The sequence below is a fragment of the Arachis ipaensis genome, chromosome B7 (assembly GCF_059453495.1).
Source record: "Arachis ipaensis isolate K30076 ecotype BB chromosome B7, ASM5945349v1, whole genome shotgun sequence".
Taxonomy (NCBI): Eukaryota; Viridiplantae; Streptophyta; class Magnoliopsida; order Fabales; family Fabaceae; genus Arachis; species Arachis ipaensis.
In genome coordinates this window covers 4,175,494-4,236,441 of record NC_142442.1, presented here as the reverse complement: position 1 = coordinate 4,236,441, position 60,948 = coordinate 4,175,494, and the positions used below count along the sequence as shown (strand labels likewise).

Here is a 60,948-nt window from a genome sequence, read left to right as displayed (position 1 = left end):
GATTAAGAACGGATTGGTTCGGTTCGGGTAATTGGATACCCAATGACTTTGAAATTCATAAAAAAAAACCAAATTTTTATCTTAAAAATTCAACAAGTACAATAAACATGTAATATCAATAGAAATAATCCAAACATGTTAAATATCAAATACATTAAAAACTAAACTCATTAAAATCCAAACATATTAATAGTGAATAATCTTTGTCTAATGGAAAAATCATATATATTTTTTATTTAATTAATATATGATCAGGTTCACGGGTTGGTTCAGGTTCTGCACCTCCAAAACCGATACCCAAACCAATTACTAACAAAAACTATCGGTTTGGTTCAGGTTGGACCCGATTACCCGTTGGTTTCAAATCCAATTTAATTGATTTGGTTCGGATTCGAATGAGTAATCGGGTACCCGCTACCCGTGCTCACCCCTATAAAAAAAAATGCATTCGTCATAATATTAACTTTTAGAAACTTGTCAACGAACTTCAGTTAAGCTTTTTGTAAAATATTTTGTGAAATTTTAATTTATTTGTTATTTAACAAAATGTACACAAATAACCAATAGTGTAAGTTTATATATATATAGGCTGTGAACAGAAAAAAAGAAAAAAAAAATATGAAACATTATTTTCCAAATTAAAGAAAAATGTATGAGGCATTATGTATGATAGCCGCCTATGAAAAGGTGATAACATAAAATTGAATTCAAACATATATTTTATCAAATCTTTTTGTTGGTAGGGTTAGGTGGAAACTGTTTGTTATTTAGTATACTGTACAAACTTTAAAATTGACATGCCGTTGTATGTTTAATCAAGTTGTGTTCAAAACAGTTATAAACTAATTATTATTAAGTGATGCATAACTCAGTTGCGTAAATTTTACATATGAAACAGTCAATCGATTTTTTTTTTATATTTTTATTTTTGACTAGTTAATTAATTAGTTATCTACTTAAAAATATTATTAATATGTAAAGCTGGAATTTATTTCATTGTTTTGATAGAATTTCTACGGAATACTCTATGGCCAACGTAACCTAGGGATAATATGTTTTGATCTTACTTTTAAATAGAAAAAGTATATGGAACTAAAATGTGACCAGCTAAAAAGTAAACAAAATCGTTTAATTAAAATCATTTTTTGAATAATATGTTTAAAAGCTGCTCCTGAGATCACGGAGCACAAACCAAAATCCGATTTTTCATGGAACCCAAACACATTTTGGCTGATTTTTGGCCGATCTTTTAGTTCCCTTGTTCTCTTTAAATATGACAAATTCTTGATTTCTTCGAATTGAATAAAAGTATACTTTGCATAACTAATAAATTAAAACTCTCTTGAGTGAGTTATCGGTATTTGGTGCAATTAATTATTTTAAAAGTTACAATGAATTACGCGCAAATTATACACAAAATATAATTGATAAATTATTACTAAAGATATAATATTATAAATTATTATTCAAAATATAGAAGAAGTTGGAGTTGTCTTTTCTATTTTCTTTTTCTATTGAAATGTATTTATTTTTCATATACTGAGTCAATATACATAATAAATGAGTCAATATACATAATAAATGAGAAATAATATTTATACACCTTATATATATTGTATGCAAATTTGACATTCTATTTAATATAATAATAAAAGCATATTATTAACTCAATTTATATATGAGATAAAATTAACAAAATAAAATATTTGAATGTCCATTTATTATTAGTAGTAATAACACTGTAGCAGAAGGAACAAGACTTATTCAAACCAAAACCTTTGACCAGAGACCAGAGTGAGTTATTAACTTATTATATCATCACTTTTGCACTGTTGCAAATGGGTATTAGTGACAATGTGTTTCGTTGCTTTTGACTTTTGGTAGCTGCATTTTCATTTGCCCAAATCTCTCAATATTATTACAATAGTAATATTACTTTTATATATCAAAATTGTTCTAATAATAATAATAATAATAATAATAATAATAATAATTTTAGAAATATGATTTTATTTATTTATTTGTTTATTTGCAAAAACTTAGATTAGTTGATAGAATAAAAATTTGTGTTTCATATAAAATATGTGAAATTCACATATTTAAAATTATAACCCAAAGTTATTCAATAGCTTAAAATTGTAGAAATAAAATTAGAAATTCTATATTCTTATTACTATAATTCTACAAGAGCCTATGACCCAGGAAGCAGATAGGAAAAATCCCCTACAAGAACAAGACCAGGTATACTTTTTAATTATTTATTAGTTATTACTAATTAATTAATTTAACTATTGCCCTCACATTGATCATTTGCATTAAATATATGAATTCAAAAGCCTCATGAAATTAATTTTTTTTATTATTAACACTTATTTGAGACTCTAAAATATTACAACTTTTTTTGAGTTGCTTTTAGTATTTATGGATCCAACAAGTAAAGATTTTTTCGTAGTTGATGAGAGTTCTATTTAAGAATTTATTGCTGACAAATAAATTGCTACATGTAAAAAAAAAAAAATTCAAATTCCGAAATTTTGTTTATGGAACTAATTAGTTAACTACTAGACCAACCAAACGGGTACTAAAAGATTACAACTTTATTGTGAATCAAACCGCGTTTTTGGGTACTGGACTTGACATTTGTATTTGCAGGTCTTTGTTTCCAATTTTCAATTCTCATTGCTACTAATAAAGTCACACAAACTCAACCTTTTGAATCATCTTCTTCTTCTTCTTCCTCTTGTCAGAAAAATAGAAACAAAAAAAGCTTTGGGGTTTTCAAAAGTTCACATTTTTTTGTTTAGATTTTCCCATTTTTTAAATCTTTGCCAAGCTCAGAAAGTTTGATAAAGTTCTGCTCTTTCTGGGTTTTTATTGTGTCCCAGATTTTCCTCTCTGAAATTCTGTGTCTGTAAGGTGTTTGATGTTGTGACTTTCATTGGTTTCAAGGGTGAAGCTCTGATTACTATGGTTTTGAAGAAAGTTTCTTTGGTTCTGGTTCTACTTGTCATATGCAACTCTGTTGTAGAATCCTTTTCAAGTAGGAACCATGATCTCATCAACAAGAATGGTTCCTCTCTTGCAGCCATAAAGTTCCCTAATCATCCAAGCTTCAATGCTGTGACTTCTTCTGGGGACACGGGGTGTAGCTTCACAAGTTCTGCCATGAATTTAGGTGAAGAAACCAATGATGATGATGGTGATAGTGATGATGAAGGTGAGGGTTTTCTAGAAGCAAAGCCAAACAAGGAAATGGTGAAGCTTCATTTGAGACACTCAATGAACAAAGATGATGATGATGATCTTGATTTCACATCAAGGGATTTGACCAGAATTCAAACCCTGCATAGAAGGGCCATGGAGAAGAAGAACCAAAACACCTTCTCAAGGCTGCAAAAGGCACAGGAGAAATCCAGACCAAAGTCAAAGCATCACCACAAGCCGGCCGCGGCGGCTGCGCCACCGGATTATCTTGCAAACCAGCTTGTGGCAACCTTGGCATCTGGTGTCAGTCTTGGCTCTGGAGAGTACTTCATGGATGTGTTTATTGGTACACCTCCTAAGCATTTCTCTCTAATACTAGATACTGGTAGTGACCTTAATTGGATTCAATGTGTTCCTTGTTTAGCATGTTTTGATCAAACTGGTCCTTATTATGATCCTAGAGAATCTAGTTCCTTTAAGAACATTAGCTGTAGTGATCCGCGCTGCCAATTAGTAACGTCGCCGGATCCACCTAGGCCTTGCAAGGGTAAGGATCAGAGTTGTCCATACTTCTATTGGTATGGAGATAGCTCGAATACAACCGGTGATTTCGCCCTCGAGACCTTTACAGTTAACCTCACCACGCCTTCGGGTAAATCCGAGCTAAAGCATGTGGAGAATGTGATGTTTGGCTGTGGACATTGGAATAGAGGATTGTTTCATGGGGCTGCAGGGTTGTTAGGATTGGGGAGAGGGCCATTGTCATTTGCATCTCAGCTTCAATCCCTTTATGGCCATTCATTTTCCTATTGCCTTGTGGATAGGAATAGCAATTCTAGTGTTAGCAGCAAATTGATATTTGGTGAGGATAAGGAGCTTTTAAGCCACCCTAATTTGAACTACACTTCATTTGTTGGTGGCAAAGACAATTCAGTTGATACATTTTACTATGTTCAGATCAAATCTTTGATGGTTGATGGTGAGGTGTTGGATATTCCTGAGGAAACTTGGAATTTATCAGCACAAGGTGCTGGTGGAACAATCATTGATTCTGGCACCACTTTAACTTATTTTGCTGATCCTGCTTATGAGATCATTAAGGATGCATTTGTGAAGAAAATTAAGGGATATCCAATTGTTGAAGGCCTTCCACCTTTAAAGCCATGTTACAATGTGTCTGGGATTGATCAGATGGAGCTGCCAGATTTTGGGATCTTGTTTTCAGATGGAGCAGTTTGGAACTTCCCTGTGGAGAATTACTTCATCCAGATTGATCCGGATGTCGTTTGTCTGGCGATCTTAGGGACTCCCCGGCACGCCCTTTCGATAATCGGAAACTATCAGCAGCAGAATTTCCATATCCTCTATGATATGAAGAAATCAAGGCTTGGTTATGCACCAAGGAAGTGTGCTGATGTGTGAACTTTTGCTTGTGTTGGAAGGTAAAGAAATGAAGAACAATTGTAAACATGGCAATTTAGGAGAGGTAGATTCTGTAGATGGAAAATTGGATAGTGGTATATACAGAAAAAAAAGGATGAAAATTAGAAAAGAAAGAAATAAAAGAAAGATCAGGTTTTGATTTTTCAGATTATTTATAGAATTAGGAATCAGGTAAGCAATTACAGAGGAAAAAAAAAGGGTCATGACATTGTTTTGTACACATTTTTTAACTGCTTCAATTTTTGTTGTTTATTTTTAGTTATAATATTTTGTTCTTTCAATTCTATATGGTGTTTCCTTGGACTAATTATCATGTTTGGACCTTATTTTTGGTTTATATATTCTCAAATCTCAAAAGGAAATTGCAAGCTCAGAATCCTGACTAATATTTTTTTATTATTTTTTTTTAATTTTTGGTTCCTGTTCTTTAGATTGAAGTCTGAAGACATGATCAAATAATGGCTCTGTGGTTATTTTCCATATGTGGCATAAATATATTATTCAATTCAAAGGCCAATTTGTTAGGTACACTGCAAAATTTATTTAATAAAAAATGAGTAACACATGGATTCCAAGAAAGAATGGGTCAACCATATTGTTCTATGATTTTATATCATACAAGTCTGCCATTATTTTTCTATTGTCTCCGATAATTTAATCATATTATAAAATAATTCGTTCATTCTCTGAAGCTTTACTCAATATATTCTTGCACTTTTTCTTCTCTTCTTGAATATACTTTATTTATTCTTGTTTATTATAATATATATTTTGGTTTAGTGGTAATACTAAAAGAAAGTTTCAAAGGAGAAAATAGCTCTAACCATATAAAATTCGGATTCAAAATTATATGGTATATTATTAAACTTTGCAATTTTTCTAAGGTGAATAATTTATTTTATTCTATTTATTAGAACTAGCATAGGGCGATGTTTGTGTGTTTATGGATCGGATTCGATCCGCATATACGCGGTGTTTATCAGAATTTGATTCGAAAATTGCGGATATGGATCCAGTCTGCAAGGATCCGATCCGATTTGCACACTAATAGGATCGGATTACAGATTTTGTGTTGGTATCCGCATATCCGCGTATCTGCAAAAATAAAGAAATAAATAAGTAAATATTTTTTTTTAATATTTTATTTCAACTAATAATTATCATATATATTGTATTATTTTAATTTATTATTTAAGAAAAGTATGTTTAAGAGTAAACATATTTAAAAGAATAAAAAAAATAAATTTTATTGATATTTTTTAACAAAAATAAAGTTTTAAAAATATTTTTGTGTTTTGCGATATATCCGATATTCGATCTAATTTGCACGAATTCAAGCTTAAAAATTATGGATATTGTATTCGATTCGATAATTTTAATGCTGATCGAATCGAAATTTTGGCCATATCTGATCCGATTCGATCCATACTCACCCCTGTAGCCATGTTCCTCATTTGGACAAGAAGAATATTGTTAATTCAAACTTAGGCTCTGACATATCAAATAACTATTTAAGTATTTATAATTCAATTTAAGACCTCTGTCCCAAAAAGTAACAAAAATTAAATGAGGACCTATGATGGTTTCCCATAAAACTATTGACTTCATTATATTAGAGAATTCCTTAAATAATAATTTTTTTCTTAGGTTAAGTTTTAAAATTTATCATCATCATAATAATTGGCTGTCAAATTTAAAGCTTAATCTTTAGTGTAAAGTGTCTAGTTTACAAAACAAAAATAATCCTGTTTTGCACTTTCGCCTACAAATTTTGACTTATGATCTCACATAAACCAATTTCATTACATAATAATCCAATTATTTGTTAATTTTATATCTTTGTAGATGCTCATAATGCTTTAAATTCTATCAAATACATCGCCAGATAATTTTTTTATAAACATAATCTCTCTATATATTTTTCTACCATTAGCTAAATTAAGGTGTAGAAATATACGAGATGAGTTTCATTCACATACTAATACTACTTTAGAAGAGGTTGTGTTGAATTAAGATTGGATGTATAAAAACACTACATCTATATATTTGTATATGCAATGAGAATTTGCATTTTCATTTTTCTAAGATATGTTGGTGGAAGTGACTAGGCAGGTTCTTAGAATTAATATTTAATTTGAATTTGAATAGGATTCAAAGTTGTTGTTTGCCACTTAGCATACGTTGGATGTAATCAAGTGTGGAATGTTCCTCTTCTCCAATTCCATTATTCCATGTTCAAAGTTGAAAAATCAATTTTTTTTTTATTTTTTTATTTTTCTTACTAAAAATAGGAGACTCGAACCCGCAACCTCTTAATTGAGTATGGGGAGACTATGCCATTTGAGCTATTACCCGTGTAAAATCTATTTGCAAGTTCTTCAATAAGGGTTTTAATTTTTTATATATTATCCGTGTAAAATTTGTTAAATAGTCATTTAATTATGTTTCTTTATTCAGATAATTAATTATGAAATAAATAAGAATAATAGTTATTTTTAATCATGCAATAATATATAATTGAATACATATCTAAAATTTTTTTATATGAAAGTATTTTAAAATTAAATTCTTTTGAATAATATTTATTTTACAAAAATATATACATAATAAATACATAGGGAAAATTCTTATTTTTTATACATTTTAAAAGGATGACTATTCATATGAAGTAAAGCTGATATTTAAAAATCATTAGATAGTATGATATATTTAAATAAATGATTTAAAATAACACTTTTTAATATCTTAATTATCATCCTTAGTTAAATTTTAGTTTAATTACTTTGTCGGTTCCTATAGTTTCACTAAATTTTCAATTAGGTCTCTATATTTTTTTTTCTTTTTTATCGAGTCCTTATATCATATCAGATTTTGTAATTAAGTCCCTGTCGTGACAAAAACGCTGGAATTAACGGAATATTCCGTTAAATAAAATGAATATGTCTAACACTTGACTGGATATTCTATATACTTTAATAGAATATTTTATTAATTTCAACATTTTTGTCACTATAGAAACTTAACTATAATATCTGATGTAGTATAGAGATCTAATTGAAAAGAATAAAAGTATAAGGACCTAACTATAGAGACTACAAAATAATTAAACCTTAAATTTGTTATTTGAGTTGGATCTTTAGCTTGTTTTTTTGGTCAGAGGATCTTTAGCTATCTTTTAAAAATGGGGAAGAACTCCTCCGATATAAAATAATTGGGCCAAAGTGCAATTGGTCCAACCTAACAATTATTGGGCCTTGAATTGGGCCAAACAAGCGGGTTTTGAATGGCCCAAGACTCCACCAGTGTTAGGGTTTTTCGTACGCTTTGTATATCTCTCTCTCTCTCTTCGTTTTATAGTTGAGGCTAAAACCTAATTGGGACTCCGTACGCGCCGGTTCGTGATTCAACACTGCTGCTCACTCAGCTTCTCCCTCCGGCGCTGAAAATGGTTACTTTCAGGGTCCGTAATTCTAATTATCATTTCAATTTCACCTTTATTTTTTTTGCAATGTTGAATTTGAACTGAATTTGAGGAATTGTTGGGTTGCAGTTTCACCAATACCAGGTGGTGGGTAGGGCTCTTCCCACAGAGAAAGATGAGCACCCTAAGATCTACCGCATGAAGCTTTGGGCCACCAATGAGGTTCGTGCCAAATCCAAGTTCTGGTATGTGATCTCTGTGTTCTGATTTTTCACACATTTTTGCATCTCCAATATTTTCTGCTTTTAATTTTAAATGCTAAAGTTAGTACTTAAATCACATATTCTCTATGTCATGATACTTCATGAAAGAGATTTTGGATCAAGCTGTTGAGGTTAGTAAAGTGATCACAAATGATGGAAGTTATAAATTCAATGGTGATTGACTCTCTCACTTTATCACTTTACCACTTTATCACTTTACCAATTTCTCACATTAGAAGATCTTTTTCCAGAGATTCTTGACATAAATTGAGTCATCTAATGTATATTTATGCACCAATTTGATTGTTAAATTGGTGAATATTTTGTATTACTAAAGTTTCAAATTGATTTTAAAATGTCTTTGAAGAACTATTTTGATGTCTTGTTTTCAATCTTTATTGGAGAAGCAATTTGTACATTTAAGCTTTAATTTTGATATGCTATTATGTGTAGATGACATGCAAATGTTGTTTTGGATGTTTTCCATTTCTCCAGGAATAACCAGTTATATTGCATCTTTATATTGCATCTTTTAGGTACTTTTTGAGAAAGTTAAAGAAGGTCAAGAAGAGCAATGGGCAAGTGCTGGCCATCAATGAGGTATGCACTTATGAGTTAAGAGGAATGCTAGAGGGCCAAGAAAATTTATTATTTTTGGCTAGTCGTTAGCCATCAATGTTTAAAAATGTAGGCTAAAAGTATGCTGTTGGATTACTAGACTAAAGAAATTAGTTTGATGGCTAAAAGTGATGGCCAAAACAATAAATTCTTATGATTCTTGAGCATTTCTCATGAGTTAATTGTTATCCCACTTAAATAAATTACTTTGATGTTTAGTTAGCTAGTTACTTAGCTGTTAATAGGTCTCAATGGAGCATGATTTATGGTTACAAGCATTTTGGAGTATCTGTTAAGAGCTGCTTTTATAAGAGTAAATGACAGATTATAGCTAATTTAGTTCCTAATCAGCTAAACATTAGGTTAAGCATTTATAATAGCCAAACATTTTACATGCATTTTTTAAAACATTGCCTCCGATAGCTTGCAATTGTTTTGCTTATAACTGCCTAATTGAGGTGAAAGATATTTTCCTAATTTATTGGTTGGATGATGATATTTTCTTGTTTGTTAGCTTCATCTGTATTTTAGATATCAACCCCATTTTGCATTAAATTGAAATTTTTACTGATTGCAGATTTTCGAGAAAAATCCTACCAAGATTAACAACTATGGAATCTGGCTCCGATATCAGAGTCGCACCGGTTATCACAATATGTACAAGGAATACCGAGACACTACCCTAAACGGTGCTGTTGAACAAATGTACAATGAGATGGCGTCGCGTCATAGGGTCAGGTTTCCTTGCATCCAGATCATCAAGACGGCCACCGTCCCCGCTAAGATGTGCAAAAGGGAGAGCACCAAGCAGTTCCACAACTCTAAGATCAAGTTCCCATTGGTGTTCAAGAAGGTGAGGCCCCCAACCAGGAAGCTGAAGACAACCTACAAAGCAACCAGACCCAACCTGTTCATGTGATTCGAGTTGATTTGTTTTCGGTGCTTGTCATTTTGAGGCTGTTGGATTCATCAGTAAAACATAGGGATCACTTAGAGAAGGGTAATTAAGCATTAACAAACCTGATTACCTGGAATCGCAGACATAGTTTTCTTTTCTTTTAACTTTCAGAGTGTGGTTTCTTTTGACAATTTTGTTTTACATTTTTCTCACCCGGAGTACTCTATTTTTCCATTCCTGATGTATTTGTTTAAGGTTGGTTTCCAATTTAGTTATTACATTTTGTTTGAATGTTGACTTATCGTTTACAATACAATAATGAGACTAGCTAAAACTACAAACAAATCAAATTGTTAATCTCTCCTGAAATTGAACCTTGGAGTAAGATTAACAATACTTAAATATTTGTGTAATATTAAATCTGAACAAACTGTACTCTGAAAACTGTAACAACAATGTAGATATAGATATAGGAAAAGTTATAAAACGGTAGGAACAATATCATATTCTGCATCTTTATTATTGGTTTGCGTTCTGCATACTCTCTAGATTATTCAAACCAATATCTGAATCCAAATCAAATCATTGCTTAAACAGCCAAGTTTTTTTCAATTAAAATAAGCTTACCATGTAACTTAACCCGTGCATGTTTTAATAAAGAAATTTGTAGCAAGCAAATGAGCAATGAAGAACAGCATTGGATTATGTGCTCTCTTAGCTTAGAGATTCCAAATGTATACAGCAATATGGTATTTTCCAAGAAGGAGAACCACATGTGCTTTCAACAAGGCACTCTTGGATCTACTCATAAAGACAACCTTATTGGCCTCTGTTCACTCTTTACTCATTCTATTCTTTAATTTTGGCAAGTGCAAGTGGGGATATAATTGTAAATTTTGAATGCACTACATAACATAGATATGAGTTATGTCTCTCTGTTGTGTTTTCCATAGCCTATCATCCTAGCTTGTCACCTACCACTGCCAAGAATATGTGATGTATAAATATAGGAAGTAAAAAAACAGTAAAACAAATTTTAAACATAGGTGAAAATATCAAGTGTAGTTAGTAGTAAAAGCAACATCAAATGAAATGAGATGAACTAGAAGCTTATGTCTATGTGATAGAGAGTTTTCAATCTTTCATCCGGGCTGAACTTTAATGTTTATCAAGAAACTCTATTACAATCCATTTTGCCATTCTATATATAAACTAGAAAAGGCTGCAAATGCTTAACCCCACATGTTTATTTTATGCCATTATGCATAATATATATTAACTTAAGCTCAAATTGTATCTACCTTCTCCCTTCCCTCACATTAATCTCATTCTCTCTGAATTGGTGACAACTTTTTAGTGATTGTGTCATCTGTGACAAGGGAAAAATAGAATATTTAGCTTGGTCAACTTATGGGGAATGACACACAATCTTCAGAATGGAAAATGTTCATATTCTCAACAAAAGAAAGGGGAATCAGAGTTCAGCAAAAGCTCATTGATTTGCTCTTCCAAGCAAGCCTTGTGTTCATCATGTTTCCACTTGTTGGCTCAGAACAAGATCACAAGAAAATCAGTGGCATTCATGCAAGCAACAACAGAGGCCACAACATTAAGGTAAAATCCATTATTCCTAGTTCATGTTCTTCTTATAGTCCTTAAATTTTTATCAATCAAGTTGGTAGTATCTTCTTCTTATAGTCCTGAGTACTGAAAAAATTGGTGTTTAGAGGGCAATGCGCCTTATCGAATCTTGAATACTCGAACAAAGTATGTGAAGCTAACATGTTTTATTTTGGTTGCTTAGCATATGAAGATGAATCCTAGACTTGAGTTTGAAATCAAATTGCATGGATTTCTTCTGTGGAGTTCTATGGCATTCTTGATGCCTCTTGGTATAGTAGCAATTAGATTCTCAAACAGACAAAGAAATCAAAGGAGGCTTAGAATTACATTCTATGTTCATGCAATTTTGCAGGCAAGTGTATTCTGAACTTCTGTTACATCATAATTTTCAAATGCAAGATTTTGCATGTGCATTTTTTGTTAGCTTATTTTCTTTTCCCTTTACTTGAAAAACAATAAGAAGAACAACTATTTATATGGTTTTAAAATTAGTTCTCAAGGGTCAATTATCCCACTAATTAACCTCTTTGTGTGGTGGCTAAATTAGTTTATTTTTCTTAATGCTTGTTAGTTACTTCATAAGATCAAGGGAGGGATATTGCCTAGTTGGTTATTGAAGAGTATCATAATGAATACTTTGAATTCAAGAATTAGTGCATGTGAAGAGAATAATATTGCAATTATGACATTAACTAAAATCTCTGCTCAGGAAAGTTAATTCCATAAGTGAATATAGTTAACCCCATCATTAACAAAATTAACATAGTTTTTTTTTTAAATTTCTGTTTAGCAGAAGGCTGCTGTACTTATTGCCACAGCAGGGGCAATCATGTCCATAAAGAATTTCAACAATTCCTTTAACAACAATCATCAAAGACTAGGGCTTGCATTATATGGTGTTGTCTGGCTCCAAGTCATAGTTGGTATTTTTAGGCCACAAAGGTATTTTATACATCAAAGTATTTCCTTTTATTAAAAGTATACAATAATTTCATTTAAGTTACATGATACTCAATTTTCTTGTATTTTATAGGGTAAATCACCAAAAATACATTCAAATTATTTTGTTGCTGACAAAAATGCCCCCAAATTTTGTTATTGACAAAACTCCGTCTAATAATTTTAAAACGTGACAAAAATGCCCCCAAATTTTGTTATTGACAAAACTCCGTCTAATAATTTTAAAACGTGCTAAAAATGTACACCCGTGACCTGAGACGTTCTACATCAACGAAAAAGAGTGAGGGCCTTTTTGTCAATAATAAAATTCAAGAGCATTTTTGTCCGTACCAAGATAATTCGAGTATATTTTTAGTGATTTACCTTATTTTATAAAGTGTAACAGCTTTAGCGAAGTTAATATAAATATAACAATTAAAAGAATATCGTATGTAATATCACCGAATTTCATGAAAGAACATTGTAATTTACCTAATTGCTTTTCTAATAAGGAATTAGTGTATTGATTATTTTCTTGTTCCTCCTCACAGGGGATCAAGAACAAGAAGCATGTGGTTCTTTGCACACTGGATAATTGGAACTGCAATGTCCTTATTAGGTGTTATAAATGTATATCTTGGTTTACAAGCCTACCAAGAAAAAACATCAAGAAGCATAACAACTTGGAACATTCTTTTCACTGTTCAGATATCTTTGATTGTTTTCTTCTACCTTGTTCAAGAAAAATGGGACTACATAAGAAAACAAGGAGTAGCCTTAGGCAATGAACTATTGGATTTGGATCCCTCTTTGCAAGAAATTGGTTCAGATAACAAGAAGGGATTCAAGGCAGAATCTGTTTAAGGAAAGATGAATCAATTCCTTACCATTATTGATCTTCAAATTTACAAAGGATACATGTTTTTGAAACATCTTTGAGCATTGATGAATGAGAATTTATTTTTTGATTTAAGATTATTTATATTAATTCCTTTTTCATATCAATAGATAAAATTTCAGCCAGAAAAATATCAAAATTCAGGTATATATCACTTAACCAACTAAACTACCAATGATGTCCTTATATATCACTTAATTCTATTAGTCCTTATAGTTTTCCCAAATTTATAATTAGGTCCTTATATATATATATATATATATATCCTTTCTTACGGTAAACGTTACAAAAACGTTTCCATCTATATTACACTACTAGCGAGTAGCGAATATGTTCAGTATATTCCGTTAAATTAAACATTTTTTGAACAGTAAGGATGTGATTATAAATTTAAAACTGATGTAGAGACCCAATTAAAAACTTTTAACGTGTAGACATTTGGTTATAAATTTGGTGAAACTATATGGACTAAGAGAGTAATTTAACCATTTATATATAATGCTATGATAGCATGGATATGCTTATGTTCCTATTGAGTTCACTTGATTTTCTGAACAATATTGCTGTAGAACTAATTCCAAAAACAGAATATCAGAATTCAGGTTTCAAACCATTGTTTGCAGATGCTGTGTCAATGTTTATAATTCAAAACAAAACTAAATTTTTACCCAAAACCTCACTCAGTATTAATTTTCAAGCATAAAGGTGTATATATTATGTACTAATGACTAAAAAGTGTTACTCCTAAAATCACTTGAAACAAAAATTATTCCTATGACAGACACCATATATAGAACACTATAAAATAACTTAAAAACTAAGAATTTGGAGTAATCATCATTTATAGATTATATATATCTATATGTGTCAAGGAAAAAGCTGTACATAACCGGTTAATATAGCAATTCCTAGTATTATAAGAGGTGGGAGAAGCACAAACGCTCCTATGGTTGCAAAGAATACTGAATCATTTCTCTGAGACACTTCATTTAGGTAGTTTTGTCTCCTGATATTTCTCCTTTGTGAAATGGTTAAGAACTTTGCACTCACTTTCTTCAAGTTTTTCTTGCCTAGGAGTATGGTGAAATCATCATCCCTTTCTCCAACTAGTTGAGCAAGCTGCTCGCGGATCGTGAGCTTGCGCGAGCTGCCATCACTCTCATATCCTAGAAACCAAAAATGTGTGCATACTTGTTAAACCAACAATGCAAGGTGCTACAAATTCATGTTTTTAGCAGTGTGGCAAAACCATGGTCATTTTAAACCTTAGAATATCTCCAATACTTGGTTTCAGTTCAATTTCATTTTGAGTTTCGCTAAATACCAGATCAGTATTTGTGGAATCATATGTCATAAAAAGTGATTTGAGACTAAATATGAGATTTGTCACTCTAATATTTGGTTTTAATTCAATTTAAACTTCATACAAGGTGACAAAATTTAATTGTTTCTCTACCAAAGTAAAATTGTCTCTTCATATTGAGACCAGTCTCATTTCATCAATCATCTCTAATGCAAAGTGAAATTTAAAAACCATCCACTTCCAATACATGTCAGATTTGAAACACCAAAAGCACTCCATTGAAGTTGCTCCTATGATGTAACACTCTTAGCTTTCTGCTCAACTTCATCATCCAAAGAATATTTGAAATTTTCCACTAAAAGTCTTACTTCAACATGATTCTTCAATCCAAAATTTCCAGAAATATAAAAACATTCCACTCCTCTAGTGGCATGACAATGAAGAGAATGATGAGTAATAAGTATAGTTAGTTACTTACCATTGAGGGGTATTGAGCTTGTAGATGTAAGTTGATCTAAAAGATCCAATTGTGCACGAGAAGAAGACAAAGTTCCTAAGCATTCATAACAAAAAACAGGGTTCCCCAAAAATCATATCAGCTAATTTCCCATTAATAAAAATCTAAACTTTGAAAATATATAAGAATTTAATTTAAATAAATAGTAACTATTAAAAAAAATTATAATTATACAAACATCATATTGACATAAGTTTTATTAGTAATAATTGAGATACCAGAAGAAGAATCCTCCTCGGAAACTCCAGTGTCAGTTCTTTCTGATTGAGCACTTGTTCTGATGAAAGAAGGGTGGTAGAATTTGAGGAGGTTGTTATGTTTTCTTGTGACAAAGGAAGGTTTTGGATGAAGAGAAGCAGTGGTGGTAATATTCAAAGCCATGGAATCTTGCTTCATGAGAACTTAACAACAAACATCACTGTGTTTTTGGTGAAAGTCTCATTGGTTTTTTGATGTGTGAGGTTTGCATTTTTTTAGTTAAAAGTATTTTAATTCAGCAAATGCCAAAGGGAGAGAATAACCGCCACAAATAATATTTATGGACTAATCTAAAGTAGAGGTTTCTAGTTTTTCTAGCCGTAGTTGCTCTTCATATTTCTTAAAGGTTTAAAACAACAAAAATTTCAAGTTTATTAATAATTATTAAGGGGAAATTAGTAAAATATCTGGCTGAATTATTTAATTGTTGACAAAATATATTCTCAATTTACGATCATGATTAAATGACAATAACATATTTAAAAATAAAAGTATTCAAATGTAAAAGAAAATGTTTTTGTTAACAAAAATGACTGAAGTGATAAATGATAATATTTAAGTATTTTTAGTGTTTTTTAATATTTTAAAGATATTTTTGTTGTTATCATAAATTGAAAATTTTTTTTGTTAATAGATATTTGAAGAGATTTTTAGTAGTTTATTCAAAACTTATATTTTAAGAGACGAAAAAAGAGTTTATTATTTATTTTACGACGAAATAGTGAAACAAATTTCCTAAGTAATTTAAACATTTGTAAATTATGTTCTTATAATTAAAATGGATTTCCGTGCGTTGCTAAAAAATTCTAGAAAAATATAACAATTTTTTTTTTATCAAAGATAGGAGACTCGAACTCGCAACCTCTTAATTGAATATGGGGAGATTATGCCATTTGAAATATTACTCATTGGCGAAAAATATAACAATCTAATGATAAACAAAAATAGGATTTTTACCAAATAATACTTTGTTATATAACGTGAATTCTTATCCTTGATGAAGAAGCCAAATAGGATGGGATCCAAATTAATGATAAACAAAAATCAACAACATATGACAAATTATTATACAAAACTTATATGAATTTTGTTATTACGGATATTTAAGGTATATTTGAAAATAAAAAAAAAATTTAAGAGTTAGTAATTTTATTTTATATTCACGAATACTTTCAGTCTAATAATATATTTTTAACTAATTTTAAATATTATTAGTTAATTTATTGTCAATAATAATAAATTTTGTTAATTTTTTAATATTATTTTTTAGAAATTATTATTAGTAAGAAATTTTAAATTATTTTAACAAATGCATAACTTGTACATTAAAAACTTGAATTTAATAATTTTTCTATATAAATCTTTCACATTAGTAACCTTAACTAACAAAAAGTCAAAAACAGTTAGGTAACATTTGGTGGAGAGACAAAAATAGAAAGACTGAGACTGAGAGACAAAGACTAAGAGACAGAGATTGAAATAAATTTCAATATTCTGTTTGGTGCAAAATGAGAGACAAAAATTGAAACAAGAATGAAATTTTAATTTAATTTGTACAAAGGATAAAATTAGAATTAATTAATTGAAATGAAGGTATTTTAGATATAAAATGTTATTAAAGTTTCAGTCTCCATCTATAAAAATTTTAGTCCACTACGTCCTCACTTTGGAGGTATTGAAATACTGAAATTTTGATGATAGAGACAAAAATTTTAGTACCAGTCTCTAAATCAACAAATATAATATTGAATTTCAGTCTTCTAATCTCTGTCTCAATATCTCAAAACAAATGTTACGTAAAGTGATTAATATAAAAATATTGTACTTAAATTTTTGTTATTACGGGTAACTTTAACAAGTATCTTTAATAAAAAAAATTTCTAAAAAGAATAGATACCGTAGCATTACATACATGCATTGAGATTTGAGAACCAACCATTCGTCATGGACCAATGGTTCGATCCGAAAGATATGATTATGAACAGTGCCTTTATATTATTCGTTAAGGAAAAAATTAAAAAAAAAATGTTGAATTCGATACCAAGTTGCCAACTTTTGCCACCAAGCTTCCACATTGGAAAAGGGAAAGAAACTTGGCACCACTTTTGTTCCCCATATATGCAAGCTACTATTTCTCTCTTTTTCATTGCTAATTGTTTTTCTTCAATTTCACTGGATCATCACCATGCAAAGGTTACTACTTTAACTAAGAATCATTGAGGGCGAGTTGGTGTTCTTTTGCTACCAATTGTTGATGGCAAAACGCAGTGAAGAAGCTCACCCTTACGCCTTTCATGTTTCTGGCCCAAGAAATTTGACCACTCTTAACTGGAAGGACCTCATCAATTCTACTTGGTAACCAATAACACCAGCAACCCCATTTCAATTTTTCATGAATTTTGCTTTTTTCATTTATGGATTTGGTGATTTATTGGCTATAATTTGTTTCTGTTTGAGGTTTGGTGTGAAAAGTCTGCTACTTTTTTGTTGGGCATTTGAAAGAGAACCACTTTGGTTTTTTTTTAATTTCTTGTTTAAAGTATTGATTTTGAAGATTTTGGCACAATGGGTTGTGACATATGAGTGTAAAGTTCTGTACTTTTTACCTAATCTGTATGTAGGGTTCTTTAGGTTACTGTTTTTTTATTGAAGGATCTAGCATGAAAATGAGATATATAAGCTAAGATAATATAGCATAGTTTATTAGCAGGGTTGATTGGATATTTAATTACAGAACTTAAGGGCTTTTCCATAATCAAATTTTCTTGAATTTTAGCTGCAATGAAGATTTTGCTTTATTAGTTGACTTGGAACTATAAATAATCTTAACTTCTTAGCTTAGGGATCCTGGGGTTGTGCAGAGCCATGATGTAGAAAAGAAAGTGGTTCCATATTATGTGGAAGCCTTCATTGTTAATTTTGACCTAACTATATTTAATTTCATATTAGCTTCATTTGCCATAATAAATCTGATGAAACTTCTTAGCACTTGTTTGATGTGTATGTTGCTGATGGATCTTATTTTTGCATATAGGAAGGATGAGAAGTACAAGCGAACCGTCATTGCCTGCTTTATACAAGCAACTTACTTGCTTGAACTTGATAGGCAGGAAAACAGAACAAATGGAAATGCTCTAGCTCCGAATTGGTGGATTCCCTTCAAGTACAAACTCACACAAACGTTGATTGATGAAAGAGATGGGTCAATTTTTGGTGCAATATTCGAATGGGATCGATCTGCAGCACGGGCCGACTTGATTGTAATGAGACCTAGTGGTGCCCCAAGAGCTGTTTTAGCACTCAGAGGAACATTACTCAAAAGCCCCACGATGCGGCGAGACATTGAAGATGACCTCCGCTTTCTTGCTTGGGAAAACTTGAAAGGCTCTGTCAGGTTTAAGGTAGCTTTGGAGGTACTGAAATCGGTTTGTGACATGCATGGAAGAAGTAATGTATGTATTGCAGGGCATTCCTTGGGGGCTGGATTTGCTCTTCAAGTTGGAAAGATGCTAGCAAAAGAGGGGATTTATGTGGAGACACATTTATTCAATCCACCTTCTCTTTCACTAGCCATAAGTCTCAGAAATCTTGGCAACAAAGCGGAATTTGTTTGGAATAGGCTTAAATCTATGCTTCCTTTGAGCGGCGAAGCACAGGCAAGCACTGAAGGAGATAAGACTAATACAAACACAAACACAAACACTAACACATCGAGCATAGCTTCGTCAAAGGGTTGGATGCCTCGACTACCTAGTTTTGGTTCTAAGGATAGTGTTGCTGTCGGAAAATGGGTTCCAAATCTTTATATCAACAGCAATGACTATATATGTTGCTCTTATACTGACCCTGATGGCACGGCAGTGAAGATCAGCAGCAAGGAGAATCTCAGTAAAACGAATGCGCAAATCGCAGCGAAGTTGTTTGTTGTGTCAAAGGAAAAACAGAAATTTCTTGAGGCTCATGGATTGGAACAATGGTGGTCAACTGATGCAGAACTTCAGCAAGTTATTCACAATAGTAAAGTCATTAGCAGGCAACTTAGGTCTCTATACCATGTTACACCTTCACAAGTAACACTGATAAAACCAGTGTAACAATCCAGATTTTAAGCTGAAGTAAATCATTTTCAATCTTAATAACAACCTGATTTTGTGTTAATTCTTAATTCAAGTTTTGTAACTTGTTCTTTTTAACTTAGCAAAAATTTTATAATTATAAAATATTACTACTTGAGGATATTTTAAGTTTTGTATAAGGCTCACTGCATTTATTTTATTATTTTTTTAGCCTCCGATAATGTTAAAAATGGAGAATAATTTTGTGCAAAGATTATACTTTCTAGAGCTATAATGCTTTTTTCAACATATTGCCATGCCACAAATAAAATGCCTTATTTGTTACGAATAAAATCCAACCAACTAGAATATTGAAAGAAAATTTTGGCCCTACGATGATCAATCTAAGGAAAAAGTATCATATGCTAAGAGCAATGGTATTTTAAGGAAAAAGTATCATATGCTAAGAGCAATGGTATTTTGTTTCTAACTTTCTCTAATTTTGGGTATTGACAAAGCTAAAAAGTGAAGGTCTAATTACCTTTTAATTAAGATAGAACTTATTTATCATAAAAATTATAAATTCAATAGTAATTGATTTATCACTTTATTACTGTACTAAGGTTTTCATTTTAGAGAATCTTTTTTCAATAAAGTAATATCAACACAAATAAAGGGTTTAGATATTTAATATTAATTTCTCATATCCATTAAGCATTCTTTCTAACTTAAATACCCATTTTCTAAAAATATAGTTACTAATAAAGTATGTACAGAAACAAACAATTATGAATACAGTTTATGATACATTATAGTATGCAAGTTATGAACAGGATAATTACAGAGACATTAGTGGAATTATTTGGCTATAAAACAAAGACTTTTCGGATGATCTTCCATGAAAGAGAGAAAAGTCCACTCAACTAAGTCTAATAAAGTCTACATTCTAGTTTTGCTTTTCCCTTTCCTTGCCATTTGCTGTGGTTAAGTTTCCACAATCGAAAATTAGCACTTTTACTCAAAGGAGGGCTTTGCCTACAGCATCACTGTGTCAGCAACTCAATCAAGAAACAAACAGTGTCTGGATTCTTGATGGCAAACCATGAAGATCACAAATATGCTTTTCATGTCTCTGGCCCTCAGAACTTGCCTTCCCTTAATTGGAGAAACAACTTCAAATCCACTTGGTCAGTGTATAACTAACTGCCTTAGATTTGTGTGTATGTGTGTAGAGAGAGAGAGAGAGAGAGAGAGAGAGAGAGAGAGAGAGAGAGAGAGAGAGAGAGAGATCTGTACTAGTAGCATGCATGGTTTTTGTTTTGATGATCGGTTCATAAAATCTTAGCAGCAAATAAGTTGTGATATATGAATGTAAAGTTGCAAACTTTACCAAATGGGTTTCCAAAGTTTCTGACTTTGCATATTTGTTACTATTTTAGCCTTTTCTTATTTAGTAGATGTTTCTGGTTGTTTCTAATATTCATTTAATTTCCAAAGTTTTTCTTGTTTGCATTAACAAAGGGAACTTTCTTTACTCTTCCTTTGTCATCCTAAATTAAAATTAATCACATTCTTACATGTAAGTATGGTGCTAATGATTGTTTTATGGACATAGGAAGGATGAATATTATAAACAAGCTGCCATATCCTGCTTTACACGGGCAGCTTACGCACTCGAAGTTGATAGACAAGATAACAGAACACAAGAGAATGCTTTGGCTCCAAAGTGGTTGATTCCCTTCAAGTACAAGCTCACAAAGACATTGATTGATGAAAGAGATGGATCCATTTTCGGAGCAATATTCGAATGGGATCGATCTGCAGCATTGGAAGACTCGGTGCTAATTAGGCCTCTTGGTAACCCCAAAGCTGTTTTAGCACTCAGAGGAACATTAACCAAAAGGCATACAATAAGGAGAGATTTAGAAGATAACCTTCGCTTTCTCTTCTTAGAAAGCTTGAAGGGGTCTTCTAGGTTCAGAGTAGCTATGGATGCATTAAGATCACTTTGTGATGAATATGGAAGCCGGAATGTGATTATTGCAGGACATTCCTTGGGTGCTGCATTTGCTCTTCAATTGCGAAAGGAACTAGCACAAGAAGGGATTTATGTTGAAGCATATTTGTTTAATCCACCTTCTGTTTCACTAGCCTTGAGTCTTGAAAATACTAGAGAATATGCAGAATATGTGTGGAACATGCTTAAATCTATGCTTGTGTCAAATAGCAAAGTTGAAATCAGCAATGATGAAGAGAAGAGTGCTAGATTACAATTGATCAGTAGGATACCTTATCTATCTGGCTTGATGGATTCTAGTTTTCGGGTGGACAAATTTGTTCCTCATCTGTATGTCAATGAAAATGACTTGATTTGCAGCTTTTATGTTGATCCTGATGGTAGCATAGGAGTGAAGAACACCGAAAAGGACAATACAAGCTCTGCGGATGGAGACATTGCGGCGAAGTTGTATGTTGTTTCAAAAGAAAATCAGAAATTTCTTGAGGCTCATGGCCTAGATCAATGGTGGTCAAGTGATGCTCACAGCACTAGACTCATGAGGAGGCAACTTAGATCTTTAGATGCTGCTTCGTTTTTAAAAGTAACATGTTTACTTTATCCGAAATCTATTTCGCTATTAAGGAATAATCTTCAGTATATTGTATGCTTGGAGAATTGGACACCTCAGTTATCTTGCTTGAAGGATTCTTTCTTTTCAGTTCCTACAGAGTTTTTTGTTGTCTACAAGGAAAAACTGAAATTTCTTGTGGCTCACGGCTTGGAACAATGGTGGCCAAGTGATGCAGAACTTCAACAGGCTATTCATAATGGCAAACTCACAAGTCAGCAACTTAGATTTTTATATGCTATCTCACCCAAGGAAGTTTATCGTTTATTCGATCCATCTTCTGTTTTGCTTTCAATGAGTCTCAGTGGTATTGCAGAAAAGGCAGAATTTCTTTGGTATTGGAATAGTATTCATCATATGTTTTGCTCGAGTGGCCAAATTCAAGTCAGCCAAATTTGGAATAGATTCAAATCATTGTTTCCTTCAAATACAAAGGCTCGAATCGCCAACAATGCAGACAAGATTCTTCTGTTGTCTGGTTTGAAGGATTCTGTTTCCGGAGCAGCCAAATGGGTTCATCATCTGTATGGTGTAGGAGAGAAGATGATTTACAAGGAGAACATTGATGTTACAAATGCTCAAACACCAGAAGATTTCTTCATTGTCTCCAAGGAGAAACTGAAATTTCTTGGGGTTCATGGAGTTGAACAATGGTTTTCAAGTGATGCAGAATTTCAGAAAGCTATCCATAGTAGCAAATTCATAAGTCAACAACTTCGGTATCTATATTCGAGTTCTTGCGAATTAGCACATTTGTTTAATCCAAGACTTCAAGACAGCAATAATGCAGAGAAGACTTCAAGTGTAAGTTCTCGAGTGGCGAAATCAGTTCCTGTCATAGAAGAGAATATGGTTGATAGGGAGAGTATTGATGCGGCAAAGTTGTTTTTCGCCTTCAAGGAGAAACAGAAATTTCATGGCCTGGAACAATGGAGGTCAAAGGATGCAGAGAATGGGAAACTTGATGTGCAAGTAACAAATTTGTTCAATCCACCTTCTATTACCCTGGCCAAGAATCTCATAAAGGCTTGTGGCTTAGAGAAATGCTGGTCGAGTGATGCAGTTCTTCGACTCGCTATCCATAACAGCAGATTCTTGAGCAAATTTAGATCTTCACAATCAACTCATGGAAAGCCATGGTAACATTGGATTTACTCTGATATGGTTTGTATAATGACATGTTTTAATTACCAAGAATTTCAAAAAATGAAGGTATTAAATAGCTTTATATGTTATATAGTAAAAAAATTAAGTTTTCTTGATTTTCATTTAATTGATACTAGTATTTTTACCCGTAATAACATTACGGGAATATAAATTTTTTAAAATTACAGGAATCTTTGTTCTTGAGAAGCAGGGGATAAATTGTTCAATTGTCTTTGTTCTTGAGAAGCTTTTCCTTCTACTTTGAATAGTGGAGCCATCCTTCTTTGTTTATATGGTTCCTCACAGTACCATTCCCGGTGATGTTGATGACATAACTCATTTCACAGATTTATCAAGAAAGATTCTAATAGCATCCTCTCACTTATTCCAACCATCAGCCTCACAACTCTACAGTGCAATTGAGTTGAAGGAAGCAGGAGTGAAGATTGAGGTAAACAAAAATAGTAAATGCTTACTGGACTTGGAAATTTCAGGTCATACTCTCAGAATTCCATTTACTAGATTTCGAGCAATGCCATTGTATCAGTCAATCCTATCTTTTTCTTGGATTTTCTTATCAACACAGAAAGGAATAATTGAGAATTGGTTAGGTGATAGCAATGCAGTGGCTACTATGTTCAAACCTTCGATCCTTAATAGCTTGATGTTAACACATATTCCACTTAATTTAATTCATGATGGATTATTATTTAATTAGTTGTCAACCAAAGAGAAATATACATTACTATTTTTAATTAGGTCTTAACTCTTTCAATTTCATGGAATATTTTTCTACAATATATACATTGAATGACGAAATAAGGTGGAAAGTGTGTGTAATCCAATACATAAAAATATTCATGGATTAAAATGTTATAAAATAAAATTATGTTCATACTGAATGGTAAAAAAGCAAACCAAACAAAAATTGACTCCAATAAATGAAACAAAACATAAAACATAGAGGAGGAACATTATCATGAATAAATATTCTGCACCAAAACATTATCTCCGATGATAATATCCTTCAATGGAATGAGAGAAGGAATATGGTGAACTATTTGAAAATGGTCATCATACCAAGGAGTAGTCAACAAAATCCTAAACTCTTGATTTTCAGGATCATGGTAGGCAATGCAATCATGTAATTGAGATGTACGGTCGGAACTTGCAGAATACTGGAAAATAGGAGTCCAAGATTCTCCAACTCCATATCTTTCCATCCTCCACATTGTGCCAAGCAGCTTATTAAAATATAACAAGCAAAGAGAATTCCTGAATTCAAATAAGATGAGTTTTGTACCTGGATCCCTGGGCGCCATAGAGAAGGTTTGAAACTTCTCCGTGTCGAAATTGAAGGCCCATATCGAGACATTTCCAACAACATCTAAACCAATCCAATGAAGTGCCCCATTTAAATAAGTACCAATCTCATACAAATTTATCAAATTCTTGGGATAATCTATCTCAATATTTATCCATGTCGATGTTCCAACTGTGTGCATTTCAACAACAATACTATGATCTTTAAAGATATGTATTCTCACTAGCTTGTATTGGTTTGTTTTTGGGTGGAAACCAAAACCCCAAAGTATTTGGTTGCAGTGTTTCCGGACTGGAGGGATTTTTGGAAGTCTTATGAACTCACCTGTTATTGGGTTGCAAACAAGTGAAATGTTTCTATACGGTAGACCACTGAAGTAAAAAAGACCATTACAAGGAATTACTTTAATATAAAGTTCTCTATCCTTGAATGATTTAGGACCAGGTAGAGGAATCTCAAATTTAGGATCAAGTTTTATGCTGCTACTACTTTGATTCAGGACCTCAGACACCCTGCAGCAGCATGGATTGTTTCTCCGTTCATGCCATTCAATTGGATCATATTCAACAAGGCGAAAGATTCTGGAACCCAAGTGTCCGATCATGGTAGCAGGAAGTGTACGAGTAAAGAGTAATTTTGCAAAGTTTGGATCAGAAATTAATATATTCCAATCCTTACAAACACATCTACAAATCAGAACAAATTTCATGGAAAGTCTAACAAAAATATCGATCATTATATCGACCGTAAGGCTGGCAAAACAAGACATGGTTGAAGCAAGTGAAATTGATGCTTCTAATGGTGAAGTTTGCTGATATTTATAAGCATGCTACCGGATGTGAAATCAGTTACCAAAAGAATAAAATTGTATTTGGTGTGAATCTTTATCTTTATTGAATTTGTGAATTTGGGAATTATTTGTTTAGGTTTCTTTATTAGAAATTTTAAAATTTTATTTATAAATTATAAATTAAATTATTTATTTAGCTGGTTGTTTTTTAAATTTTTAAATTTAAGTTGTTAGATATTTAGTTTCTAAAATTGTTGAATTAATTTAAAAAAAATCATTTTATTTAGTTGCTGCTAGTGTTGGAAATTTAATTTGAATACGGAAGTAAAGGAAGTATTGGACTCGTTGTATGGGGAGGAGGGGCGCTTCACCTCGTTGTGGGATCAGAGGAAGCAAAACTCGGACCCTGCGAACTGTGTCCCTCGAAATATAAAAAAAAAAATACCCAGAACAAGAAAAACGGAAGATCCGAATTTCACGTTTCAAATTTCAAATTTCATCAATTGCAAATCGGACCATGCGATTTGTGAAGCAAAATTTCATGACCAAAGAACTCGCATGGTCCGAGTTGTGGACGCTGAGTTTTTTCAATTTTTAACACAAATCGGAGGGGTGTACTCTCACAATTTTAAAAAATACCAAAAATTACCATGTTAAAGTATATCATTCATTTTGTTTCCATATCAAAATTTTTTAGCCGCTAGTGTTAGTGAATGTTAAAAGGGAGCACACTGTTTAAAGGGTTGCCTTTCACTTTTTATATTTTGCAGGCCGCTGGTGTGGCACACTCCCTCTTCTGCATGTGCTACATCGATCAGTTCAATGGTATGTGATTGTAAACCCTTTTTTAGACTATGCTATGCAACTTTGCCTTTGCTCGTAACTCTCTACATATAAGCTTAAATATATTTGATTTTTTTAACCATTTTAATACCAAAAGCTTATTTATATTTTAGACCTTCCATATGCATTAGCAAGCCTTTCATTCTTTAAACGGAAAACATATATACTGTATCAACTTTAAATCTCTATGAATGTCCATCATACAATTTATTTTTCTACACTGTATCTACCATGTATGTGTTGTAGCAAGGGGCAAAAATTTTATAAATAAAACTCATATCCTATCTAATAATAAATAAATGATATATTAGCATAGAATACACGACAGCTATATTAAAATAAAAATACTCATCCAAAGTGTGACACAAATTTTAGCATAGCTATGTGATGTGTCAGCAGCTGCAGAGGGAGAAGGGTTTGTGGGCAGCGGAACTGAACCAAACACATTTGCACCAATTGAGTTTGTGGTGTTCAATACTGATGAACTAGTACTGCAATAGAATACACGACAGCTATATTTTTTTTTTTTTTGAGCATCAAAGTCTTTACAGGTGAGAAAATGTGAGAATGATAGATCGAGAGCGAGAGAGGTGGGAAAACACAGGGGAGGGTGGGAGTTCAAAATCACACAAACATGATAAAGATCCTAGAGTTTGGAACAATGAAGAGTATCAACGATTAGAGCTTGAGTCTTTCTCTGTCTTCGTCGACAATTTGCCAGCAGACATATAAAAAAGAGAACTTTTTCATATGTTCAAATGGACCGACAGAATCATCGACATATATCTGTCGCGAAAGAATAAGAATGACCATGTCTATCTGTTTGCATTTGTGTGATACACTACAAAAGGAGGAGCTTTGAAAGCCGTTGCAGATATGAACAGGATGGTATTGAGAGGCAGGAAACTGTTTGTTGGAGAAGCGAAGTTTAGAAGGAGAACTGTAGTTCAGAGTACAAGGGGCAAAGAAGTGATGGACATTGATAGAGAGAATGATAGAGGGAACAACTCACGGCCAAAAGGGTGACAGTAGCAGAAGAAAAAGAGGAGAGGCAGCCCTCTAATGCCCCAATAAGGTTTCCAATAGTAATGGACGGACAAAGAGGGTTGCAGTACCGATAGTAAATGAGAATGTTGTTTGGTTGCAAAGAAGTATCGTCGGAGGCACGAAGTTGGCGATCAATTTTCATGCATTGCAGCGAAGGATCCACAATGAATGGCCAGGTGTAACGCACGTAAGGGAGCTAGGAGCATATAAAGTAATGATAACATTTGAATATGTGCTCCTTGCTGAGGAAGCCTATACTTTTCGAATGAACGAGTTACTAAAGATGTTTCATAAGGTATGGAGATGGGACGAGACGGAGAGGAGTGAGTCTAGAAGAGTGTGGCTAGATTGTTATGGAGTCCCACTACACGCATGGTCTTTTCGCAGAATCGGGGAGCAATGGGGGGAGGTGGTAGAGTGTGATAAACTAACAGAATCATGTAATTCGTTTAGTGTTGGTCGGGTACTGATTGATACGTATATTTATTATATGATTAATGAATGGGTGCACGTTATAATCGGTACAAGTGGGTTTAACGTCCTTGTACGAGAAGTAGGGGGGAGGTATATAGGGATGTATGCTTTCCGGAAAGTAAGCAAGGGACACAGGATAGACATATCCTTGATGGAAGAGAGTTGCAGCATAAAGAATACGGTGGCATATGGCACAAGTGTGATGAGCAGGCGGAGGTTGTCTGGGACCAGGCGGCAGTTCTCATGACGGTGGAAAATAGGATGGACGAACATGCTAAGGGTAGGCTCGTAAATTCATGTGAAATTTTAAATGAGTAGAATCATATGAATTCAAACTATTGCCCTGGGAATGGTAGTTACGCGAAATTAAAGGAAGGGGAGGATTCTCAGGGTTCATTCCATATCAATGATGAGGCGGATTCCGAGGAAACAATATCTCAAATTTATTATGTATGTAACGGTAATCAAACTTCTATTGGTACAAGGTATGGAATTGGGCTGAAATCTAACAGGCCCGTCAAAGAGGGAAAAGGATATGAAACAGGAAGGGGGAATAGGGCTTGCATGGGCCTCCAAATCCGGGTAGGAGCCGACCCGACTCCCATCATGACCCGGAATGAGAAGAAGCTGCCGGGTCATGTTGCACTCCTCACGCCAAGTCCTGCGACAAGCGAAGCTGAGCCTGGGAGGCGGCAAGGACTGCACGATGGCCAGGGACGGGTCACGCTGCCGACGGGGGAATCTGCCACCATGATAACTCGGCGTGACGGTGGAGTGCGGATCGTAAATGCGGCGAGAACGGGGGAGTGCAGAACGGAAGGAGATGGTGGCCAGCAGCTCGTGCCGACGGAGGAGGGGCGGGAGAAGACGACGGCGCTGCTTGCGGAAGGGAAGGTTGGAGACGGGAATACACTGTCCGATGAGGGAGAAGGAAGGCGAACCAGGAACGGAAGGGGCATGAAGACAGGTCCGATCCAAGCACAACGAGAAACCTGTAACTCAGAAGACAGAACACATGGTATTGGAGGTGCGGGCCATGGCAAGGATATTGGTAGTGTTATAAGCCGTGACACAGCAGAGAAGGAGCAGAATATAGGTGGCAGTGCAGGTTTGGGTCTGGAGGAGGGGAAAATCGTGATGGAGGATTTGGCTCCGGTAATTGAAAACGCAGAAGAGAAAAATTGCGACATCTGTACACAATTTGAACAGGGCTGGGGGCTGACTTGGAGGGCGATAATGACTACCACATTGAAGAACAAAGATCGAGCTGGAAAGAGGAGATGGCTGAGAATAAAGAGACTTGGAATTTGGCTGTGGAGTCAGGTGCTCAGTGCAGCGATGAAGAGGATATCATGACTATCTTGCAGGAGCATAATGAAGCGATTGCTTTGAAGAGACGACAGGCAAAGCAAAAAGCTAAAATTCGAAGAAGCCGCCCAAAAACTCGTAAACAGGTGTGTAATAACTTTATAAAATGATTCTAGGTTCATGGAATATTAGGGGGTTGGGAGGTTCAGGAAAAGTTGGTATGTTGAGGTACTTCAAAAGTAAGTTTATATTGGATATGTTGGGGTTGGTAGAAACGAAGAAGGAACTTGTGACTAATCTTGATGTATTTCGTATATGGGGTAGAGACGGAGCATGTTGGGAGTTTGTAAGTTCAATTGGCGCTTTTGGAGGGTTATTGTTAATTTGGGATGAAGGGGTTTTTAAATTGACTAATTGCTACAAAGAAGATAGATGGCTGTGTGTAGAAGGGGTGGTGGTAAAAGATAATTTTAATTGTACTATCTGTTTGGTGTATGGACCTCGTGAAAGAGCTGAAAAGGCCTCTGTTTAGGAAGAACTGAGCTATATTGCAGGACTGGTTCCAGGTGCCGTTTTGTTGTTTGGGGATTTTAATGAAATCTTGCATTTGGAAGAAAGAAAAGGTGCGACTAGATTGTCGGCGTCGGCAGAAGATTTTAGAGCTTGAATAAATGATATGGAATTGACAACGGCGGTTGCAGATTGTGTTGCTCAGACCTTCTCATGTGCTACGACGTGGTGTGATAAATAACTCATGTTGTTGATGGCTATAGCGAAGATGACATAGGAGTTATCTTTTTCTGCTTTTAGTTTCATGCTCCACCTGTGTGTGTTGAGCTTCTTTTATTCAAAAAAAAAAATTATTCTATTTTTTTTTTTAAGGAAAAAAAAAGTAGGTATATTGGCAAACGTGGTTCACCTTGTTGATGGATACTGACATGTAGTAGTGCCTGAAAAACAGGTAAGTACATTAATTAATTAAATTGTCTTAAAATAAAAAAATTAAATAAATAAATATAATAGAATTATTATTTGAACAAAATAATTCCAATAAATGTGATACATACAATACAACACTTTTTTATTCATATGTTACTTTTTTCTTATGTCTCATTTATACTTAGTATTCACTTTGGTCATTTTTGTATAATGAAAAAATTAAAATGATGAACAAAAATACTTCTGGATACCAGTGACAAATTGACAAAACAATTTTTGAAATGAAGTAGCTTTTTGAGAAGCAGCTTCCTAAAAGGTAGAAAGAAAAAAAAAAGTTAACTTTTTTGCATCGTTCATTTGGCACTTTAATTTGTATCTCCTATGTATCCACATCCCACAAGACCACAAGCCATTCTTAGTCAAAAGCTTATGATAAAAAAATTCAGTACAAATTTCTTTTTTCTATACTCTGTTCAGAATTTGATTCCATGACCCACCAAATTGCACATGACTTTGGTGGTGGTTAGTCAAAATTAAAACCCAAGAATCATCCATAGATAAGAGTAGTGCTAGATTTCCGGGATCCCTTACTATTTTTACATTTAATTAGGTATTAACTGTTAAGTCTGTTGTATAAATAGAAATAATTAATTTTTATACTTGTTGTTTAAAAATAATATTTTTTTTTGTGTATATAAAATATAATTAGATATTAGTATAAAAAAATTATACTGATAGTTATAAAATTAACTCAAAATTAATTTTTTTTAAATAATTAAATCTTGATTCTAACTTTTAATTATAATGTTAGTATTTTCTCCAAATTATATGTAATAAATATTTGAAAGAAGAGAAATAAAAATATAAATTAGAAAGATAAGCAGTGAAAATCTAAAACTAAATAAAAAAGTAAAAAATTATGTATATAATAACAACAATAATAATATTTTTTATTTAAATTATATTATTTTGTTAATTTTATTTTGTGTAAAAGAGAAAGATAAAAAAAATAGAGAATGAGAGAAAAGAGAGAGAAAGATAAAGATGAAGAATGAAAGTTTGTTAATTTTGAAAGAAAAAATTTATTTTAATTGTAAAAAAATATCGAATGACATATTTTGATTTGTTAAATTACTAATATAAAATATAAATTATATATATAGAGTAAAAATAGTAGAGAGAAATAGAAAAATAGAGAGAGGTAGATGAGAGAATTTAGGAAGGGAGTTTATTAATTTTGAAAAAAAAAATATTTTTCTCAATTTTAATAAGAGAGTGTCATATCACACATTTGATTATTAAATTATATAGTAATATATGATATATAATATAGGTATATTTCAATTTCAATTTTAATATTTCAATTTTAATTTTAATGCAATTAAAGAATGTCATGTTGCACATTTTGATTGTCAAATTAATAATTAATCATTGATATTGATAATGATATATAATATAGATATTAGATAGAGTGGTTGAAGGAATGAGAGAAATAGAGAAAGGAAGAGGGAAGAGGAGAGAACTCTTTAATTTTGGAGGGAAAGATTTGATTTCAATTGCAATGAGGGAGTGACATGTGGCACATTTTGGTTGTAAAATTAGTAAGGTGGAGAAAAAAATTCTTTAATTTTGGAGAGAAAGATTTAATTTCAATTACAATGAGAAAGTGACATGTCGGTTGTAAAATTAGTAAAGAAAAGAGGAAATTTTCTTAATTTTAGAGAGAAAAATTTGATTCCAATTGCAATGAAAATTTTGGTTATAACATTTATTTTTTTTACTATTTATTTCAAAAAAAATCATAATTACTTAACAATCTTTATTTTTTAAATTCACTATATATATATATATATATATATATATATATATATATATATATTTTACTTTTTGATATAATTAATATATTATTAATAATGAATAGTAATTAATCCCTCATATTTTTAATCAAAGCATTTTGACGATAGTTTCTATTTATTGATGTTAATGGTTGATTGTTTCTTTAAAATAAAATGCATTATAATTATAGGTTATTTCATAATTAACAATAATGCTTGATTATTTCTTTAAAAATAAATTACATTATGATTTTAGGTTATTTCACAGTACATAATTAATGTTCATAATACTAAATTACTCTAAATTTTATATTTTCTATAGTTAGTAATTAATTCCAAATTGAAAAGATTATGTTAAATTGTTGAATAGTCCAAGTATAATTGAGGTAGTTAATTTATTTATTAATACATTCGATTGAAATCATGAATGATAAATAAGACAAAAAAATAATTAGAAAAATAAAATGTTAGTAATTACTTAAAATAAATAAATAAAATTTATAGGGTATTATTTTATTTAAATTATTAATAATTAGAAGAATAGAAGGTCGGTAATTATTTTAAATAGACATTGAATTTAGTTTTATGGTACTAATTTATTTGAATTATTAATAAAATTTTATGATTTTCAGATTTATATCTATTCAATTTATGTATTTTATTTTATTTTACTTTAACAAAAAATTAAAATGTGTCTTTTTAATTATATTTTTAGAAAGCATAGTAAAATGAGTTATATCAATTATAATTAATTATCTATAATTAAACTAATTGATTGAGTTCATTTGTAATATGAATAACACATAATAAATATTGTGAAATTAATTATAATAAGTTAATAATTAATAAATAAAAAATTAAAAAAGACTTTTTTTATTATTGTCTTTTGATAGTTACACATTTTTATTCATTCACTTTTTCTTTATCTCTTTTTTTCACATTTATTTTTTTTAATTTATCGAACCAAATCAAGCATACTTATTATTTGTATTAGTTAATTAAGTATTTTTTAATGGGTCTGCTAACTGTGCCCTTAGAGGATAGGCTAAAAATATTATAAAAAAATATTTTATAAAACTATTAAAAAATAAATATGTTTAAAATGTGTCCTTAAAAGATAAATTAGCTAAATCATTTTTTAATTTAATGTATTTGATTCATTAACTCCGTCTATGTTACACTTGCGGTACATAGCCGGTCCCAAGCCCGGATAAAGGAGGAGGGTTGTGTTAGGTCTTCGGCAACCAACATAAAAATATATATATATAGCCGAACCCCCCATGACATGAATCAAAGACATTATTGCGCTAAAGCTAGGTCGTTGCCCGGAAGCAACGCGCCGTATGGCTCAAGTATCGGTGTCAAAGCAAGAGCCGCTGCATCGGTGTCCGGATGTAGTGTTAAATGAGCAAGGGTTCTCGCATTTTCGTGAACGGACGAGGGTAAATAAGCTAGTTCACAAAGAAAAAGGTAAAGGCCGAAACGACAGAAGGTTGAGATTTGGGACATGGAACATAGGCACTCTAACAGGAAAGTCCATGGAGGTGGTGGACACCATGATAAGGAGGAAGATTAACATTATGTGCCTACAAGAAACGAAATGGGTTGGCGCAAAGGCTAGGGAGTTGGATACTTCTGGTTTCAAACTTTGGTATACAGGAAAGGTGAAAAATAGGAATGGGGTGGGAATAATTGTGGATAAGCAGTGGAAGAAGGACGTAGTGGATGTCAAGAGGGTGGGAGATCGGATCATCTCTATCAAACTTGTGGTGGAGAGAGGTGCTTTCCATGTGATTAGTGCCTATGCACCGCAAGTGGGTTCGGACGAACAACACAAGATAAGGTTTTGGGAGGATTTAGAGAGTTTGGTTCAAGGCATACCTTTGGGAGATAAGATTTTCTTAGGAGGAGATTTAAATGGCCATGTTGGGAGAGAAGTGACTGGATATGGGAGTATTCACGGAGGCCATGGTTTCGGGATGATCAATGCCGAGGGTAAAACTATTTTGGACTTTTCCTCAACTTTTGATCTTCTCATTGCAAATACATGTTTTAAAAAGAGAGACGAACATCTTATAACCTATAAGAGTGGCATGACAAGCTCTCAAATCGACTTCTTCTTGTTGAGGAGAGTCGACCAAAAATTTTGCATTAACTGTAAAATTATCCCAGGAGAGAGTTTGACAACACAACATAGGGTGCTCGTCATGGATTTTCGCGTTGAGCAAAAGTTGAGGAAAAGACATCATACGAAGAACCCAAGGACGAGGTGGTGGCGGATGAAAGGTGAGGAACAAAGAAGCTTCCTAAGACGGGTAGGAGAAGAGGCAAAGTGGGATGGGAACGGAAGCGCGGAAGAGATGTGGAGGGAGATGGCAGAAGTTATTAGAAGAACAGCAAAAGAAAGTTTTGGTGAATCTAAAGGAATAGGACCAAGAGACAAGGAGTCTTGGTGGTGGAATGCGAGTATACAAGAAAAGATAAAGATAAAAAGAGAATGCTTTAAAGAGTGGTCTTTATGCCGCAATGCAGATAACTGGAAAAAATATAAGGCGGCTAAGAAAGAGACAAAAGTGGCTGTAAGTGAAGCAAGAACAAGAGCATATGAGGGTCTCTACCAGTCTTTGGGCACGAAAGAAGGAGAAAAAGGTATATATAGAATCGCAAAGAGCCGGGAAAGAAGAACGAGAGATTTGGATCAGATTAAGTGCATAAAGGATAAGGATGGAGAGGTGTTGGTTCAAGAGGAGAAGATTAATGAAAGGTGGAAGAGCTACTTCTACGAGTTATTTAATGAGGGACAGAAGACTCTTCCGAGCCTTGGTCGATTATGCACAAGGGAAGAAGATCAAAACTTTGACTACTATCGAAGGATCCGAGACTTCGAGGTAAAAGAGGCTCTAAAGCAGATGAAAATTGGCAGGGCAGTAGGACCTGATAATATCCCGATTGAGGTTTGGAAGGGTCTTGGAGAAAAAAGAATCAACTGGTTAACCAAGCTTTTTAATGAGATTTTAAGGTCAAAGAAGATGCCTGATGAGTGGAGAAAGAGCACCTTGGTACCTATCTACAAGAATAAGGGGGATATACAAAGTTGCGGAAACTATAGAGGGATTAAGCTTATGAGTCATACTATGAAGTTATGGGAAAGGGTGATAGAACGGAGGTTGAGAAAAGAGACACAAGTAACAGAGAACCAATTTGGATTTATGCCAGGCAGATCTACCACTGAAGCGATATACCTATTAAGAAGGATGATGGAGAGGTATCGTAGTAATAAAAGGGATCTACATATGGTGTTTATTGATTTGGAAAAAGCGTATGATAGGGTACCAAGGGAGGTCTTATGGAAGGTTTTAGAAAAGAGGAGAGTAAGGATCGCATATATTCGGGCAATTAAAGACATGTATGATGGGGCCACAACTAGTGTGAAGACTCAAGGTGGTGTGACAGAGGAATTCCCTATTGGTATAGGATTACACCAGGGATCATCCTTAAGTCCATACCTTTTCACATTAGTCTTGGAAGTACTCACAGAGCACATCTAAGAGCCTGTGCCATGGTGCATGCTTTTTGCCGATGATATCGTCCTTATGGGAGAATCAAGGGAAGACCTAAATAAGAAGCTGGAGTTATGGAGAGAAGCTCTAGAAGTATATGGTCTGCGCATAAGCCGTAGCAAGACGGAATATATGGAATGTAATTTCAGTTTGAGAAGGGAAAACCCCAATATAGAGGTGAAGATTGGAGAAAACATCCTACAAAAAGTTAAAAGTTTTAAGTATCTAGGGTGCATCATACAGGATAATGGAGAGATTGAACAGGATGTAAATCATAGGATCCAAGCAGGTTGGTCAAAATGGCGGAGTGCATCTGGTTTTATATGCGACAAAAAGGTGCATTTAAAACTTAAAGGTAAATTCTATCGCACCGCTATAAGACCGGCTATGCTGTATGGTACGGAGTGTTGGGCGGCTAAAGGGGAGCACGAACATAAGCTGAGTGTGGCAGAGATGAAGATGTTGAGATGGATGAGTGGCCATACGCGATTGGATAAAATAAGGAACGAAGATATAAGGGAGAGAGTTGGAGTAGCACCCATTGTGGAAAAGATGGTTGAATCGTGTCTCAGGTGGTTTGGACATGTGAGAAGAAGACCGATAGAACATCCAGTCAGGAGGGTAGATGAGATGGAAGATGGACAAAGGGCGAAAGGCAGAGGAAGACCTAAGAAGACCATCCATGAGGTGGTCAAACGAGATCTACATGTAAACGGTCTCTCTGTAGACATGATACATGACAGAGCACAATGGCGTCGTTTGATTCATGTAGTCGACCCCACTTAGTGGGACAAGGCTTTGTTGTTGTTGTTGTTTAATGTATTTGATTCATTCAACTGTATTAATTATAACTAATTAGTTATATTTAATTTGATTTTATTAGAATAAATAATATTCCATCATTTAATATTTTATTCGATTAATTAAATTACATCAATCATAACTAATCAAATATTTAATTTAATTATAATAGATATTAAATTATTTAAAATTTTGTTTGATTCATTAAATCACATAAATATTAAATAATTTAATAAATAATATATAAGGCAATGAAATAAATAAATTTATTTAATTTAATTTATTATCTTATTATATATATATATATATATATATATATATATATATATATATAATAAAACGAGTATTAATTAATTGATTCTTACATAAAACGAGTATTAATTATTAAGAAGGTAACGAGTTTATACTACGTATTAATTAATTGATACTTAAATAAATTATTTAAACTGGTCACATATATTTTTTAATTACTCTTATTAGTACGGTCCAGTAAATAAAACTGATATTAATCATTATAATGAATGAATATTTATTATTTTTAAATAAATTTATTTAATTCATTTAAAAACATTAAAGGATTCCAATTCAATATGTTACGATTTTATTTTGTTATTAATGTATATATACACCTATATTATATATTCTATAATTCCTATATTCTCAAATAATATTTTTAATTTTTTTAGTTTAATTTATTATTTTTAGTCATCAAAATTTATAGTTTTTATTCATTATTTTTAGTCATTAATTCAATTTTTTTAATTTAATAATTTAATAATATATTTTAATTATATATAATTAGAATGTGCTTTCTATCCTTTTTTTTCTTTCTATTTTGTGCTTTGAGTGTAATATTTGTAATTTCTTTATTTTTATTTTTTATCTTAATTTTGTTAAATTTTTTTATAATTTTGTTGTATATCAATTATTCTTTTATATATTTTGATTAATAGAATTATTTTATTTAAAGACATTTTAAATTTGTTATAAAAGTTGATTAATAGATTATTCTTTAAATTTTTTTTTTAAATTTGTTTAATAAGATCGTATTTTAATTTTTTACTTTTATCTTTATATTCATTGATTATATTAACCTTTTATTACAATATTTTTTTATTTATTCCACACATTATTTATTTTACCTTCTTTTACTTCTTTTAATTGTTCTCTTTATTTTATTTTTACTCCTCATGTGACTTTATGAGAATGATAAAGCTTGCACTTTGGTTATCTAGGAATTTACTAAGTGGCTAGAGTAGTTTCACGTCACGAACCAACAAATACTAGCCATTAGAATGATAAAAAAGACTAGCTAAATGAATATTCGCCGGATTACTTGCAATTTGAGACTAAATGGGAATCTGTGAAATTTTTACGGGTGGAGACCTATCCACGTGAAATAGATTAGGATGGGGACATAGGTACTATCTTCAAGGGACCTGTTAAATATAAAATTACTAATTTATTCTTTTATATATATATATATATATATATATATATATTTCTTAAATTTATCCTAATTTCTGTCTCCAATTTAAACTCTTTTTTTTTCTTTCTAGACTCATCTTAGCCTTGATTTTATTTCTATTCTTCCTCTAACTCATTTTCTCTACCTCTTAAGTTCGTCATTATGTCGCTCAGTCGCGCCCTAAAATATTATATTATGTTATTATGTTGGAAGATGTTTTTATATTCTTTTAAATGTCATTTTTTATAATGAATATATTATGAGTTGTATTGAATTAATTATTTTATGATTATTATATTATAGTTTTTTTGTTTTTTTTTTTTAATTTTTAAAGAATATCCATAGATAATAGTGGGTATTTGCATTCGCTAAGGGGATAATTAAATAGGGAGACTTGCGATGAAGATGGAGAGCGGACAGGGGATATATATATTTTTTTTAAACGAGAGTGAAGGACGGGAAAAAGGGTCCGTCGTGCTCACAAGAGTATCTATTACTATATCTAACTAACAACGAAAATTCAATTTGAGCCCAATTTGAGCCGATTTGAGATAGGACACGTGAACTTTATTTGCATTGGATTTTAAGACAATGAACATAATTCGGATTTAGGATCCTAACAATAGACCTAGGTTGATCTTACTCACTTGAGTTAATATTTTGAGTCATTGCTATAATAAATACTATACTATTAAATATAATTATATTTAGTATGTATAAAAGTTAGGTATACTTATAATAGATTTTATAATCAAACTAAAAAAATTCTAATTATATTTTTTTCTTTTTTAATTTAAATATTATTTACTGTCTTAATAAAAAAGTGAATAATAATAGTCACTCACATAATTAAAATAGATAATCCTAATATATACATGACACTACATATGATAAATTATTTCTTTATTTTTTTTAAAGATAATTTATATATAAATCAACTAATCTTTATAGCATACAATCTATTGCATAATTTTTCTCCTCTTAATATGGATAAATTGATGAATTTAATATACAAAATATAATTTATATTATTTAACATACGAAATAAGTAACTTAAGCTATTATCTAAGACAATAAATATAATAGTACAAATACCTACATATTTATTAGTATTAAAAAATAAGATCACTATTTTTACATACTACAAAATTTATAAAAAAATTTAGACAATAAATCAATACTCAATAAATTATACATTAGCTCTGTTAAAAAAAATTAAATTATATGTTAGATATTATTATTTGTGTACTAATATATATATATATATATATTATCGATTGTTAAGTTATAATTAATTTCTAACTCATTTTTGGTAATTAAACTTTAAATGATTGAAATTATTAAATGCTGAATATTTTGTACCTAACTAATTTTGTTTTTATTATTAAAAGTTTAGAAAAAGTTGATATATATATATATATATTATCGATTGTTAAGTTATAATTAATTTCTAACTCATTTTTGGTAATTAAAATTTAAATGATTGAAATTATTAAATGCTGAATATTTTGTACCTAACTAATTTTGTTTTTATTATTAAAAGTTTAGAAAAAGTTGAGTTGTTAATCAATTCTGAATTCAAATTTAAATTTAAATTTGTGTAAGAAAATATTTTAAATTTTTTTAATTAACCAGAATTAATTTTAAAATAAAAAAATATTTTGTACATTATATTATAAGATAGTGTAATCATTCGTTTTTTCTTTAATGGCAATTATTGCCAAATAAAATTATATAAAAATGAAAAAAATATATTTACGCATTTTTCAATAGAATAAATTATATATTAAAAAACAAAAGTTATTACAGTTTTTTTTTACACAAACTAATATTCAACGACGATGTTTTGGTAATATTACCAACAAATATTAATCAATCTAATAGCTTTTGTAATGACAGAAGTTTATAAGTTTAGAAGCTTGATAATCATGTCATAAAATATAAAATTTTAACTGATAACAACGTTGATCATGTTATTTGACTTCCTAAATGAATATGATACCAATAAATAAAACTGTCACAGGTCGAGAACTAATTTTTCACGGATTGAAGCTCCATTTATTAAGGGTCTGACGCTCGCTAATGAGTTGTTACATACACAAGGCGGAATTCAAAACTTTAATACTTATTTAGGTAGACAAGTGAGATGACCACTCAATCAATCCAAATCAGTTAAGACATATACTAATTATTTTTAATATTTTTAACATTAAAAATAATTAAACTTTGATTTTAATTATAACTTTATCAAATATTTATAATAATTATTATTATATATATTTTTTGTTTAATCTCTTTTAATAAAAAAATTTATATATTTTTATTAATTATTCCGTACAGTGTACGAAAACATACACTAGTTTTGGTTGTAAAATTAGTAAAGAAAAGAGAAAATTTTCTTAATGTTAGAGAGAAAAATTTGATTCTAATTGCAATGAAAAAGTGACATGTGATATATTTTGGTTGTAAAATTAGAAATATATAATAAATTTAAAATTTTAAAATTAACTTTACAACGGTATAATTGTCATTTCAAATTTTCTAAATATATATCTTTATTGTTATAGTTTACTCCTTTTTAAATTAATATCATATTTCTAATTCAATATAAATTACTTTAATTTTAAATAATTTTAATTTTTAAAATTAACTCTAAAAGGGTGTAATTATAATTTCAGGTCTTCCATTTTTTATTTTTATTTTTTTGTTAATCGTATAATAGTAAAAAAAATACCAAAATAATAAAAAAAAACTCTTAGCCCAAATATTTTTTTAACTCACTATAATATCAAATACTAACAAAAATGGCCATCCAACTTAAAATGGGTCGAAACCCAAAAAAAACCTCTCCTATTCCTTCTCATTTATGGAGCTTTAAAACTCCAAACATATACTTTTGCATTGTATTTTATTTTTGGAGCATTGAAATTTCATTCAAGTTGGAAGAATCAAATTGGGCGCCTAATAACTATGCTATATAGCCAAAATATTATAAATAATAAATAAAGATATATTATTAATAATATTTGTATTTATAAGAGAGTGTGAATTATTCTCTTAATTTAATTAATGTAATTAATTTTTTTTATAATTAATTATTTTTTTTTATTTAATAATATTAAAAATTAATTCCAAATTTAATATAGATCAGATTCTAAAAATTTCTTTCTCATTATTACTGTATGTATTTATAATTTTATAATATTTTTTTCTCAAATAAAAATTTTAAATTATTATATTTTAATTTAAAAAAAATTTCAAATCTCCTCAATACATTTATAAAAAATAAAAACATCTTAAATTTGATCAATTTCTATTTATTGAAAATTAAAAACATCCAAAATTATTGGTTCATGACTTGTAAAATAAAATAATAAATAATAATAAATTAACACCAATTTATTGATTATAAATATTATATATATAAAATTATAAATATTATACGTATAAAAATATGGATGTTAAATTAGAGAATTTAACAACTTCTTATATACAATTCATATTTTACATATAAATTATTATAAAATAAAAAAATAAAAAATAAACAAAAATTAAGAAATAAAATTTTAAAAATAATTATTAACTCGTCAAATTAAAATCAATAAATAAGTATACATATGAATACTAAATAAAAAATATTAAATTATAATCCTTTGTTGTACATGTAAGATAATTTAAAATATATAACAAGACACATAGTTTAAAATTTGGTAATACTAATTATAAAAATTTGTTTTTTTTTCAAAGATATATTTTTATTGCATAAAAGAACCTTATATCTGGAGTACATTATATTCTCCTAGAGTACATTATGTCAAGACAAAGAAATTTTTCAACTGAGATGTTAAATAAAAATTATCTAATGGGTAAAGGAGAGAAAGAAAACAATTAAGAAAGAAAGAAGTTATGAATATTATATGTATGAAATTATGAAGGTTATGAGTATAAAATTATGGATGTTATTAATATAAAATCTTGTATGTTATGTGTATCTTACCTAACTATGAATGTTATGTGTATAAAATTGTAGATGTTATTATGAATAAATTTATAAATTGAATAAATTAATTTAGGTATTTAACATTTTCTTTTTCAAATTTAATTATAGTTAAATTTAAAAATATATGTGAATCAGAATAAATTATTTTCACTTTGAAAAATATGAAATAAATTTTTAAATTATCAAAGACGCTGATTTGAAAAATTATACGTTGATTTAGATCTATAATGTCTTCAAACAAAATATTAAAATATTTTGAATAATGATTTATTAGTGCATATATAAAATAATTTAAAATATATAATAAAATATAGTTTATAATTAAATAATATTAATTATAAAAATTATGTATATGGATATATAAATGTTACATAATAAATAAAAAATGTGCTTTCGTTATTATAATATAAATTAAATACTATAAATATAAATTATGTATATTTATTTAATAAGAAAGTAAATTAATAAACGTATGTACTTATAATAATATATGTAATTAATTTTTTTATATACATAAAAAATTACAATAAAAAAAATAGGCGCATGAAAGGATAACAATTAAATTTTACTCATCCCATTAAATAAAGTTAAAAATATAAGATTTTGATTGATTATATTTGACTCCTAAACTTTTTTGTGTGTATAAATAGCAATTAGAAAAGGCGTAAAGAGAAGCAAGTCATAATTGAAACCAAGGAAGGAAGTAGTCGTTGAATCTGTTTGCTTTCGTAGAGAAAAAAAAAGCACGCCAAAATCCATTTCTTTGGAATCCCACTGCAACTGCATGCAATGGAGCAAGGTCTCTCTCTTTTCTCTCTGTAATTGCAATGAACAAGATAGTAATGCTACTGATTGAGTTTATAAATGTGTAAAAATTGCTGAAATTCAAGAACAGGAGACTATGGATTCAACCTCAAATGTTACTGGAGATGATTTTGCTTACAAGTTATTTTGCCTCCAGTTCTGATGAGCATCACAGTCATAAAGTTTTCCATTGTTTTATTATAACTCTCAAGATATTATTGTTCATTGTGTGTTGATGCTATTGTAGTTAAGTTTGTAATGTTTTAAAATTATAGAAGAAATTGTTAAACCTAATCAACCAGCTGAGAACAAAAGGAAAAAGAAGAAGAATGTTACCTAGATTATTTTTTTATTAATAATAGATTTATCATTGTAATTATTTTTTAGTGAGAGTACATAAAGAGTACATAGTATATAAGGTGTAATAACTCAACAAATATTTTTTAAGGGGATTTTAATTTTAATTAAAATCCCCTTAAAAAATATTTGTTGAGTTATTACACCTTATATACTATGTACTCTTTATGTACTCTTACTACAAAAATAATTACAATGATAAGTTTATTATTGATAAAGAAATAATCTAGGTAATAAAGAAGAAGAAGGAGAAAAAGAAATAATTTTCCTACAAGGTTAAATAAAAAGTATGTAGAAGAACCTAAAAAATTGTATAGGGACATACCTGAAAGTCCCAAGCATGAATAAAAGAGAAAGGTATATGTCACCATAATCTTTTTCAGTCTTGGATTCTTTCTTAATTAATGTCTTGGTAAAGATGCAATCATGCATCTGTTATGGCATAAATAATATGATTTCTTCTGATTTTAGAAAAAAAAGACTTCAAATTCAACTACAAATGTTGGGCAGCAGATTGGAGAAAAAAGGAGGAAAGAAGGGTTGAAAAGAAAAACAAAGTGAAAAGAATTGAAGAAGAATTTGATTTTGATGTGATGATTGTAATGATGACTGTTGATGTGTATATTTTCTGCCTTTTTTTTCTTTTCTTCTCTCTATTCACTGTTCTGCAACACTTCTCCTCTTCTTCTTCTTTTTTAGAACCATACACATTATAAGACTCAGCCATGAAAATGTTCTGGAATCTGTGTACTAAATGGCACATGCTTCCCCTAGGATATGATATTATATTTTTCTGCGTCTCTTTCTCTATATGGCTATATAGTTATGCTTAGACAAGGGGAAAAAAATATGAATATTCTTTTTTACTTGACAGTGACATGTAAATAAAGTTGGTGTTTATAAGTCACTTAATAATTTATAATTTAAGGGTAGAAAATAAGAGATTAGATGTTAACACATAATAGATTATTTCATTCCCTAGTGAACTTGGCCAAAATTTAATAAAGTCGCTGGCCCTTAGACTTTTCCGTCATCCATAGAACAAGAACTACAACTTGCCATTATTAGTCATTGTGACTATAAATTATGACTTCCAAATTTTATTTCTAAAAATTTAATAATGTCGGGAGTTTGAATATCGTTTTGTGCATGTAACAATTTATCGCCAACAACAAACCCTTAAACTATTTAGGGGGAGCGGTGTTTAATAATTTACTAAAATTATTACCTGCGACAAAGTAAAAGTGGGAAATTTGAGTGAATGAAAATATTGAGAAAAAAAAAATTTATATTTTATTTTTTAAATAAAGTAAACTATTAGACTAAGTCTAAAACAATTATACTTTATTAATGTTATATAAAAATGGACTGTTTTTTTTATAAATAAAAGGAGGACTGAAAAAGTGTACTAAAAAAAAGAGATGGGCTGGAAAATAAAAAAAAGAGGCTATGTCTATTATATATTTTTTTTTTAACAAAAATAAAAAATTTGGGGCCATTGCCCCTTTCCATATGTGTAGCTCCGCCCCTGTTTTTGACCTGATAGATTGAGAGATATTGTGGAAAACTAACAAAAATGTTAAGAAGGATATTTAACAAAGACCTTTTTTTTCAATTTTAAAGTTCAAACCTAATATTTCCTATTAATAAATTAAACTAGCTACTGCATTAACCAATTTTACATTATTAGCATAGAATTATAGCAGTTCATGTGGGTGGACCTAGTCATCATCAACATTTAGTTAGAAACCAAATTGATTTGAGTTGTTGGGTGAAACAAACTTTAGTTCAATGGCCCAGAGTTTACCTCCCAAAGCTCTATAATTTATATCCTAATGTCTTCACTTTAGATCATAGGCTATAATATAATCAAGATTCAAGGGCCCAATTACACTTCTTAATTAATAAACACACTTCTTAAACAACCAATTTGGTCCTTGACAAAGGAAAAAAATCTTTAGATGCTGCCTCGTTTTTAAAAGTAACATGTTTACTTTATCCGAAATCTATTTCGCTATTGAGGAATAATCTTCAGGATATTGTATGCTTGGAGAATTGGACACCTCAGTTATCTTGCTTGAAGGATTCTTTCTTTTCAGTTCCTACAGAGTTTTTTGTTGTCTACAAGGAAAAACTGAAATTTCTTGTGGCTCACGGCTTGGAACAATGGTGGCCAAGTGATGCAGAACTTCAACAGGCTATTCATAATGGCAAACTCACAAGTCAGCAACTTAGATTTTTATATGCTATCTCACCCAAGGAAGTTTATCGATCCATCTTCTGTTTTGCTTTCAATGAGTCTCACTGGTATTGCAGAAAAGGTAGAATTTGTTTGGTATTGGAATAGTATTCATCATATGTTTTGCTCGAGTGGCGAAACTCAAGTCTGCCAAATTTGGAATAGATTCAAATCATTGTTTCTGTTAGAGAATCATTAGAATCAATTTAGATCAATTAGCATCGTCTATATTTATATAGCATATATGTACATTAATGTAGGATTTTATGTCTTTATTACTTTGATTCATTTAGCACCTATAAATACCCCTTGTATATTGTACTTTTCAACATACTCAATAATACACTTTTCAGATTACTCTCTCAGTCTCTTGTTTCTAACATGGTATCAAGAGCCTAAAGCTTTTTTTTCAATGAATTTTTGTTCATAGCCTTCTTATTTTTCTCCTCCGACCGTGCCTCTTTTCTCTCGTTTTTCGATCTGTTTTCAACGCTTTGGTTCGTCACCTCCGGCATCATCGTGTTCTTCTCTTCGTCAGCTTTCCAACGCCGCTGAGATCGCCCGCCGCCAGCAGCCACCGGACGTGCCATCACGCGCCGCCAGAAGTTCGCTGTCCACCTCCATTATTTCTCCTTCCAGAGCTTCAGCAGCCGTTAGATCTCGGCGCCGATCGAACGTTCCTCGCGGTCCCACGTGTCGCGACGTCAGCCTTTCTCGCCCTCCAGTTTTCAGTGCCGTTGATCTTGGTGCAGATCCAACGCTCCTGGTGCTGCCACCTGTCGCACGAAGCCATCCTTGGTTGATTCGTGCGCGACCCGACCCGACCCACGGTTGACCCGCGTCCACCTCACTGCCAGCGTGTCTCTCTCGCTCCTCTCCGGTGCCGCCACGTGTCATCGCTTCTCTGACGTGACTGCTGACGTGGAGGACAAGCTGGACCCTCCCTAAGGTTTTTTGGTGAGCTCTTTCCGATTCCGCGGTCGGTTTTCTCGTTTCCTGTCCCGAATTTGCAGTTTTCTTCTTCCTTTTGCTATTTCTTCTATTACTATGGAAAAAACGAATGTCTTTCAGCCTATCCCTGTTATCCTTAATGGCTCCAACTATGCACATTGGGTTGAAGCTATGCGAGGATTTCTTAAAGGGCGAAAATTATGGCGATATGTGACTGGTGATATTGCCTGTCCTGTTAAGCCAACTGTGACTGACAAATCCAAAGATGGTGCCTCTAAATCCAAGGAGGATGCTAAGAAGGAGAAGGACTATGCAGAGAAATTGGAAGATTGGGATAGTAAAAATCATCAGATTATCACTTGGTTCCGCAACACTTCTACTCCTGGCATTCATTTACAGTTTGAGCGTTTTGAAACTGCTAAAGAGGTATGGGATCATTTGGCAAAATATTACACTATCTCTGATCTCTCTCATCAGTACCAACTGCTTAAGAAACTTCATAGCCTTAAGCAAGAACGTGGCCAAGCAGTTTTTGATTTTCTTGCTCAGATGGAGATTATTTGGGATCAGTTGACCCCTTGTGAGCCTGTTCTTAAAGATCCCACTGATGCTAAGACATATGAGGATTATCGGAATCGGACACATCTCATCCAATTTCTGATGGCACTTACTGATGACTATGAGCCGGTCAGGGCTTCTCTTATTCATCAGAATCCCTTGCCTAGTCTTGAAAATGCTCTTCCTCATCTTAAGTCTGAAGAAACGCGCTTGGGATTGCTTCGTTCTAAAAGTGAAATTGTCTTTGCTGCCACCGACAGAAAGGGCAAAATCTGTCGCAACTGTAATCGGCCTGGGCATTCCTTCTCCGACTGTCCTTCTATTGAATGTCGTAAGTGCAAACAAAAAGGCCACATTGGCTCCAACTGCCCAAAACTGTTCTGCCATTATTGTAAGCTCTCGGATCACTTGATTGCTACCTGTCCTACTCGACCACCACGCTCAGATCAGAACAAGTATCAACCTCGTCCCAACAACTCTCAGCATGTGCCTGCCTCTACTGCTGCTGCTGCTACTGAGTCCACCTCTTCCACATCTCTCAACACACCTTCTGTTTCTCCATCAGATATTGAAACCCTTCTTAGGCAACTTCTCTCCTTTCCTGGTAATACCCCCGCTACTCTTTCCACCCCTCCAGGTAATTCTAAATGGTATTTTGATTCTGGTTGTTTCAATCATATATCTCCTTTGCGTCATCTTTTTTCGTCGTTGTCTCCCACTACAAATGCACCTTATGTTAACACTGCTAATGGTTCTCTCTTACATGCAACACATCACGGGGTTGTTTCACAGTCCAATATTCATCTTTCTGATGCTTATTTTATTCCAAAATTGAATTTTAATCTTATCTCTGTCGGTCAGCTTGTTGAACTTGGTTTTGATGTCATTTTTTCTAATTCTGGTTTTCGTGTGCAGGATCGTCGGACGGAAAAGATCATCGGGATTGGATGTAATGTCAGACGCTTATTGGAGCTCGAGAACCTTCATGGTCCCTCTACAAATCTCTGTGCTGCTTCCTCTCCATCTACTCTTCACTTGTGACACCGTCGTCTTGCCCATAGCTCCTTAGGAAAATTACGTCCTCTTATATCTACGGGTGTTTTAGGTCAAGTTCAAAATGAGTCTTTAGATTACATTTCTTGTCGCACTGCAAAACAACCTGCCTTATCCTTTAATAATAATTCCTCTAATACATGCTCTCCTTTTGATCTTATTCATTCTGATGTTTGGGGCCCACTCCCACCGCTTCTATGGGAGGGGCTCGATATTTTGTCGTCTTTATTGATGATTATTCACGTTTTACTTGGGTCTATTTGATGACTAATCATTTTGAGTTGCCTCAGATTTATATTAACTTTGCCACTATGGTTCGAACTCAGTTTTTAAAGGTCATTAAAATTTTTAGACGTGATAATGCTATGGAATATCGTGACTCCAAACTTTTAAATTTTCTCGCTGAACAGGGTACTTTGTCTGAGTTTTCTTGTCCTGGTACCTCTCAACAAAATGGCAGAGTTGAGCGTAAACACCGTCATATTCTTGACTCTGTCCGTGCGATGCTTATTTCCTCTTCCTGTCCTGAGCGTGCTTGGGGTGAAGCTGTCCTCACTGCTGTTCATGCTATCAATAGACTCCCTTCTTCTGTTCTTGGTAACACTACTCCCTTTGAGCGTCTTTATCGTACTTCTCCCGATTACAATTCTCTCCGTATTTTTGGTTGTGTCTGTTTTGTCCTTCTTCAGCCTCATGAACATAATAAGCTTGAACCTCGGGCTCGCATGTGTTGTTTTCTTGGTTATGCTTCTGAACATAAGGGTTATCGTTGTTGGGATCCTATCTCTCGCCGTATTTGTATATCTCGTCATGTTGTCTTCTGGAAGCATCACATATTCTCTAGTTTTTCCTCTTTTGAGTCCATTCCTTCTAATCCGTCACCATTTTTTACTAACCCAAATGTTGATCTCTTTTCTAGTGATGATACTACAGGGTCTACCCCAAGTTCACCCCTCGAGGCTCCTAATCCTCTGCCTTCTCCATCTCCCGATGATTCCAATCCGGACGGCGATCCCGCTCTTAGCGTCATGCCTCTTCTTCCCACTCGTTCTTCTAGAGTAAGGAATCCACCTCCTCATCTTCTTGATTATCATTGCTTTTCTACTATTCTTTATCAACATGAACCTAAGTCATTCAGAGAAACCTCCACAAATCTAAATTGGCAACAAGCAATGCAGGAAGAAATATAGGCACTTGAAAAAGTACACACTTGGAATTTAGTTGATCCTTCTTTTGATCAGGAAGTTGTGGGCAGTAGATGGGTATACAAGATCAAGACTCGCTCTGATGGCTCTATTGACCGTTATAAGTCACGCTTGGTTGCTCAAAGTTGTACGCAAGAGTATGGTATTGATTATGAAGAGACTTTTGCTCCTGTTGCTCGCCATACGTCTGTTAGAGCTCTCCTTGCCATTGCTGCGGTTAAAAGATGGTCTCTCAATCAGAGGGATGTGAAAAATGCATTTCTTAATGCGAATTTGAAAAAGAAAGTCTATATGAAACCACTTCCAGGATATCCTTGTCCTTCCAATAAGGTTTGTCTCCTTCGCAAGGCACTTTATGGACTTAAGCAAGCTCCTCGTGAATGGTTTGACAAGTTCAGCACTACCATATGCAGTCTTGGTTTTATTTCTAGTCCTCATGAGAATGCGCTTTTCATTCGTAAAAGCGAACGTGGAGTTGTTCTTCTACTTTTGTATGTTGATGACATGATCATTACTGGAGATGATGTTGATGGTATCTCTGATCTCAAGGCCTTTCTTCACCGTACCTTTGAGATGAAGGATCTTGGTTCTCTCAGCTATTTTCTTGGTCTCGAGGTCATCTCCATAGATGATGGCATTTATCTCTCTCGGGCTAAGTATGCTTCAGATCTTCTTGCTCGCGATGGGATTACAGATAGTCGCACTGAATCTACTCCTCTTGAGCCTAATGTTCGATTTACCCCTATGGATGGCACTGTTTTGGATAATCCGACACTTTATCGCCAGTTAGTTGGAGGTCTCGTCTACTTGACTGTCACCCGACTAGACATTGCCTATCCAGTTCATGTCCTCAGCCAGTTCTTGTCAGCTCCTTGTACTACTCACTATGCGGCAGTTCTTCGCATTCTTCGGTACATCAAAGGCACTATATTTCATGGCCTTTATTTTTCTGCCGATTCCTCTTTGACCCTTCAGGCATACTCTGATGCTGATTGGGCTGGTGATCCCACTGATCGTTGTTCTACTACTGGTTACTGTTTGTTTCTTGGCGATGTTCTCATCTCTTGGCGTGCTAAGAAGTAAACGTTCACTGCTCGCTCAAGCACAGAAGTTGAGTACCGTGTCCTCGCTGACACCACTGCTGAGGTTATCTCGGTTCGTTGGCTTCTCAAAGATCTGGGTGCTCCTCAGTCGTCCTCTACTGATTTTTTTGTGATAACCGCAGTGCTATTCAGATTGCTCATAATGATGTGTTTCATGAACGCACCAAACACATTGAGATTGATTGTCACTTTGTTCGGCAACGTATCCTTATTGATGTTGTTCGACTAATTGCTGTTGAGATACTGGATCAGACTGCTGATATCTTCACGAAAGCTCATCACCCGACTTGCTTTCGGATTTTGTTATCCAAACTCAAGTTGGTATCCTTAGCTCCCACTTGAGTTTGAGGGGGGATGTTAGAGAATCATTAGAATCAATTTAGATCAATTAGCATCGTGTTAGAGAATCATTAGAATCAATTTAGATCAATTATCATCGTCTATATTTATATAGCATATCTGTACATTAATTATAGGATTCTATGTCTTTATTACGTTGATTCATTTAGCACCTATAAATACCCCTTGTATATTGTACTTTTCAACATACTCAATAATACACTTTTCAGATTACTCTCTCGGACTCTTGTTTCTAACAGTTTCCTTCAAGTACAAAGGCTCGAATCGCCAACAATGCAGACAAGATTCTTCTGTTGTCTGGTTTGAAGGATTCTGTTTCCGGAGCAGCCAAATGGGTTCATCATTTGTATGGTGTAGGAGAGAAGATGATTTACAAGGAGAACTGAAGGATTACTATGTGTTCATAACACACGCAGTGGAAGAAAATAAAGTAATCCTTAAAGATCTATTTTGTGCTTAAACTTTATTCCAATAATATATAGATAGTAGATCAGATCTAAATACCTTTAGACGCTTTAGTAAAAATCACTTTCTCCTTCGATGGTACGAAGGCGCTATGCGTATCCACACCGAGACCAACCTTTGCTGTCAACTCCTTGACTAATGGACATCTGATCTAAATTGAGAAACCTCTTGCAACTCTTTGCATGCCATAAAATTCTTCTCCAAGAATCAGGCTCACATACGTTTATGTGTGTAGAGGTAATGGAATAAAACCCTTGTGTTTTATTCTCATCTGTTTTTTTTCACCATGTTCCTCTACTCTTGGCATACATATATATAGTATGAGATTTATTACTGATTTTAAATTTGATTCTCAATTCAAATTTAAATCATATCTTTAAATTCCAAATCATCCTTTAAATTTTATGAATCATATCATAACAATTTAAAACATAATCGATTTGGATCTCATCCAAATTTATAATTCAAATTCAGAAATAGAATAACTAATTATTCTCAAATCTCATTTAATATTCTCAATTATCATACTATTATTATATTCTTGGTGCTAGCAAAAAATATAATAATATTCCATCTGAATTAATATAATTATTTATTTGATCAAATCAAAATAATAATTAAATAATTCTATAGCAAAGATTAGAACACTTGTTAGTGTGTGACCCCATAGGTTCAATACTAAGTGGGTAGTAAATTAGTCATACTAAATTTACTAATCAAGGTTGGCGTCTAGCAACACTCCTCAACGACCCGATAGTATGAAGTAATATATTTTTACTAAGAACCTTAGAAGAACAAAGTGTAATTCCTTCCATCTTTCCAGCTCTTGGTTAACCTTTAGAGTATGGTTTAATTGTCAAACTCTAACTTGTTACCATTGTTATAATGAACTGTGAATGACCTAAGAAACTCATTTCTTTATTCATTCAATCCCCTTGGCCAAGGTTTTATCCATCTCATTCATTATAATCATAGAACTCAAACTCTTTACCGAGAGTTGACGGATTCCTTATTGACTAATCATTAATTCTACAAGTATTTAAATCATACCCAATATCCATTCAACTAGCACCCTAGGGTATTAGGTGTCCGGAATCAAAGTATAATAAATACATTGTTAATTATTATGATAGTCGCAGGTCAAAGGAAACTCTATTACCATGTTCATCTTGAGAATATCCTATTGACAAATATGCGGTAATTATAACCATTAGGAATTCTCAGAGTGAGTCAGTTCAATGGTCATATCTTTATATGCACCATCTATATATATAATTTAATAAATGAGATCTATTAATCTTCATCCAATGAAGACCATTATATATATATTGATCTTTCCGGATTATTAATGTCCTTTTTAATAATCCTATGACCAAGAACAATTTAGATTAAATTATAAAAGATTTATCTCTCAGTATTATGATCACTATCACAATGATAAATCTATAAATTTAATCAAGGACCTTATTATATTAACATTTTAATATAATAACAATAACAAATTATTTGAAACGTGATTGATTGGATTGTGGTCATACTACTTATTCCCAACAAGAACATTGATGTTACAAATGCTCAAACACCAGAAGATTTCTTCATTGTATCCAAGGAGAAACTGAAATTTCTTGGTGTTCATGGAGTTGAACAATGGTTTTCAAGTGATGCAGAATTTCAGAAAGCTATCCATAGTAGCAAATTCATAAGTCAACAACTTCGGTATCTATATTCAAGTTCTTGCGAATTAGCACACATTTGTTTAATCCAAGACTTCAAGACAGCAATAATGCAGAGAAGACTTCAAGTGTAAGTTCTCGAGTGGCGAAATCAGTTCCTGTCATAGAAGAGAATATAGTTGATAGGGAGAGCACTGATGATCCTTTAAATGTGCAAATCGCGGCAAAGTTGTTTTTCGCCTTCAAGGAGAAACAGAAATTTCATGGCCTGGAACAATGGAGGTCAAAGGATGCAGAGAATAGGAAACTTGATGTGCAAGTAACAAATTTGTTCAATCCACCTTCTATTACCCTGGCCAAGAATCTCATAAAGGCTTGTGGCTTAGAGCAATGCTGGTCGAGTGATGCAGTTCTTCGACTCGCTATCCATAACAGCAGATTCTTGAGCAAATTTAGATCTTCACAATCAACTCATGGAAAGCCATGGTAACATTGGATTTACTCTGATATGGTTTGTGTAATGACATGTTTTAATTACCAAGAATTTCAAAAAATGAAGGTATTAAACAGATTTATACATTATATAGTAACAATTAAGTTTTCTTGATTTTCATTTAATTGATATTCTATCCTTTTCTCATTCAATACAAATAAGAAAAGACAAGGATGAAGTTGATGACATAAATATTAAAGAATATTACATTACATTACATAATAAGCTGTTCTTAATAACCTTATTCACTTCACTTCACTGAAAAGATTTAATTTCATTAAGTTTTCTTTTGTTCATCAAAGCCAAAATTCCAGAATCATATACATCAATGAAAAAAAGGGGCCAATATGTTACTATATACATAAGTATATACATAGAAAACAGTAACATCCTCTGATATACAAGGTATAAACATGAAAGATAAATAAAGAAACAAAATCTCATCATTTTTAAGCTTTTCCATTCTTGATCTATCAAGCCAACTCGCACTTCGGATGCAAAGTGAGTCATTCAAACATTTCTTGTTCATAGTAGTCCGGACAACTCGTAGTCATATATGCTGACACCTTGATCAATCTGTTCATAAGAATTGTAGAACTGATGAGTTGGTTCAACATCAAAAAGTAGTGACTCGAGATTCTGATATGTCGAAAAAGGAACAGGATTTTGAGTACTAGCTATGGTGTTTTCTAAGAATACATCTTCCATAAACATCATCTGATTGCAGACTTGATCAAATTCTTCATCATTCAAGATTGGAACTGCACTATAACATAACTCAGAAGGTGAATTTGTTGTTGCTTCAGTTTCCACTGAAGCTTCAAAGCTAGTATCAATATCAGGATGGTTTCTTTGAACCTCAGAACCTATAATGGTTTGTTCAAAACTTGAACTTGAACTTCCATTGTTGATGCCAGTGAGTTCTTGAACTAACTGCTTGAAGCTTGAGGTGTCAGTGATGTACACCTTTGGCTTCAAAACATTGATCAAGCTTTTCAATTGTTGTTGTTGTCTCTCATGATTCTTGGACAGTTTGTGTGAAGATTTTTTGTTTAAATTCTTAACCATGATGATGATTCCAATGTGAAATTCTATGATACAACTGGCACCCTTGGAATCAACTACAACCTCTCGGAGAATTCAAGGAAGAGGTGTGTGTATAAATATGTAAAGATAGATAGATATGTATGAGGGAGGTGAGAACTGTAACATGCAACAAGACAATAAAAGCATTAGATGCTGAAATTTCCATTCATTTATTTCCTTAAATTAATGCTTGTTCTGAGTTTTGTTTTTACATGGAGATGTGGATATAGGTCAATTCAATGAGATGGTTTTGAAATTTGTAGTTAGTGTTTTTGTTTTTATTTTAAAAAGTAAAGCCACAATTAGTTTTCTAAATATTTCTACCGTGACGTGTCCCATTGCTATCACAGGAACATGCGAACAATGTTATTTTAGACAGTAAATCATTTGTTATCTTTTGAGTTTTTATAAAACTCTCATCGATTGCTATTTATTTATTATGAATCCTGACAAAATACGTAAAATTTTACTCCAAAATTGTTATTTTTATGACGATCTTTAATAAATAGACATATATATAAGTACCCGTTAAATTTTACCTGATAAATTGATGAAAAGACATATTGTATTCACTGTTTTCTATCTCAAAAGATCTAATTGATATTTTTTTTTTAAGGGCTAATTAGTTTGAGGTGGAATAAAGGCCTAATTGAGTAATTGTACTCTTAAAAAAATTATGTATTTTGTAGTTAACAAATTCAAACATAAATGTTGTCCAACAGCCAAAGTTGTTCAAATAACTAAAATTCTAAAAATTAGACCGATTATAAACTGATAATGTTAGAAGTTCAAAACTTCAATCATATTCAATCGAAATTGAATCGGATATAATAAAACAATATATAAATTTAATTTTTTTTTCAAATAACAATGACGTTTAATAATGATATATATGGAATGAAGTAGAAGGGCATGGAGGGCACGCAGCTTACTATTCAAGTTATCAATTAACATAAAATAAGGAAAAATATATTAATTATTTCTTCATTATAACTAGTAGCATCTGTACAGTGACAGAATTAGACAAAAGGAAATTAATTAGATTAAAAATAATGAGGTTGTTGTCTTAATGAGATCATACTCTTACCGCTAAGACACTCCTTTCTCATTTTTTCTAATGCTTTCTTTTAACAGACACTAATGAATTTCAAATAACACTGAAATATTATTCATACCTTTCACATTTTGGTATTGTAGCATTAACATTAACATATCCATATAAATTCCAATAATCGTACCTTTCATTCTTATTCAAAATAATAATAATAAAATGTCGTAAACTGAGTGAAAACCAAAAACTGTTTTTTCTTTCTTTTTTATTTTTTTTTTCATGTCATTGTCATTCTCATATAAAAACGTATAATTTTGGCATTGGCTGTCGATGGTGCAATTTGAAAGGCACAAATGCACCATCAACTGTCCAAATATAAAACTGAAATTTGTAAACTAATCAACTTCGAGAATTCATTGTAAATTTAAATCATAAAACTCAAAAGAATGTGAATTTAAGAGTTTGGTAATGTTAAAAGTTAGAGGCATTTTTATCGAAATTCAATACTAAAAGCAGACTAATATTGGCATGATATTGAGTATTATAAGTTTAGAATGATTAGTAACCAATTCATATATGAGAGCCTTGGAGTCAACCCATGTTCAATTTATATTCTGACTTTCTAAGAAATGTCATGAATTTAATAATCATAAAAAAAAGCTATTAAATTGTCTAAACTATTTTTGGCAAGTGCCTGGTGGCTTGCCTATCCCACCCAGCCAATGTTCGCGAGTTAGGCGAAACGGGTTAGGCAAGTTTTCCTTTTAAGGTGGGTTCATTTTTTAAGCTCAGCGTGCCCTTATGGCAGGTTAAACGGGTCGATTTGACATATTTCGAGCCGTTTGCCACCCTATCTACATTTAATACAACCAATCACAAATAATCAGTAAAGTCAAGATTGGCCAACAAAAATTAATTCAACAAAAAATATATTGGAAAAAAAAGCTATTAAATCGTCTAAAATTTTTTGTACTTCATGTTTTCTATCCAAACTAGCATGCCTCTTCCTCATGTTTCCGCAACTAAACCCTTCTCAACAACTTGCAAGCAGCAATCACAAAGTCACTGGTGTGGTTTAATCAATTTCACAAGACTACAGATTATTTACGGGATCAAGAATTTGGGTTAGCCTGAACCTTTTCAATCAAGGATGAACCCATTTGAAGCATAAGAGGATAAACAGGGTTGAACTCCTTATCTCTTCTGCTTCTCACATTTAATGCGTAATCATCAAGTGTTGCTTTGATACCCTTCCAGATTTGATCCTCCCCTTGAGAATCTAGCCACAATGAATACTGTAACGGTGTTAGTTTGTTTCTTTGCAGTGGCGACTGCAATTCGTCAGGACCTCGGGTATACAGATGATGAAATATGACACTGGGTGGCAGATCCTGAAGAAGAGGAGATGATGCGAACTGGGATGTTTCCAAGAAAATAAGAGGACGGAATGCTCTAAGAGCTCGATATGGAGCACCGAGTTGTTCAACAGGGAACAAATTTTGGCCCACGGCTAGCTCCAACTCGGCCATATCCCTAGCCATCCTCAACTTGCCTGATTCTGAAAGAGGTCTGACAAGAGAAGCATGCCGGATAAAGAATACTAGAACACGGGAAGCCATACTTTGGACAAGCCTGGTACATATGTTCTCTGTTCCTGATGTTGTAGTAGCTCTGGAAGGCAACAAGCGAGATAAAAACTCACTGCGGAAGTGCAGAATGCACTTCTGGAGCTCCTCCATGTAAGGTGATGCATTATTGTCCATGGCAGCATCCATCCCAAGCACTCCGAAGTTCTGATCATGTATTTGCAATATGCAAGACTCAAGACGATCAAGCATTGCCTGGAATAAAGATGTCACTGAGTCACATGCAACACCATATATTGCACCTAGTGAAGCAGACAACACTTCTGCAGCTATACTGGGCATTCCTTTAAGCATAGAAGATATTCGTGAATGAACTTCTTGGAGATGTTGACACAACGTGAAATTCTTGAGCTGTGCCGGTGTTGCAGGACCACTTACTTGACGTGATTCAGGTCCAGTGGATATCTGTCACAACAGTTAAGTTAAAACTTGTCATGCACTAGACCACTTCATCAATCAAGTTTGGATATGAATCATAAAAGTCACCAGAAAGAACATGCGATTATCAGCCACTGATAAATATGATTTTAGTTCACAATGTTCCAACTAATTGTAGTTAACATAAATTTCCATCTTTTTATGACCCTTCTTTTCTTATAACAAATATTCTTTCATACAAAGGAACAGATCAAACACTTAACATAAGCTAGCATTCAATTACTTTCTGAGAAAATAAAAAATTTATTCAAATGCAATAACAAGTTTTTTTTTTCTCCCCCCCCCCCCTGCCCCGGGTTTTACCTGGTATTCAGCACGTTCTGCAAGAAGAATTAAAACCTTGCCAATTTCACGCAAAACAAGAAGAGTTAAGCGTGCATCCATCTGAACAGCTTCTATCTCTTCCTGAATACGTGATATAATTCTTGATATTTGTTCCTTTGATGGAACGCTTCCACGACTTGACATTGGAAATACAGAATTCACTAGATCTGAAAGGCGACTCAAGCAGTGAGCCAAGAATGCAGTCTGGAATATTTCGACTGATGAAACTAACTGCTCCTTTCCACTTGAATTGATAGCTGGTAACACTCCTTTGACATCCGTGTCACGTGAAATTCTTTCAAGGAGGTTCTCTATCATGGAGTATAACTTTGGATATCCCATTGTAAAGATCTCCTTAACAAAACTTGATGCAGTGAAAGCAGACTTCATTTGGCTTGCAAAAGCCTTTGCAATGGCCTCCCAAACTCGGTCTGTTAGCATGGGATCACCTTCCTACGCAACAGCAGTCAATGAGAAAATGGTTGTAAAACCAAAAACAATTTGAGTGAAAAAAATGTCCCAGTTCGGAACTCAATACTTTCAAAATATAGATAGTGATTTCTAAAAACCCCAAATGTCCAGTCCATTGAATTTGTATCTTTGCATAAGTAATATGGCTGTACAATTTTCGAAAAACCATGTGTAAAAGGCATCCTAAAGAAATTCAATCCAACTTCTTGGTTCATCTACTATTGATCCTCTATTTCTCCATTGCACAAAGAATATATAGAGAGTGGAGTTCCAAAAGAATTGGTATCGATCCTGATATAATCCAGCCTAATCTATACAAATCAATAGCAATTGACTCACTTATTTACATTCAACTGGAGCAATGATCCATTTCTTCCATCTCAGTATAGAAACAAAAGAATAGCTCCCATCGAATAACTAAACATCACATCAAAACCATTTGTAAAATCTGCAAATGCAGCATCTTCAATTTGCTAACGGCTAACACCTAAATTCAGCTACTAACCCAAGAAAACCTCCGGATTTTACAGAAGCAAAAGGGAATCTGTTGCATAATGGAATTAACTCATTATATATGGACCTCTCAATCTCAAGTATCACTACCCAAATTAATCAGAATATTATCTTCCATACCTATCATCATTCCAGCATATATAGAAGCTATCAGTCCAAGTAAACATTAGACACAGAATTTCACCAAACTAACAATCACAACCAAGCATCGTCCCACTAGGTAGAAACAGCTCTATAAACCAGACAACAACATAATGTCCTATAGAAAATCACATCCAAATTCAAGCTACTAAAACCTAAATTCAACTAATTCGCAGCAAGTTTTTCTAGGCCTTCCTCAACCTCTATTCATCAAGCTACCTTCCATAAGATATCTACTATTCTTACATGTGCTTCTACAAGCTGATATTCTACCACTCTAGTATCACTTCTAGAGTAACTGCTACCTCTACTAAGATCATAAAATCACAAAAAATACATTTATTCCCATTACCCATACCTGAATGACCTCGTCAAGCAGCAAAACATGGGTGAAAGGATCGCGCTTTTTCGAGAGCACCCTCTGCAAATGCCACACTGCCACGGCAATAGAATGCAGCTGATCCATGCAATTACCAAGCCTCTGCCACAGTGCCTCCCTTGCCTTTGCCCCTCCTCCAATTTGCGGTGTCCCACTTCCCCTAATTCCGCCAGGACCGAACCCTCCGCCGCGGCCTCCACCAGATCCCGAAATGGCCTTCATATCCAAGGCCGTACTCACACTCTTGGCACTTAAACCCTTGTATTTGTTGATCACCTGCTCCACTGTAACCTTCAATTCACCAAGGTTGTAGAAAACCTGCAATCCAGTTCCAACCTCAGCTTGATTCAGACCTTCCATTCCTCTCTCCAGAACTTTCATAGCCTCGCTCCGGAGCCGATCGCCGGTTTCCTTCACCCAGCGGAGCTCTTCATCCACGGCATCAATGCCAGCCAGATCATATTCCTCACAGAGCGACAATATTTCCGCATGGAGCTGCGCGGCCTTGGCAAGATCGAGCTTCTCCGGATCTGGCGCAGCTGCAACGAGATCGCGGAGCTTGCGGGAGAGCCGGAGGGCGCGGACGGAGTGCTGGAGAAGCTCGGAGGTGCGGTGGAGATTGTTGAGCTGCACAGTTGCAGAGGCGATGGATCGGTGAGGGTCGGAGAGCTCGGATCGGAGGCGGCGAACGGAGGAATTGAGGGAGGAGAGAGAGGATCGGATGGTGGAGAGTGCGGAGGTGGCGTGGTGGAGGGAGGAGAGCTGACCGAGGAGATCGGAGTGGCGGGAGAGAACCTCGGAGCGGAGCTGGTTGTCGAGGAGGCGGATGGCATGGTGGAGCTTCTCGGCGGTGGAGGCAGGGGAGCCGGAGGAGAGTGCGGCGGAGGAAAAGGAGGTGGATGAGAAGGAGGGGGAGAGAAAGGCGGAGAAAACGGGGTCGGAGGCAAATGAGTCGAGTGCGGAGGTGGCGGGGGCGGAGGAGGGGGAGGTTGGGGCGGTGACGCTGGTAGGGGTCTTGAATGTGGAGAGGCGTTGGAGTGGAGATGCTGTTGCTGTGGCGGAGAGTGGTGACCTCGCCGATGACGGCGGTGCCGGTGACTGTGACGCCATTATTGTTTCCCTTTGCCTCAGAGACGGAACCAATGAAACAAATTGGTTTCTGTCAGTGTCTTCTTTTCCTACTTACTATCCATCTACATTCTACTGTAACCGCCATGCACAATTTATTTGCTATTTTCTCGGTCAAATGAAAAACAATTATTTAAACAAATACTAAAATTAGTCACCAAAAAAAAAAAACAAATACTAAAATCATAAAATATGTGTTTCCTGTTATTATATTTAGCGGTATGAAGAAGAATTTCTTAATAAGAAATATTTTTTAAAAAAATTGTGTATTTTCAACTAGTACCTTATTAGTAAAGTCTAGATATGATCCTAATCAAATCAAATCAAACCATAATATTTATTTATTAATTTATATTAAATTTAATATCTCATTCAAATAGTATCTTATCTTATCTTATATTAGTAAAATCTAGATATGATCCTAATCAAATCATAATATTTATTTGTTAATTTATATTAAATTTAATATCTCATTCAAATAGTACCTTATATTAGTAAAAGACTAGTTACCACCCTAATCAAATTTGAAAACAGAAGTACATAATCAAATGGAGTGCACAAAAATAAATTTTCGAATAAAAAAAATTAAGACCGACAGTATTTATTATTTTTAGTTAGTCTTTTTAATTATTAATATAATTTTTTTAATTTAATAATTTAATAATATATTTTTATTTATATTTTAAATATTATTATTATTAATTAAAAATAATAAATTCTTCAAGTCTTTTGAAATTTTTTCTTTTGGAATATAATGTCATGTCATTTTATTATTAAAATTATTAATTATTTTTATTTATTTTAGAAAAATTTTTAATCTTTTGGTTTCAAAAGAGCTTGATCCCTAAGATTCGAAATGGAATGGGTATGGTAGGGTAGGATAGAGTTAGAGTTTAGACTCTATTTTA

At 32.7% G+C, this 60,948-nt stretch overlaps 8 protein-coding genes across 10 annotated transcripts; 5 read left to right on the top strand and 3 right to left on the bottom strand.

Moving 5' to 3' along the window:
• Positions 1–2,597: 2,597 nt before the first annotated feature.
• On the top strand, positions 2,598–4,931 carry LOC148550183 (aspartyl protease family protein 2-like). Its single transcript, XM_088493274.1, has one exon. The coding sequence runs from the start codon at positions 2,968–2,970 to the stop codon at positions 4,624–4,626; it is 1,659 nt and encodes a 552-aa protein (XP_088349400.1). The 5' UTR covers positions 2,598–2,967; the 3' UTR covers positions 4,627–4,931.
• Positions 4,932–7,954: 3,023 nt separating this feature from the next.
• On the top strand, positions 7,955–10,181 carry LOC107606484 (large ribosomal subunit protein eL20). The gene is made up of 4 exons (XM_016308546.3): positions 7,955–8,107; positions 8,198–8,313; positions 8,868–8,931; positions 9,527–10,181. The coding sequence occupies exons 1-4, from the start codon at positions 8,093–8,095 to the stop codon at positions 9,866–9,868; spliced, it is 537 nt and encodes a 178-aa protein (XP_016164032.2). The 5' UTR covers positions 7,955–8,092; the 3' UTR covers positions 9,869–10,181.
• Positions 10,182–10,796: 615 nt separating this feature from the next.
• On the top strand, positions 10,797–13,382 carry LOC107608391 (cytochrome b561 domain-containing protein At2g30890-like). The gene is made up of 4 exons (XM_016310191.3): positions 10,797–11,461; positions 11,652–11,822; positions 12,264–12,412; positions 12,961–13,382. Exons 1-4 carry the CDS (start codon positions 11,258–11,260, stop codon positions 13,271–13,273), a joined length of 837 nt encoding a protein of 278 aa, XP_016165677.1. The 5' UTR covers positions 10,797–11,257; the 3' UTR covers positions 13,274–13,382.
• A 749-nt stretch (positions 13,383–14,131) lies between these two features.
• Positions 14,132–15,622, bottom strand: LOC107608044 (myosin-G heavy chain-like protein). Its single transcript, XM_016309935.3, has 3 exons — positions 15,346–15,622; positions 15,089–15,163; positions 14,132–14,473 (listed from the first exon to the last, which is right to left on the bottom strand). Exons 1-3 carry the CDS (start codon positions 15,521–15,523, stop codon positions 14,175–14,177), a joined length of 552 nt encoding a protein of 183 aa, XP_016165421.1. The 5' UTR covers positions 15,524–15,622; the 3' UTR covers positions 14,132–14,174.
• Positions 15,623–17,326: 1,704 nt separating this feature from the next.
• Positions 17,327–19,541, top strand: LOC107609002 (GDSL esterase/lipase At4g10955). The gene is made up of 2 exons (XM_016310815.3): positions 17,327–17,740; positions 18,420–19,541. The coding sequence occupies exons 1-2, from the start codon at positions 17,640–17,642 to the stop codon at positions 19,477–19,479; spliced, it is 1,161 nt and encodes a 386-aa protein (XP_016166301.1). The 5' UTR covers positions 17,327–17,639; the 3' UTR covers positions 19,480–19,541.
• A 598-nt stretch (positions 19,542–20,139) lies between these two features.
• LOC107609001 (uncharacterized) lies at positions 20,140–23,930 on the top strand. Of its 3 annotated transcripts, none has more exons than XM_016310814.3 (3): positions 20,280–20,627; positions 21,056–23,206; positions 23,561–23,930. In XM_016310814.3, coding segments are annotated over exons 1-3 (2,247 nt in total). In that variant the 5' UTR covers positions 20,280–20,532; the 3' UTR covers positions 23,562–23,930. The 3 variants fall into 3 exon arrangements, 2 of the variants coding, with proteins under 2 accessions (XP_088349134.1, XP_016166300.1); XR_001613037.3 differs by having other exon boundaries at positions 20,341–20,627; positions 21,056–23,279; positions 23,402–23,930; XM_088493008.1 differs by lacking the exon at positions 23,561–23,930 and having other exon boundaries at positions 20,140–20,627; positions 21,056–23,295.
• Positions 23,931–24,190: 260 nt separating this feature from the next.
• LOC107606486 (F-box protein At1g47340-like) lies at positions 24,191–25,141 on the bottom strand. Its single transcript, XM_016308547.1, has one exon. The coding sequence runs from the start codon at positions 25,139–25,141 to the stop codon at positions 24,191–24,193; it is 951 nt and encodes a 316-aa protein (XP_016164033.1).
• A 30,757-nt stretch (positions 25,142–55,898) lies between these two features.
• On the bottom strand, positions 55,899–60,251 carry LOC107608969 (Golgi transport complex protein-like protein). The gene is made up of 3 exons (XM_016310770.3): positions 58,892–60,251; positions 57,388–57,861; positions 55,899–57,051 (listed from the first exon to the last, which is right to left on the bottom strand). The coding sequence occupies exons 1-3, from the start codon at positions 60,020–60,022 to the stop codon at positions 56,113–56,115; spliced, it is 2,544 nt and encodes an 847-aa protein (XP_016166256.3). The 5' UTR covers positions 60,023–60,251; the 3' UTR covers positions 55,899–56,112.
• Between the last annotated feature and the right edge of the window lie 697 nt (positions 60,252–60,948).

Coding starts and splice junctions, on each gene's coding strand:
- LOC148550183 (XM_088493274.1), top strand. CDS start 2,968: ATGGTTTTGAAGAAAGTTTCTTTGGTTCTGGTTCTACTTGTCATATGC.
- LOC107606484 (XM_016308546.3), top strand. Junction 8,314..8,867: donor CGTGCCAAATCCAAGTTCTG/GTATGTGATCTC, acceptor TGCATCTTTTAG/GTACTTTTTGAGAAAGTTAA. Junction 8,932..9,526: donor AAGTGCTGGCCATCAATGAG/GTATGCACTTAT, acceptor TACTGATTGCAG/ATTTTCGAGAAAAATCCTAC.
- LOC107608391 (XM_016310191.3), top strand. CDS start 11,258: ATGGGGAATGACACACAATCTTCAGAATGGAAAATGTTCATATTCTCA. Junction 11,462..11,651: donor ACAGAGGCCACAACATTAAG/GTAAAATCCATT, acceptor TTGGTTGCTTAG/CATATGAAGATGAATCCTAG. Junction 11,823..12,263: donor ATGTTCATGCAATTTTGCAG/GCAAGTGTATTC, acceptor TCTGTTTAGCAG/AAGGCTGCTGTACTTATTGC.
- LOC107608044 (XM_016309935.3), bottom strand. CDS start 15,523: ATGAAGCAAGATTCCATGGCTTTGAATATTACCACCACTGCTTCTCTT. Junction 15,164..15,345: donor CGAGGAGGATTCTTCTTCTG/GTATCTCAATTA, acceptor ATGAATGCTTAG/GAACTTTGTCTTCTTCTCGT. Junction 14,474..15,088: donor AAGCTCAATACCCCTCAATG/GTAAGTAACTAA, acceptor TTTGGTTTCTAG/GATATGAGAGTGATGGCAGC.
- LOC107609002 (XM_016310815.3), top strand. CDS start 17,640: ATGGCAAAACGCAGTGAAGAAGCTCACCCTTACGCCTTTCATGTTTCT. Junction 17,741..18,419: donor GACCTCATCAATTCTACTTG/GTAACCAATAAC, acceptor TTTTGCATATAG/GAAGGATGAGAAGTACAAGC.
- LOC107609001 (XM_088493008.1), top strand. CDS start 20,533: ATGGCAAACCATGAAGATCACAAATATGCTTTTCATGTCTCTGGCCCT. Junction 20,628..21,055: donor AACAACTTCAAATCCACTTG/GTCAGTGTATAA, acceptor TTATGGACATAG/GAAGGATGAATATTATAAAC.
- LOC107606486 (XM_016308547.1), bottom strand. CDS start 25,141: ATGATCGGACACTTGGGTTCCAGAATCTTTCGCCTTGTTGAATATGAT.
- LOC107608969 (XM_016310770.3), bottom strand. CDS start 60,022: ATGGCGTCACAGTCACCGGCACCGCCGTCATCGGCGAGGTCACCACTC. Junction 57,862..58,891: donor TGCTTGACGAGGTCATTCAG/GTATGGGTAATG, acceptor GCTGTTGCGTAG/GAAGGTGATCCCATGCTAAC. Junction 57,052..57,387: donor CAGAACGTGCTGAATACCAG/GTAAAACCCGGG, acceptor CTGTTGTGACAG/ATATCCACTGGACCTGAATC.